Source organism: Sciurus vulgaris (assembly GCF_902686455.1).
Source record: "Sciurus vulgaris genome assembly, chromosome: 7".
Taxonomy (NCBI): domain Eukaryota; kingdom Metazoa; phylum Chordata; class Mammalia; order Rodentia; family Sciuridae; genus Sciurus; species Sciurus vulgaris.
This window is the reverse complement of record NC_136467.1, coordinates 127,752,626-127,824,714: the sequence shown is the minus strand read 5'-3', so window position 1 is coordinate 127,824,714 and position 72,089 is coordinate 127,752,626. Positions and strand designations below refer to the sequence as shown.

General features: G+C 37.6%; 4 protein-coding genes and 1 pseudogene across 5 annotated transcripts; 2 read left to right on the top strand and 3 right to left on the bottom strand.

Moving 5' to 3' along the window:
- Positions 1–471: 471 nt before the first annotated feature.
- LOC306666977 (olfactory receptor 12D3-like) lies at positions 472–1,410 on the bottom strand (the record flags this gene model as incomplete). The annotated part of the gene is made up of 1 exon (XM_079149229.1): positions 472–1,410. The coding sequence occupies one exon, from the start codon at positions 1,408–1,410 to the stop codon at positions 472–474; it is 939 nt and encodes a 312-aa protein (XP_079005355.1).
- A 15,798-nt stretch (positions 1,411–17,208) lies between these two features.
- On the top strand, positions 17,209–20,824 carry LOC306666720 (alpha-N-acetylglucosaminidase-like). Its single transcript, XM_079148950.1, is given in 3 exon segments — positions 17,209–17,644; positions 17,648–18,233; positions 19,383–20,824. Coding segments are annotated over 3 exon segments (2,226 nt in total). The 5' UTR covers positions 17,209–17,215; the 3' UTR covers positions 20,594–20,824.
- Positions 20,825–28,284: 7,460 nt separating this feature from the next.
- Positions 28,285–29,226, bottom strand: OR12D3 (olfactory receptor family 12 subfamily D member 3; the record flags this gene model as incomplete). Its single annotated transcript, XM_079149228.1, has 1 exon — positions 28,285–29,226. The coding sequence occupies one exon, from the start codon at positions 29,224–29,226 to the stop codon at positions 28,285–28,287; it is 942 nt and encodes a 313-aa protein (XP_079005354.1).
- Positions 29,227–47,518: 18,292 nt separating this feature from the next.
- LOC306666699 (olfactory receptor 5V1-like) lies at positions 47,519–48,372 on the bottom strand (annotated as a pseudogene). The gene has a single exon. The product of its transcript is annotated as an olfactory receptor 5V1-like (transcript).
- A 15,078-nt stretch (positions 48,373–63,450) lies between these two features.
- Positions 63,451–64,401, top strand: LOC306666975 (olfactory receptor 12D2-like; the record flags this gene model as incomplete). The annotated part of the gene is made up of 1 exon (XM_079149227.1): positions 63,451–64,401. One exon carries the CDS (start codon positions 63,451–63,453, stop codon positions 64,399–64,401), a length of 951 nt encoding a protein of 316 aa, XP_079005353.1.
- Between the last annotated feature and the right edge of the window lie 7,688 nt (positions 64,402–72,089).

Below are 72,089 nucleotides of genomic sequence, written 5' to 3'. Positions count from 1 at the left end.
ACTCTGGCTCAAGGCTATTTCACTTGCTTTTTACTCTACATAAAATGTCATAAGCTCACATATCTCTGTGACCCTCCTTTCTTTCAGTGCTTTGCCCAAACGTCACATCTTGGAAAGGCCTTCATTTTTTCCCTACCTTCCATAAAATGTTTTAATTTTTGACAGAGACACATTTACTTACTCAGTTAGGTATTACCTGCCCCCTCAATTAAAACTTAAGATCTGTGTTCTCATGAATGGCCTCATGCACATTTTTCCACTGGGATATCCTCTGCATACGGATCAGGGCCTACTCAGAATATTTCAAATGGATGAATGATTATATGAGTAGAGGTTGAAATCATATGAATGAAGAACCTGGTTACCAATAAAGCAAATTTCTGAAATGAAAATAAAATTTTAAGAAATGTATTGAATTACTTTTAGGCAAAAAAATAAATGTCATATCATTATTGTTATGACTGGTTTTCCTCAAGATAACAGTTTTAGCTTCCTCCTAAAAACTCTGCGCAGAGCGAACATCACTTCCTTATTCCTAAAGGTATATATCAGTGGATTCAGCACTGGAGTGACAGTGGTGTGTATGACAGCTATAAATCGTTCTGGTATTACAGATGCAGCAGAGGAAGGAGGGATATAAGTGAGCCCCACAGTTCCATAAAAGAGAAATACCACCATAAAATGGGAGGCACAAGTGGACAGAGCCTTGTGGAGTACACTGCAAGACCGGTGCTTCAACAGAAGAAAGCCAATTATATAGAAATAGGAGAGGAGAGTGAGGAAGAAAGCCACCATGGCTAAGCCACAAGTAACAGTGAAAATGAGCCACTTATTGAGACTTACATCACCACAAGCCAGTTCCAAGAGAGGCTTGACATCACAGAAGAAGTGATTGAGTTTCTGAAAATGGCAAAAGTTCAGGCGTGCAGTCAGGATGGAATGCATCAGAGCATAGAAGAAGCTAATAAACCAGGGCCCAGCTGCCAACAGGACACACAGCTGGGGGTTCATGATGACAGTGTAGCGAAGTGGGTTGCAGATGGCCACAAATCGATCAAATCCCATGGTGGTTAGCAAGATGGCTTCAGTGCAGCCAAGAAAGTGGAAGAAGTGCAGCTGAGTGATACAGCCTAGGAAAGAGATGACCCTGTGAGAGGAGAGGAGGTTCCACATTAGCTTGGGCATTGTCACTGAAGAATAACAAATATCCAGACAAGAAAGATTTCCCAGGAAGAAATACATAGGGGTGTGGAGTCTCGGCTCTGAGATGATGACCACTAATATGGCTGCATTTCCAAACAGGTTTACCATGTATATAATCAGAAAAATGATAAAGATTACAGGCTGTAGCTCCTGAACCTGGGTCAGTCCCAGCAAAAGAAACTCATTCACTACAGTGATGTTCTCCATTGCTTTAGGAAGGAAAGATGACCGTGACATTTAGCAAACACATCCTGGTATACTGTGTAGGGTGAAATGAAGAAGTTCATCACCTGGAAGGAAAGAAGAATAAACTTTGGTGAACAGCATGAGTAGGCATTTCAGAGGTAAATTCATTTGGTCAATAATTGAGGAAAATGGGAATATATCACAAGTTTCTGAGTCAGTGTGATATTTGATGCATGGAAATAAAAAGGATACTCGGAATGTGCGGTTAAACCTAAAAAGCAGCTCCTCAGAATTAAGGTAGATATTCAGAGAAAACATATTAAAAAGGAACAAGATTTAACTCTAGCCTCATCTATGGCATTACAATTTAGTATATCTAATTAAAGTATGTTAAAGATATATTTGTAAAATTAGGAAACACTTTTTAATTGACTTAATAGGCACACATTATTTCTGGGTAGGAGCATGTCAATAGCCTAGATTCAAATCTCCTCACTTCCCTAAAAGAATCAAGCAATAAATGAAAACAACCTGAATGTAATATAGTGATTACCAGAGGCTGGAAAGTTGGGAGAAGGTGGCTAGAGGGAGCCTGGATTTGATCAGGATGCATTCATTGAAAAATCACTCTAAGTCCCACAGATATATACAGTTAATGCATGTTAATCCAAAAAAAGTTTAAAGGAGAATTAATTCCCTACAATCTAAGCCTTTTTTGAACCTATGATTTTTTAAACCTTCAGATTTCAAGTAATATATAGGCAGAGGTAATACAAATCAGCAGAATAGGTATCAATAATCATAGAGTACACCAGATCAGCAAAGGCTGCTTACATAGAGTGGAAAGATTCAAATACAGAGAAATCTTAGCAGCAAAAGTACTTTGAAAACACCAGAAAAGTGGAATTGCAAATTGGTGCAGTCACTCTGGAAAGCAGTGTGGAGAATCTTCAGAAAACTTGGAATGGACCCACCTTTTGACCCAGTTATCCCACTCCTTGGCCTATACCCAAAGGACTTAAAATTAGCATACCACAGGGAGGCAGACACATCAATGTCCATAGCAGCTCAATTCACAATAGCTAGATTGTGGAACCAACCTATATGCCCTTCAACAGATGAATGGATAAAGAAACTGTAGTATACATACACAATGGAATATCATTCAGCCATAAAGAATAATATTATGGCATTTGCAAATAAATGGATGGAATTGGAGACTATCATGCTAAGTGAAATAGGCCAATCCCAAAAAAACAAAGGCTGAATGTTTTCCCTGATAAGTGGATGATGACATATAATGGGGTTGGGGGGTATAGGGAGTGACAAAAGAATGGAGGATCTTTAGATTATGTAGAAGGAAATGAGAGGGAGGGGGAGTATTAAAAATCGTGGAATGAGACAGACATCATTACCCTGTATACATGTATGATTACATGAATGGTCTGAATCTACCTTGTGTACAACCATAGAAACAAAATAATGTACCCCATTTGTGTACAATGAATCAAATTGCAGTCTGTAAAAAATAAAATTAATAATTAATTTTAAAAAAAGAAAGAAAGAAAACAACAGAAAATTATCAGTCCCAGAAAGAGTACCTTGCACACTGATTGAATTTCTTAGAAATATAAAAAAAAAAAAAAAAAAAGATCAAGGTAGGGTATGGGCTCTGATGGAGTAAAGTGTAAAGCAGGTTACTGCAAAGAAATTAAAGGTGTAGTATGAGGAGAGGTGGCCTGTAAACCAAGAACCTAGGAAGGTGTTTTGTCCTTCTGCCCAGATGAACTTCTGCTAATAGTTAGTCCCCACCAAAATCCAGTTTATTCAATTACAGGCAATATAAGAAAACTTCTGCATCCTTATGAAAAAAAATAAAAAATAGAAAGTCATGATTTCTTACTTTCAAGAAATCACACCAGAAAAAAAGTGAAAATAAGCAAAACAAATGCAAAGTAAAATGTAACAATGTACAATTTTAACAAAGATCAAAGTGTTTGCCACTGCATCATATTTGCTTAAGGGTGGTGCAGTACAAGTGGGGATATAAATTGACTCAATCTCTAAGGAGCAATTTGTCAATAACTATGAAAAATGAAATGCTCATAGACTTTGAGCAAGCAATTCAATTTCCCAAAATTTGCTCTTTAGATATGTTTGCATATGTCAAAATTTATAATCTATTGTGATATTGATTTTAGTATTGAAACACAAAAGACTGTGAACAAACTAAATGACCTCGGGTACTTTAATAGTTTAATTTCCAGCACATGGAAAACTTTAATTTCCTTGGAAAATATTAAAACAAATATAGTAGTACCTTCTATGTATTTACCCTAAACATTTACATGCACACACACGAAAAAAAGAAAGCACTTATAAACACACACATGCAAATACAAACGGCTATACCTACTTGAAACAAAAACTGATTAAATAGATGAGGAAATTTCAAGATTTTCTAACTGATGTCATGTGCCATAAACCTAATTGTTCCAACTGGTAATTTCTACAACCTAAATTCAAGCAGTTTTCTCAGGTACTTTCACTTACCCTATTTAATGATCTCAATTTGTTTCTATCAAAGAAAAAAAGTTATTCCAATTTCACTACCTTCTGCTAAGCAATTCACCCTACTCTTTTCTCTTAACATATCTTGTAATAAGTAGATATTTTTTGTGCTTAAGGAATTTCAAGAATCAGGTTGTAATGCTTGATTGTCTCTTTGAATAAATTTAATAGTGGTTTTTGGTTGCTCAAAGCCTTATATATGAACTTCTCATAATTAAGTGTAAAAATAAATGGCACAAGACTTGACTTTTGTTTCTCCTCTGCTCACAAGATAAACAGGCTGAATCCCCTCTGACTCTCCCTAGTGGTGTCCCAGGCATAAATGTCTTGGGAATCTCTTCTCAGAGGTCTTGTTATGTCTATTTTTTCTTTCTTCCAAAGTATTGATGTTTACTTTTTGGTGTTTTTTTTTTTGTTTTTTTTTTTTTTTTTTCCGAATCTTTGCTAAGTGCAAGTAATGGTTGTACAGAGCTTTGTGTGGCTCAATAAAAGAGAAATAAAATGAGAATTTTAAAGAAAGGACACAAGCCTTAGCCTTGGAAATCTAATAACTGTTGGATACCACATGGGTCATCACCTAGAGAAATTCTAAAAAACTAAACAATGATAAAGTTTAAACTGAAGCCTTGGGGCACAGAGAAGTTTCATGAGTTGAACTGAGAAATATGAAACAGAGAAAGACAACAAAAGCAGAAAGAGTTTTAAAAGCAGGATGAAAGATGGAGTCCCTTCAAGGAGTAACAGTTAGATTGTTATACAGTTGGACAGTTGAGATGATTGGCAACAACAGGACACAGTAGTCAGGGAGAGTTAATATCGTCCACGTAGAACAGTACGTCCAAAAGCCATAAATTTCACAAATGAAAAATAGAATTGGTATATCTTCGAACAAAATATAAACTCTAGGACTTGACACCAGCAAACCCTCACTCAAAAGAGATTCAGAAGAATATAGTTTAACTGGAAGGAAAGAGAAATCAAGGGGAAAATTCTGAGTCTTAAGAAGATATAAATATCAAAAAACATTCAATGACTGAAAATTTTAAATAAAATTTGTATAAAGTATTATTAAAGTTTGTTGCTGCTAAAAAGGAATACGTATTTTAAAGCATATGAAACAAATTGAGTTTCTACAGTGTTCAAGTGTTCTAAAGTCTTCATAGTGATAGAAGTGCAAGTCATAATTTCAGACAAAAAGATAAAAGAAGAAAACAGAATGTAAAATTTCCAGAATAACAGGAGGAAAAAGAACAGAAATGTATTCAAACTTACAGATGTGAAGAGAAAAATAATAGAAACATAGAACAAACTGACCACACAAAATTAACATTTTCTACAAATAAATTCAAAGGTATAATATAAGACAAAAGTCACAATTAAAAGATTAAGTTTATCCCCATCTCTACCTACCCCCATACCTTCCCAGCCTCTGGCAATCACCCTTCTGTTGTCAACTTCTAAAAGCTCAACTGTTTTAGATTCCACACATGAGTAAGATCAGGAGGCACCTGTCTTTCTATTCCTGGCAAATGCCTTTTCTGATTCCACCCATGTTGCATATGACAGGACTTTATCCTTTTTTATAGTTGAATAGTATCCTGATGTTTAGATGTACCACTGTATCCATTCACGGGCTGATGGACTCTGGTTATTCCATTTCTGTAACAGTGTTACACTGAGCATGGGCGTGCAGAAGTCTCTTCAACATACAGATTTATTTCTTTTGGATACATACCCAGGAGTGGGATTGATGGCTTTTATGGCTGTTCTATTTTCACCCTTTTGAAGAACCATCAATACTCTCTTCCATAATGAATGTACTAATTTACATTCTCACCAACAATGTGAAAGGGTTCCTTTTTTCCACATCCTCACCAGGGCTTGTTATCTTTAGTTGTTTTGATAATGGTTATTCTTACTGAGGTGAGGTGATGTCTCATTGTGGTTTTGTGTTTCCCTGAATTTTTCATCTACCTATTGGCCACTTGTGTATCTTTGAGAAATGTCTACTTAGGTCTATTTTCCATTTTTTAATCTTTTTAAATTTTGCTATTGAGTTTTGGGGGTTCCTTACATATTCTGCATATCTACACCTTGTCAGATATATAGTTTGCAAATATTTTCTCCCATTCTATAAGTCGTCTCTTCATTCTGTTGTTCTCTTGGCCATGCAGAAGCTTTTGGGATTTAATAATCCCATTTGTTTATTTTTGCTTTAGTTTCCTGAGGTTTGGGGATCTTATCCAAAAGATCTTCAATATCCCTGTCTTACAACATTTCCCCATGTTTTCTTCTTGTAGTTTCATAGTTTCTGGTCTTACATTTAAGTCTTTAATCTACTGTGAGTTGACTGTTGTACCAGGTGAGAGAGGAATCTAATTTCGTTTTTCTTCATTTGAAGATACAATTTTCACAGAACGATTTATTGAAAAACTGCCCTCCGGTTCATGCTTTTAATACCTTTATCAAAAACCAGTTGGCTAGAGAGGCTTGGGTTTACTTCCATGTGTAGAATTTATTCTCTGGCCCAATTAAACAGTGGAAATAGGAGGTCGTTTTCCTAATTGAACTTTGTCATTAATTCAAGAATAATCTGAACCAGGCACAGTGGCACCTGCTTGTGTTCCCAGAAACTCAGGATGCTAAGGCAGGAGGATCACAAGTTCAAGCCAGCCTCAGCAATTTAATGACTGTCTAAGCAACTTAGCAAGATCCTGTCTTAAAATAAAAAATAAAGGGGCAGGGACTGGGATGTGACTCAGTGGCAAAGTGGCCTGGGTTCAACCCCCAGTATGAAAAAAGAAGAAGAAGGAAGAAGGAAGAAGAAGGTAGGAAGAAAGAAGAAGAAGAAAAAGAAGGAGGAGGAGGAGGAAAGAGGAGGAGGAGGAAGAGGAAGAAGAAGGAGGAGGTGGGAGGAGGAAGAAGAGGAAGAGGAGGAAGAGGAAGAAGAAGGAGGAGAGGGAGGAGGAGGAAAGAAGAAGAGGAGGAGGAGGAAGAGAAGGAGGAAGAGGAAAGAGGAAGAAGAGGAAGAGGAGGAAGAGAAGGAGGAGGAGGAGGAGGAGGAGGAGGAGGAAGAACTATGGGGCTTTTATGTTCTGGGACATAATATACCCTTAAGAGGGTTTTGAAAACCCTATTCCCCTTTTCAACAGTTAACTCTCTGAATTGCAAAACTCATGAATTGTGTGCAAGTAATGAGCTGCTTCCCTCTGGGACATCTTATTATGAACAATTCTTTAAAAGCTTCTTTTTATCTAGCATGCCCTCCAGGGGCGGAGTTTGTTTAATTGCCAGAGGTTGGTTAATGACATCAAGGAATTTTTAGAAAAGTTATAACTTCTGAGAACTGTTTTGATAAGAAATTTGGTGTGGGCTGCAGCATTCTCGATCTCTTCAGAGGAAATAGTCCCAACAATGAAAACAATTATTATTACAGCCTTGTGGAACCCAATTAACTTGTAGCACAAACTGTATAATTCACAGCTGCCTCCTTCCTGAGGTCCCCTGCCATGTACCATAATGTTCTACAGTGTTCTATCTCCCAATCGGCAGTTTCCAGTGTAACTTCTTTTCTTGCACAGACACGGCTATGCTCTGGCTCCACACAAAATACATGACCATTTTCAATGCATCACTACTAGTGAAATTTCCCTCCTGATATAAATTAAGAAAACTTGGTTATAAATCCTAACTTTACAATGATCCCAGAAGACCCTGTTAGACTCTGTGTTAGCCCTACAGATCTTTCCTTCTTGACATTTTAATTGGCCTTGTCTCCACCTGTTTATTTCAGGGTTAATACACCTGTTGTTTTTCTACACGTTACTTGATTATTCATTCATCTTAAAGGGAATTTAAAGAAAACTCATGGCCCTGCTATGTTACTGGTTTTCATCCCATTGTTCATTACTAATTACTACCTAAAAACATGATGCTATGAGATACATATAAGTAGTAAAATGGTTACTATACTGAAGCCAGTTCTAAGTCTTTGTTCCCAATATGATCCAAGACTACGTCCCCCTTGCTATGGAAGCAAAAGTTCCCTGAATATTTGTAATCCCTGCTCATTCTGTTCACTAGGTATCTACTTCAATAGATGACTTCAGTGGCTTTTTCATGGCATCCTGGAGTCCGGAGATGCCCACTTGGATAGCTGCAGCTGGCTTTTGAACAGCAGATGCACTATCTTGACTGGCATGCCCGCTGAGGACCATCCAGAACCTGCCTGTGTTCACTCTTCTACCTTATTCTATTTGCTCTTCCAGAAGCTTATTGGTTTGCTCAGCTAGATACATTTTATACTTTTTTATATTTAATGTTACCTTGCAGCTATATAAAAATAATAAAATGGCTGAGAGCTGTGATCCAAACCAGAGCCACTTGGATTCTCCAACAGCATTGAAGTCCCTAATCCCTTCTTTATCATTTCTCTGTTGTCCTTTTCCACTGGTTTCCCTTCCATCAAAAGATATTAAGCCTGTTTTCAAAGTAGTCAGAACAGCATGGGTTGCTTTCCTAGATTGACACAGAATGAAAGAAATACTTCAGCTCAGAGAGGCCTAAGGTAGATACTGCTCACTCACCAATTCAGGTTGTCTTATTCCTAGAAAAATTGTCAAATTTGTTTAACCTGCTCCACATTAATCTTGTCCATGTGTCCGAATTTTGCCAGAGATAAATGAGTCAAAGTGGTAGCAATTCTGAGTAGAAGTATTGATGAGCTGGAGATCCATTCTGTATGCTTTATTCTTCACCTATGAAACAGATTGAAATTAAGGGCCTCTCTAAAATTGAAGGTCACTTGCTCAATTGAGGGTCACTTTCTCATATTGAAAGTAAAGACTGAAGGGCTGCCCCCTGGCCTGGGGGACTGGAAGGAAGCTAAGAATGGAGATTTCCCCTGTCCTGTCCTGCCTGATACAAGCTAACTAAATCTGCATGTGTATATTTCCTACTTTTTGTCTCACTTTGTCACTGCTCCTCTTTCAAAAGCTCCCCCCACCAGAAACTCCCAAAGATGGAAATTTGAAACAATAATAAAAATGTTTCTTCTCTATTCCTTCAAAGACAGCTTTGAATAAAACCTGTTTCCCTACCAATTTGACTATGAATATTTGTGGAGGAATGTAGTGGAGCCTAGCCTCTTCCACCAAGGTGCAATAGTGGGTCAGGTAACAGCTGGACATGGGAAACATCAGAGTCTGTGATGGGTAATTAAATATTGGCTCTGTGCTCCAGAGCCACACTTCCCTATGCTGTGTGATACTTAGGACTGAGTTCTGAAAACTTCATCGTTTGATTTTCTTCTTTTTTTTTTTTTTAATTTGAGAAGAGTTTAATAAAGGAAGTATTTACAAAGGTGTGGACAGGGTGTAAGGAACTCAAAAGTGATAATAAAATACTCTGGTGTTAGTAACATGGCTTACCTTTCCCATCCACAAGCTCAAAGAGACAAGTAGAGAAAGTCGTTGTTAGAACCAGGAGACAGAGCTGTTGGGAAGGGAGCTGCCTGACAGGAGCTTTCACTGCCAGTGGAGGGGTGGAGCCAGCCCACAGCACAGTGACCTTAAAGAAAGGGATGAAAGGCCCTGATCTTGCCCTTCAGCCTTCCTTCTGTCCTGATCTTCTGTCTGTGCTCCCTGTTGCTGAACCCAGCAGGCAGCTGGAAGGCCAGATGCAGTGCATTTAGGCCAGCCTCCCAGGAAACTGAGCAGAACGAAGCCAGGTGAGAGCAGGTCTACAGTGATGAGAAGGTGGTCACATGCCCCTCTGAGCCTTAAGTGTTAGCCACCTCCCATGTTTTCCTCTAAAGAAGGGAGGTGGGGTTAGTGGGGATGACTGAGCAACCAAAATAGCTGGGATAATCTTTGCTTCTGAGCTGGCCCCAAGGCCCAAGTTGGCACTCAGGGGACCTTCCTCTGTCTCCCATTCCTGTCCTTATCTTCTATCAGAACTTCAGCTGGTCATGGTGCTTCTTCCGTCCGGTGCCAGGCTACAGAAGTGAGGGTGCCCCAGCCTACTTCTCTAAAGCAGGTTTGGAGAGACCCAAACCTCACTGCTAATGGGTTATGAGACATTGATAGTTTTGTCTTTATTGAATGACAGCACTTTTCCACTGACAGACCACTGAGCCAAGAGGTTATAAGTTGAATCCCTGAGCCCTACAAATCCCTAATGGGGCGAACCCCTAATGATCAGGGGAAGTCTTAATTTCCATTTCATAGGGAGCATGTCTATTAGATGAGAATACTGAAGCCAAGAGAATTTGACATATTTGCCTAAGACTGCATAGTGAGTACAAGAATTGGGCCTGGGCCTCGCATGCACAAGGCCCTGGATTAAATACCCAGCACCACAAAAAAATGAATAAATAAATAAAGAGAGAACTGACCTGGGCCTGGAAGCTGGGCCTCCTGACTATTGGACTAATTTGTTTTCCACAAACTGCAGTAATACATATGTCTTCTCACTGTAACAGGGGGGCCTAGGAAATAACAATAACATAAGGTTAGTGGTGAAAAAGGTGAATTAGGGGAGGATAAAACACATAGTAGTAGATGTTCTCTCAATATTAGGGCAACACAGGGAAAAATAAGACAGTTGTCATCCTGCTACCTCATTGTGCCAAGCTACAGGAATGAGATGTTTTTGCCCTGTGTTTTTCCAAAGTAGGGTCTTTTCCAAACCTACTCATTGGTGTTACTCAAGTGCATTTTAATATGTTTCCTAATAAATTTCCTTGGAATTGGAAAATAACACCATTTTTCTTTTCTTTTCTTTTTCTTTTTTTTACTGTTAAAGGGTATTTTTTAGAATAACAATTCTAATTTTATTTTGTACTTTTTTATTTTTCTATACGTGTATAGGGTAATAATGTCTGTCTCATTTTACTGTCCTTTCCATCCCCACTTCCCCACCCCTCCCTTCACTCCCCTCTACATAATACAAAGTTCTTTCACTCTTCCCTACCCAACCCCCACTATGGATTAGCACCTGCTTATCAGAGAAAACATTTGGCCTTTGGTTTTGGGGGATTGGCTTATTTCACTTAGCATGATATTCTCTAATTCTATCCATTTACCTGTAAATGCCATCATTTCATTCTTCTTTAAGGCTGAGGAATATTCCATTGTGTATATGTACCACATTTTCTTTATCCATTCATCTATTGAAGGGCATCTAGTTTGATTCCATAGTTTAGCTATTGTGAATTGAGCTGCTATAAACATTGATGTGGCTGTATCACTGTAGTATGCTGATTTTAAGTCCTCTGGGTATAAACCGAGGAGTGGGATAGTTGGGTCAAATGGCAGTTCCATTTTCAAGTTTTCTAAGGAATCTCCATACCGCTTTCCAAAGTGATTGCACCAATCTGCATTCCCACCAGCAATGTATGAATGTATCTTATCCCCAACATCCTCACCAACACTTATTATTGCTTGTATTCCTGATAATTGCCATTCTTACGGGAGAGAGATAAAATCTTAGAGTAGTTTTGATTTGCATTTCTCAATTGCAAGAGATGATGAACATTTTTTTCATGTTTGTTGATCGATTGTATTTCTTCTTCTGTGAAGTGTCTGCTCAGATTCTTAGCCCATTTACTGATTGGGTTATTTGTTGTTTTTTGGTGTTAAGATTTTTGAGTTCTTTAAACATCCTGGAGATTTAATGCTCTATCTGAGGTACATGGGGTAAAGAATTTTTCCCATTCTCTCTCTTCACATTATTTATTATTTTCTTTGCTAAGAAGAAGGTTTTTAGTTTGAATCCATTCCATTTATTGATTCTTAATTTCGTTTCTTGCACTTTAGGAGTCCTGTTGAGGAAGTCAAGTCCTATACTGATATGTTGAAGATTTGGGGCTTTTCTTCTATGAGGTACAGGGTCTCTGTTCTATTGCCTAGGTCTTTGATCCACTTTGAGTTGATTTTTGTGCAGAGTGAGAGACAGAGGTTTAACTTCATTTTGTTTTGTATGAATTTCCAGTTTACCCAGCACCATTTGTTGAATAGGATAGCTTTACTCCAGTGAATGGTTTTGGTGCCTTTCTCTAGTATGAGATAACCATATTTATGTGGGTTTGTCTTTATGTCTTCTATTTTGTACCATTGGTCTATATGTCTACTTTGATGCCAATACCATACCATTTTTGTTACTATGGTTCTGTAGTATAGTTCAATGTCTGGTAGTGTAAAGCCTCCTGCTTCACTTTTCTTGCTAAGGATTGTTTTGGCTATTCTGGATCTCTTGTTTTTCCAAATTAATTTCATAATTGCTGTCTCTATTTCCATGAGGAAAGACATTGGGATTTTAATAGGAACTATATTTAATCTGTATAACACTTTTGGTAGTATGGCCATTTTGACAATATTAATTCTGCTTATCCAAGAGCATGGGAGATCTTTCCATCTAAGGTCTTCTTAAATTTCTTTCTTTAGTGTTTTATAGTTTTTTTGCAGAGATCTTTCACCTCTTTTGTTAGATTGAGTCCCAACTTTTTTTTTTTTTTTTTTTTTTTTTTTTTTTAGGCTATTGTGAATGGGGTAGTTTTCTTAATTTCTCTAGCAGTGGATTTGTCACTTATATATATAAATGCATTTGATTTATGGACCTTGGTTTTATATCCTGCTGTGTTGCTGAATCCATTTATGAATTCTAGAAGTTTTCTAGTGGAATATTTTTGGATCCTCTAAATATAGAATAATGTCATCAACAAATAGTGATAGTTTCAGTTCTTCTTTTCCTATTCATATCCCTTTAATTTCTTTGGTCTGTCTAATTGCTCTGGCTAGAGTTTCCAGGACCATGTTGAATAGAAGTGGTGAAAGAGGGCATCCCTGTCTTGTTCCAGTTTCTGGAGGGAATGCTTTCATTTTTTTCTCCATTTAGAATGATGTTGGCTGTGGGCTTAGCATAAATAGCTTTTACCATGTTGAGGTATGTTTCTACTATCCCTAGTTTTTCAGGTGTTTTGAACATGAAAAGGTGCTGTATTTTGTCAAATGCTTCTTCTGCATCTATTGAGATAATGATATGATTCTTGTCTTTAAATCTATTGATGTTATGTATTATTTATTGATTTCCATGTAGAACCAACCCTTGTATCCATCCGATGAACCCCACTTGATCATGGTGCACTATATTTTTAATATTTTTTGTATGCCATTTGCCGGAATTTTATTGAGAATTTTTGCATTTATGTTCATCAGGGATATTGGTCTGAAGTTTTCTTTCCTTGATGTGTCTTTGTCTGGTTTTGGGATCAGGGTGATACTAATTTCATAGAATGAGTTTGGAAGGGTTCCCTCCTTTTCTGTTTCATGGAATACTTTGAGGAGTATTGGTGTTAGTTCTTCTCACCTGAGAATCTATCTGGTCCTGGCCTTTCTTGGTTGGTAGGCTTTTGATGGCATCTTCTATTTCATTGCTTGAAATCAATCTGTTTAAATTGTGCATGTCCACCTGCTTCAGTTTGGGTAGTTTGTATGTCTCTAGAAATTTGTGGATGTCTTTGAGATTTTCAATTTTATTGGAGTATAAATTTTCAAAATAGTTTCTAATTATCTTTTGTATTTCTGTAGTGTATGTCATGATATTTCCTTTTTCATTGTGAATTTTAGTCATTTGAGATTTCTCTCTCTTTCTCTTTGTTAATGTGGCTAAGGGTTTATCAATTTTATTTTTTCAAAGAATCAACTTTTTGTTTTGTCAACTTTTTCAATTGTTTCTTTTGTTTTGATGTCATTGATTTCAGCTCTGATTTTAATCATTTCCTTCTTCTTCTGCTTTTGGTATTGATTTGTTCTTCTTTTTCTTTTTTTATGATGTAATATTAGATCATTTATTTGTTGACCTTTTATTATTTTAATGTATGAGCTCAATGCAATGAACTTTCCTCTTAGCACTGCCTTCTTGATATCCCAGAGATTTTAATGTGTTATATCTATATTCTCATTTACCTCCAAGTATTTTTTTACTTCCTCCTTGATTTCTTCTCTTATCCATTCACCACTCAATAGCATGCTATTTAGTCTCCAAATATTGAAGTAGTTTCTGTTTTTTTATTGTTAATTTCTAGTTTCATTCCATGATGATCTGATAGAATGCTGGGTAGTATTTCTATTTTTTTGTATTTGCTAAGAGTTGCTTTGTAGCATAACTTATGGTCTGTTTTGGAGATGGATCCAGGTGCTGGTGAGAAGAATGTGTATTTTCTCTATAATGAATGAAATACTCTATATATGTCTGTTAAGTCTAAATCATTGATTGTATTATTTAATTCTATAGTTTCTTTGTTTAGGTTTTGTTTGGAAGATCTAGCCTGTGGTGAGAGAGGTGTGTTAGAGTCACCCAGTATTATTGTGTTGTGATCTATTTGATTCTTGAAATTAAGAAGGGTTTGTTTGATGTATGTAGATGCTCCATTGTTTGGAGCATATATATTTAAAATTGTTATATCTTGTTGGCGTATGACTCCTTTAAGCAGTATAAAATGTCCCTCTTTATCCCTTCTGACTAACTTGGCTTGAAGTCCACTTTGTCTGATATAAGAATGGAAATCCCTGCTTGTTTACACAGTCCATGTGAGTGATACGTGTTTTTCCAACCCTTCTTCAGTCTGTGGATGTCTTTTCCTAGGAGGCAAGTCTGTCGAAGACAGCATGCTGTTGGGTCTAAATCTCAATTGAGGTGGTAATTGCATGCATGTATATGTTTGTGAAACTTCATCAAACTGTACACTTAAAATAGATACATTATTATATGTAAATTATTCCTCAATAGACTTGACTAAAAATCATAGAGACAGTCCTGAGATGAAGCTGAACCTTCTTCCTCCAACTTCATTCTGAGCATAATCAACTTGTTGTCCAGTCAAAGATGCAGTCTATCTTCAAACTTAGGAAGTTATATATTGGTAAATGTTTCCAGAGAAAACTTGGAAGAGATACCAAAGATAAAAATAGACCAATACAGGATCTAATATGAAGCAAAATCCTATAAAAGCCCTCTAGTGACAGTTTGAGTCATATCTCAAAGTTTCCCTATCAGAGACCAGGATGCTGGAGAGTCTACATCCCACACTGTCACTCGCTAATTAATGTTCATCCCCATAGAGGATAAATTCCCAGGCATGCCCGTCACTTTTGGTGTAAAAGAAGTGCAAGTTCTGGCTGCCCACGGACAAACCTGTGACAAAAGATGAAATTACTGGATATTTGGAATAAAATTTAAAAAGCAGAATAGTGCCAATAATAATAATAATAATAATAATTTCTGAAATAATGTGGGCAGAGAACAAACAGAATTTGCCACAGTGTCCACTTGAATCACTCAGATCCATATTAAGACCCTCATTTTAACTTCACTTATTCTTCAGAATATAGGTAAGGCACCAGTTTCTAGGGGGAAAATATCACAAACAGAAAAGAACATGTGAGTAGAAAGATAGCCTGCACTCCTGCAGGTCAACCTTAGGTCATTACTGATATTTATCATTTCCCTCCTCTACCACTAATTTAAACACCCTTTAACCGTGGGCAGTACTTCTGTTTAAGTTTTCATCTTATTTCCTTATATTTTTAATCCAAAGGACCTGAACCACTGATTATTTTTCACTTAGTAGTCCATGGTTGCTAATTTTTGTTATTTTTGCTTTAAACCTCACATGGGAACTTCAAGTGATTCAACAGTGGGTCTCCTGAGTTCCAAACATACTGCTGTGAGCCCTGCTATGCAGCAGTAATTCCATCACCTCAGAATTATTAAGGTCAATTATCATTATCATTATGGTAACTCTTCTTTGTCAGCTGATATGCCATATGAATATAAAGAGTGACTAGACAACATCTGTAGTTTGGGAGTTAGTGATAATATATTGTATCCCCTGGTGGAAGCATTACCCTTTATAGAAGACAAACTGCTTTCATCGAACTTAACGTTGTGAGGAGGAGGCACAAAGCACTCAAGAGAAGATTAGTGATGATGTCGTGGGCCACTTGTACTTTCACACATTTTATATTCTCAACTATGTAGCAGGAACAAAGTACCATGTAATAATATCTATTCATACAACATCTTAGAAGCTAGGGTGCTGTATAATGCAACCAGTGAATATGTAGAACTCTTGAGTCCCTTGGTGTGCAATGTTAAACAAATCAGACCTTTCACAAGCCATCAGAAATTAGGCTGACACAGGTCTTGTAGGAAGAAGTCCAGGCTAATCAACTCACCATCTAGTGGCTGATTTGTCTCTTGGAAAGATATTTCCACATCAAAGCCTAGGAGTTCTCTACTGCTTACAGTTCATATACTTGGGAGTAGTACCTAGATTAATCTTGCTGGGAGATTAATCTTGCTTTTGCAAATAGGCCCACATATAGTTTCTTCTTTGTCACCACAGCTATTCTATTTGGTTCAAGCACTTGGTGGTGAAGGTCAGTAACTGTTCAAAGACCCAACTTTCATGTTGTCTTTCCGGGATATGACATGGAAGTTTTATCTATACAGATAATACTAGTACTCTGGGATCTCCTAGATCATATCACTCTAACCATTAGGGTCACTTGGGTAGAACCTGGACTTCCTGAAAAATCCCTTTTTTATTCTGGGCTCCACTTGGTGCTGTCAATCTTCTAAGCATCCAATAAATGAGTCAACAAAGTACTCCTAAATACCACTTATGCTACCTCCAGAACCCAAAAATGTCTGTAGGTTATAGAAGGTGCCAGATTGGATAACTTGGTTCTTTCATTGAAGAGTATGTACAACATTCTCCAGATGACTGTACACCTTGAAACACTTCATCAGCTAGAAAGTCTATAAACTTTTGTGCTCCCTCTGCCTGTGGAGCACATATTTCTTACAAAAGCATCCACTCCTAGTTCAATAGGTTCAGTTGTCAAAATGTTATCAACATAGGAAGCCAGCGATGTTTTTGACTTGATTTTCAGATGATCAATATCCCATTGGATTATTCAGTGACAGTTAGAGAATTAATATGGTCTTGAGATAAGACTGTGAATGTGAACCATTTTCATCTCAAGTGAATGTAAAGTACTTCTGATCCTTCTTACTAATGAGTGCTGAAAATAATGCATTCACCAAAACACTCACAATACCAAGTATAGGCAAATCAGTTGTGTGATCAGAAACCTAGAAATGGCTAGTGGTGGTCCTGTGAAAGTGGTGAATCCACTGTGAGGTGGACTTAGAAAAAATGATCTTTTTTGGGCGCCGCCATGCTGGGACCATGGAGGCCGCTACAGTGGCCGCAGCTCTGGGGTTCCTGCTCCTGGCAGGGGTTGGGAGCTCCTCGGTCGGTGAGGCCCGGGAGGAGACGGTTGTGCGGGAGCTGGTGGTCGGGCTGCTGGGGCCCGGGCCGGCGGCCGATTTCTTGGTGTCTGTGGAACGCGCCCTGGCGACCGAGTCGGGCTTGGACGCCTACCGCCTGAGCGGCGGCGGCAGGGCGCGCGTGCGGGTGCGCGGCTCCACGGGCGTGGCGGCCGCCGCGGGGCTGCACCGCTACCTGCGCGACTTCTGCGGCTGTCAGGTGGCCTGGTCGAGTTCTCAGCTGCACCTACCGCAGCCGCTGCCAGTGGTGCCGGAAGAGCTGGCTGAGACCACGCCCAACAGGTACCGATATTACCAGAATGTGTGCACAGAAAGCTACTCCTTCGTGTGATGGGACTGGGCCCGCTGGGAGAAAGAGATTGACTGGATGGCGCTGAATGGCATCAACCTGGCGCTGGCCTGGAGTGGCCAGGAGGCCATCTGGCAGCGGGTGTACCTGGCCTTGGGCCTGACCCAATCAGAAATCAATGACTACTTCACTGGTCCTGCCTTCCTGGCCTGGGGGCGCATGGGCAACCTGCATACCTGGGGTGGCCCCCTGTTCTGCTTCTGGCACCTCAAGCAGATTTACCTACAGCATCGGATCCTGGACCGGATGCGCTCGTTTGGCATGATCCCCGTGTTATCTGCATTCGCAGGGCACGTCCCCAAGGCTCTCACCAGGGTGTTCCCACAGATCAATGTCACCCGATTGAGCAGTTGGGGACATTTCAACTGCTCCTACTCCTGTCCCTACCTTCTGGCTCCAGAAGACCCCGTGTTCCCCCTCATTGGGAGCCTCTTTCTATGGGAGCTGAGCAAAGAGTTTGGCACCAACCACATCTTCGGGGCTGACACTTTCAATGAGGTGCGGCCTCCCTCCTCACAGCCCTCCTACCTCGCCGCAATCACTGCTGTCTATGAGGCCATGATTGTAGGTATGGTGCCCTGGGGAGGTGGGCAAGGGAAGTCCCCTAGACCACCAGATGGATGGGTATGGCAGAGGTCAGTAGGGATGGGAGGAGAACTGGGAATAACCTATTGCTGTAACAGCCCTTTGCAGTTTAACAGGCACTTGTACCCACATGCCATCTCATTTAATCCCCGTGGTTGAGAGATGAGCTCTGGAATCAGATAACTAGGGGACAAACCCTGACACTATTTGTCTTTGGCTGTATGACTTACATTACCTCCTTCCCAGTGTCTCAGTTGCTTCATCTGTACAATGGGCCTACTTTATATAAACATGATGCCTGGCACTTAGAATCACTAAGTGCTACCTATTGAAAAGATTTGATTTGATTTCTCCCTCATTGCTAAAGCAGGTAATGCAGGCCAGGGTTAGGGCTTGTACCCAAAGATAGTACGTATCTATCTTGCTGTACAAATATGAACCCTAGACTCCTTCCTGCCACTTATAAGGACAAGTAGAAGTGGCCCAAGGCAAGAATGACTTAATGGAGGTCTGTGTGTTAGCCGGAAGGGAGCAGGTTGGCTCAGTCTTCCTTGAGCAGGGCTGCTCCAAGTCTGATCTACAACTAGTGGCATGAGCACCACTCTGGAGCCTATCTGTATTAGTCTACTTTTAATTACTACAATGAAATACCTGAGGCTTACTCCCAAAGCCCCATCGGCAAACACCATAATGGGATTAAGTTTCCACCCTCTTAATACCTCATATTTGGGATACAGTTTAAACACATGAACCCCTGGAAGTTACACTCAAACCATATCCAAACCATAGCACTGTCAGACATGCACATTTTTAGGGCCCAACCCAGAACTTCTGAATCAGAAGGTTCAGAGCTGGGGCCCAGGAATCCATGGCTTAACACAATTTTAATGCCCTTGAAACTCTATGTCACTATCCTGGAGTTCCCAGTTGCGGGGAGACAGGATGAGGAAGGAAATATGTGGTGGTATATCCCATCAGTGGGGCAGTAAGTCACAGGGTAAGGCGTCTCCTGTGACAGGGCGGCTCGCCTTCTCTGGACCTGTTTGCATTGTTTGTAGAATGGGGCCAGCCCTGCCCTGGGCCTCTCCTCTCCTCACCCCTCTTGTCTGTCCTTCCCACTCCCACACTGCAGCGGATCCTGATGCTGTGTGGCTGCTCCAAGGCTGGCTTTTCCAGAATGAACCCCAGTTCTGGGGGCCCGACCAGGTCAAGGCTGTGCTTAGGGCTGTGCCCCTGGGCCGTCTCCTGGTTCTGGATCTGTTTGCTGAGAGCAAGCCTGTGTACAGTCGCACAGACTCCTTCCATGGCCAGCCCTTCATCTGGTGCGTGCTGCATAATTTCGGGGGCAACCATGGCCTGTTTGGAACCCTGGAGGCTGTGAACCGAGGCCCTGAGGCTGCACGCCTCTTCCCCAATTCCACCATGATAGGCAGTGGCATAGCTCCTGAGGGCATTGGCCAGAATGAAGTGGTCTACGCCCTCATGACTGAGCTAGGCTGGTGCAAGGACCCAATGCCAGATTTGGTGGCCTGGGTGACGGGCTTTGCTAAACGGCGGTATGGGATCTCCCAGGGGGATGCAGAGGAAGCCTGGAAGCTACTGCTCAGGAGCGTCTACAACTGCTCTGGTGAGGCCTGTGTTGGGCACAATCGCAGCCCACTAGTCAAGCAACCTTCCCTAAAGATAAATACCACTGTCTGGTACAACCGATCGGATGTATTTGAGGCCTGGCAGCTGCTGCTAAAAGCTGCACCCAACCTGACCACCAGCTCGGCCTTCCGCTATGACTTGGTGGACATCACCCGCCAGGCAATCCAAGAGATGGTCAGCTTGTACTATGAGGAGGTGAAGATCTCCTACAGGAAAAAGGACCTGATTCTCCTACTGCAGGCTGGAGGTATCCTGGCTTATGAACTTCTGCCGGTACTGGATGAGATGCTGGCTACTGACAAACGCTTCTTGCTGGGCAGTTGGCTGGAGCAGGCCCGGGCAGTGGCAGTCAGTGAGGCTGAGGCCCATTTCTATGAGCAGAATAGCCTCTACCAGTTGACTCTGTGGGGTCCAGAGGGCAACATCCTAGATTACGCCAACAAACAGTTGGCGGGACTGGTAGAAGATTACTATGCTCCACGTTGGCGCCTCTTCCTGGAGACACTGGCAGGCAGCTTGGCTCAGAGTGTTCCTTTTCAGCAACAGCAGTTTGACAAAAATGTCTTCCAGCTGGAAAAGTCCTTTGTTCTGAGCAAAAAGAGATATTCCAGTCAGCCTCAAGGTGATACTGTGGACTTAGCCAACAAGGTCTTCCTCAAATATTACCCCAGGGTGGTGAATGGCTCTTTGTGACAGATTAACCATTCCTGGGGCCCAGTTCTTCCCAAACTCCAGGCTAGCACAGATTCTAGAGCCTGGAGCTAGATAAGTATCAAAAGATAGCCCCAGCCCACGGAGCAGTCAAAGGCCTGCTGTTGGGGCAGATCTGGGTAGCTTGGAGGGAAATGAACTGCCCTTTACAATCATCCATAAGTTGGGATTAAAGTACTGTTTTCTGTCAATATAATAAACCGGTGAATCAGCAAAAAAAAAAAGAAAGAAAAAATGATCTTTTTATCACCTGACCTTCATACAGCAATACCCACTCCCCAGCCTAACAGAGTACCATGAAAACAGTCTATATTACCTGTTTCCATCTTGGTTAAGGCTGTATAATCAAAGCTCCTAAAAGATCTGAATATTTCTCTTTCCAAAGTGTGCAATTATTCAGGTAAACAGCCAAAGATCTCTTCTGGACAAAAACTAGGGAAAAAATTGTTACTATATATTCTTTCTGTGACATTTCAGGTCTTTCCTCATGAGTACCCTGTGTCTCCCCAGTTGATCGGCTCTGAGAACTAACTAAGGACTGGAAACTAAGTGAGGGAGGAATTGTGACTTCCTATTGAATTAGCTGATATCAACTTTTGTCACTGGCTCTTTGCGGTACCAAATCTGCAGATATTTGTCACCGCCTGCAGCAACAATTTGCACGGGTCTTTATCGGTGGTGGACTGGAAACTGAGCTACTTCTACTATCTTTTCTCTTTCGTGTGCTGCTTTCTTGCTTGCTTGTTTGTTTATTGAGGATAGAGCAAATGAGGCTTACTTGCTTTGAGAGGAGAGAGAGAGAGAGTCTTTGCATAAGAGAGAGACTACACTTTCAGAGATCCATATCTTCTTAGTTCTGCTGCTTCTTCTTAAAGGTGCGTTCTGCATCCTGTGAACTAAGGGTGCGTCTACCTAAGGTGCTTTAGTGATGTGTCCCGCGTACTGCAATCTGCCTATCTGTGATCTGCAACCTAAAGGTGTGTTCTCAGTTCTCTGCTTTGCGTTCTGCCTTCCACCGCTGCCACTACTCGCTGCTTCTCTTTACTTGCCGCTTCTTCTTCCTTTCTGCTAATGGCTTCTCTGCTTCTTTCTGCTAGCTGCTACTCTTTGCTGTCGCGCTCCGCCTACCGCCCGCTTATATCACCTCCAGGAGGTGGAGAGCAGGGCCATGTCTCTTATGCAAAGATTAAGCAAGACGCTAGATGTCCGAGCAGGCACGATTAGGAGTGCTCGAGAACACATGCACATACATAGTGTGCGTGGATGATAAATCACCTGAATGTGCTTATGTCAATTAACCTCCTCGCTGCTGATGTGATCAGGCGCCATTCTGGCGCCGTCCGCATGGCACAGCCCCCCAACAAACTTTCAGCTCATCTACTCTTTTTTTTTTTTTTTTATTGTAAACAAATGGGATACATGTTGTTTGTCTGTTTGTACATGGGTTAAAGGCATACCATTTGTATAATCATAAATTTACATATGGTAATGTTGTTTGATTCATTCTATTATTTTTTCCCTTCCCCCCACCCCTCACACCCTTCTTTTCCCTCTAAACAGTCCTTTCTTCCTCCATTCGTGCCCCCCTCCCAAACCCTAACCCTAACCCTAACACTAACTCCTCCCACCCTCCCCCTTATGTGTCATCATCCAGTTATCAGCGAGATCATTCATCCTTTAGTTTTTTGAGATTGGCTTATCTCACATAGCATGATGGTCTCCAATTTCATCCATTTGCCTGCAAATGCCATAATTTTATCATTCTTTATAGCAGAGTAATATTCCATTGTATATATACACCACAGTTTCTTTATCCACTCATCAATTGAAGGACATCTAGGTTGGTTCCACAATCTGGCTATTGTGAATTGAGCAGCTATGAACATTGATGTGGCTGTATCTCTGTAGTATGCTGATTTTAAGTCCTTTGGGTGTAGGCCAAGGAGTGGGACAGCTGGGTCAAATGGTGGTTCCATTCCAAGTTTTCTAAGGAATCTCCACACTGCTTTCCATACTGGCTGCACTAATTTGCAGCCCCACCAGCAATGTATGAGTGTACCTTTCTCCCAACATCCTCGCCAACACCTGTTGCTTGTATTTTTGATAATCGCCATTCTAATTGGGGTGAGATGGAATCTTAGGGTGGTTTTGATTTGGATTTCTCTTATTACTAGAGATATTGAACATTTTTTCATATGTTTGTTGATTGTTTGTAGATCTTCTTCTGTGAATTGTCTGTTCATTTCCTTAGCCCATTTGTCGATTGGATTATTTGTATTCTTGGTGTACAGTTTTTTGAGTTCTTTATAGATTCTGGAGATTAGTGCTCTATCTGAAGTATGATTGGCAAAGATATTCTCCCACTCTGTAGGCTCTTTCTTCGCATTGCTGATAGTTTCCTTTGCTGAGAGAAAGCTTTTTAGTTTGAATCTATCCCAGTTATTGATTCTTCCTTTAATTTCTTGTGCTATGGGAGTCCTGTTAAGGAAGTCTGGTCCTAGGCCGACATATTGAAGATCTGGACACACTTTTTCTTCTATAATCTGCAGGGTCTCTGGTCTGATTCCAAGGTCCTTAATTCATTTTGAGTTGAGTTTTGTACAGGGTGAGAGATTTGGGTTTAGTTTCATTCTGTTGCATATGGATTTCCAATTCTCCCAGCACCATTTGTTCAAGAGGCTATCTTTTCTCCATTGCATATTTTTGGCACCTTTGTCTAGTATTAGAAAGTTCTATTTATTTGGGTTTGTGTCCATGTCCTCTATTCTGTAACATTGATCTACCTGTCTATTTTGGTACCAATACCATGCCGTCTTTGTTACTATTGCTTTGTAATAAAGTTGAAGTTCGGGTATTGCGATACCCCCTGCTTCATTTTTCCTGCGAAGGATTGCTTTAGCTACTCTGGGTTTCTTATTCTTCCAGATGAATTTCATGATTGCTTGCTCTATTTCTGTAAGGTACGTCATTGGGATTTTAATTGGAATTGCATTGAATCTGTATAGCACTTTTGGTAGTATGGCCATTTTGACAATATTAATTCTGCCTATCCAAGAACATGGGAGATCTTTCCATCTTCTAAGGTTTTCTTTAATTTCTTTCTTTAGTGTTCTGTAGTTCTCATTGTAGAGGTCTTTCACCTCTTTTGTGAGATTGATTCCCAAGTATTTTATTTTTTTCGATGCTATCGTGAATGGGGTAGTTTTCATACTTTCTCTTTCTGAGGATTCATCACTTATGTATAAAAATGCATTGGATTTATGAGCATTGATCTTGTAACCTGCTACTTTACTGAATTCACTTATGAGTTCTAAGAGTTTTCTGGTGGAATTTCCTGGTTCCTCTAAGTATATAATCATATCATCAGCAAATAGGGATAGTTTGAGTTCTTCTTTTCCTATTCGTATTCCTTTAATTTCTTTGGTCTCTCTAATTGCTCTGGCTAGCGTTTCAAGTACGATGTTGAATAGAAGTGGTGAAAGAGGGCATCCCTGCCTTGTTCCAGTTTTTAGGGGGAATGCTTTCAGTTTTTCACCGTTTAGAATGATATTAGCCATGGGCTTAGCATAGATGGCCTTTATAATGCTAAGGAATGTTCCCACTATCCCTATTTTTTCTAGTGTTTTGAGCCTGAAGGGGTGCTGTATTTTATCAAATGCTTTTTCTGCATCTATTGAAATAATCATGTGATTCTTGACTTTAAGTCTATTGATATGGTGAATTACATTTATTAATTTCTGGATGTTGAACCAAACTTGCATCCCTGGGATGAAACCCACTTGATCGTGGTGCACTATCTTTTTAATATATTTTTGTATGCGATTTGCTAAAATTTTGTTGAGAATTTTTGTGTCAATGTTCATTAATGATATTGGTCTGAAATTTTCTTTCCTTGATGTGTCTCTGTCTGGTTTGGGTATCAGGGTAATATTGGCTTCATAGAATGAATTTGGGAGGGTTCCCTTCTCTTCTATTTCATGGAATACTTTGAGAAGTATTGGAATGAGCTCTGCTTTAAAGGTTTTGTAGAACTTGGCTGAGAACCCATCTGGTCCTGGACTTTTCTTTGTTGGTAGGCTTTTGATGACCTCTGCTACTTCATTAATTGAAATTGGTCTATTTAAATTGTGTATGTCCTCCTCGTTCAGTTTATGCAATTCATATGTCTCTAGAAACCTGTTGATGTCTTTGAAATTTTCTATTTTGTTGGAATATAGATTTTCAAAATAGCTTCTAATTATGTTTTGTATTTCAATCGTGTCTGTTGTGATATTTCCTTGTTCATTTCGAATTTTAGTGATTTGGGTTTTGTCTCGTCTTCTCTTTGTTAGAGTGGCTAAAGGTTTATCAATTTTGTTTGTTTTTTCAAAGAACCAACTATTTATTTTGTCAATTTTTTGTATTACTTCTTTTGTTTCAATTTCATTGACTTCAGCTCTGAGTTTAACTATTTCCTGTCTTCTACTACTTTTGGTGTTGGTCTGTTCTTCTTTTTCTAGGGCTTTGAGCTGTAGTGTTAGGTCGTTTATTTTTTGAGTTTTACTTCTGTTATTGAATGCGCTCCATGAAATAAATTTTCCTCTAAGTACTGCTTTCATAGTGTCCCAAAGATTTTGATATGATGTGTGTTTGTTCTCATTTACCTCTAAGAATTTTTTAATTTCCTTCCTAATATCTTCTGTTATCCATTCATCATGTAATAGCATATTGTTTAATCTCCAGGTGTTGAAATAGCTTCTGTTTTTTACTCTTTCATTTATTTCTAATTTCAATCCATTATGATCTGATAGAATACAAGGTAGTGTCTCTATCTTCTTGTATTTGCTAACATTAGCTTTGTGGCATAATATATGGTCTATTTTAGAGAAGGATCCATGTGCTGCTGAGAAGAAAGTGTATTCGCTCTTGGTTGGATGGTATATTCTGTAAATGTCCGTTAAGTCTAAATTATTGATTGTGTTATTCAGATCTATGGTTTCTTTGTTCAATTTTTGTTTGGAAGATCTGTCCAGTGGTGAGAGAGGTGTGTTAAAATCACCTAGTATTATTGTGTTATGGTCTATTTGGTTTCTGAAATTGAGAAGGATTTGTTTGACATACATGGATGAGCCACTGTTTGGGGCATAGATGTTTATGATTGTTATGTCTTGCTGATTTATGGTTCCCTTAAGCAATGTAATGTCCTTCTTTGTCCCTTCTGACTAACTTTGACTTGATGTCCACATTATCTGAAATGAGGATGGATACCCCAGCTTTTTTGCTGAGTCCATGTGCATGGTATGTTTTTCCCCATCCTTTCACCTTTAGTCTATGGGTATCTCTTTCTATGAGGTGAAATATCTTGCAGGCAACATATTGTTAGATCTTTCTTTTTGATCCAATCTGCCAGTCTATGTCTTTTGATTGATGAGTTCAGACCATTAATACCGCGCACGTCCTTCTACTCCAGGCAGTCACCCAGAGATCTGGTGCATTCGTCACGATTCCCAGGAACTCACTGTGCACCTCCTCGTCCCGACTGCCACCCGTAGCCCTGGTGCAGTCACTCCGAGCCCAAGCACCCTGTCGCGCTCCTCCTCCTCCTCCAGGCAACCCCCCTGTGTTCAGGAGCGTTTGCTCTGAGTCCAAACCACTCACCACGCTGCTCCTCCGGATAGCTGCCCGGAGCCCTGGTGCAGCTGCTCCACGCCCAAGCGACGTGCCGAGCCTGTGCTTCTCCTTCTCCTCTGGGCAGCCCTCGGTGTTCAGGAGTGGTCGCTTTCAGTCCAAACAGCTCACCGCACACCCCCTCCTTTGGGCAGCCTCCCAGAGCCCGGGTGGGTTGCTCCGAGTCCAAGCGCTGTGCTGAGCGGCCTCCTCTCCGATGCTCCCAGTTGTCCGCGTTCACTGCTTCAGCGGGGGGAGGGGTGTCTTCGTCGGGCAAATCTACTTCACAAAGTTCCCTGTGTTCGGGGACTACTTCCCCATCCGGGACGCCTCCCCAACGGGAGATACTCACCCGGCTGCTTTGAGTTGGTCCCAAGTCTCTCTATATCTCCTCTTCTTGAGTCCTGAGTCCTGGAGCAACATGAAACGCAGCCACCCTCTAGTCTGCCATCTTGAATCCCCCTTATAATTTGGCCAATATCACTTCCCAGCTTGACATCTTAATTCTTTTTTTTTTTTGGGGGGGGGGGTGCTGGGGATCGAACCCAGGGCCTTGTGCTTACAAGGCAAGCACTCTACTGACTGAGCTATCTCCCCAGCCCCCTTATCATCTCTTCTTGATACAGAACAAACAGTCAATATTCATAGTGGTTTACATAGAACTTTTCCCATGATCAGTTTGTCATTAGTATAAACCATGTAGGTCAAAATTCCCTGACTGTCATTCCAACTTTGTGGTGGCCTGCTACAATAATTTCGTCCATTTTTGTCTGACAGATATTCTGCTAATCACATCTCTAAGGAAATACAGTGTTTCTCTCCACCAACAAATAGCTAGTGCCAGTGGGTCAGTATCATCATATGATCAGAATCACATATGGTTTAAAACTGTAGAAGAATTAACATAGTGCAAGGATGTGGGGGAGTGCATTCATAGGTGTGCATAGGTGCATGTGTCTGTGTTAGAGAGGACAGACTGTAATGACTTCAGATGCCAACTACTTGAAATTATACCAAATTTCACAGGTCGTGGGCACAGTCCTCCAAAAGACTGTCATCATTCCAGATATCATTTGTAGATTTCAGGGTCAGAAGTGGTCATCCTAACCCATAGACATCTGGCTACAAATTTGGAGGTCTCTAGCACACCCTTAGATGACTCAGAGGACTCAGGAAAGTGATACACTTATGATTACAGTTTTATCACAGAAAAGAATACACAGTCAAAGGGGAGACACATCAGACAAGCTCTGTTAGGGTCCCAAACACAAATCTCCTGTCTTGCCAAGGTGCATTACCCTTCTGGCACACTGGTGCTCAAAACTATGGACCATACTGCCAACCAAGAAGCATGCCTGAACTTTAGTGTCAAGTTTCTATTTAGGCTTTTTTCATAACTGTAATTGATTGAATTATTGACCATGTAACTAAACTTAATCTCTAGCCTCCCTCCTCCCCTCATGAAAGTCAGGATACTATCACCACAATTCAAAGGCCCAAATCTCCAACCACATGGTTAATCATTCAGGCATGATCAACCCCCATCCTGAAGCTATCCTGGGGCCCACCACAAATCACAACATGAGCATAAACAAATATGATCCAAGTGGCTCACAAATAACAAAGGCACTTCTGCCACTTGGAAAGTTCCTAGGGTTTTAGAAGCTCCATACCAGGAACCTGGGACAAAGACCAAATAAGATCTTTATTATGCATCAGGTACCACTCTCATCCTTCCCTATTCATCCTACTTTCTTTCAGTTCTCCATAGCTCTTAACTGCCCTGATAATGCGTACTTAAGGATTTGTATATTATATGCCCACACCACACTAAAGGTTAACTTTCATGAGATTGTGGAATTTGGTTTATTCTTTCCTGTATTTGTTGAACTGACTACACTGCCTGAGATAATACATGCTCAAAATTTCTAAGAGAAAAATCAAAATCAAAAAATAATCATTTATTATAGTAAAGTCATGAAATCCTTAATGTAAATCAGATATAAGTCTCATTAGACCCCTTGGGGCTACTGGGAGTCCTTAAAGAGCTTCCTTCCAAAGATTTTCTTCAGAGCCAACATCACTTCCTTATTCCTAAGGGTGTATATCAGTGGATTCAGCACTGGGGTGACTGCACTGTATATGACGGCCACTGTCCTGTCCTCGCTCATGGACGTGGCTGAGGTGGGACGAATGTATGTAAAGCCCACAGGACCATAGAAGAGACATACCACCATAAAATGGGAGGCACAAGTGGACAAAGCCTTATGGAGTGTCCTGCAGGATTTGTTCTTCAACAGAAGGAAGCCAATAATGTAGAAGTAGGAGAGGAGAGTAAGGAAGAAAGCTCCCATGGAAATGCTCCCTGTGACAGCAGAAAGAAGCCATTGGTTGAGTTCTGTGTTACTGCAGGCCAGTTCCAGGAGAGGTTTCACATCACAGAAGAAGTGATTGAGTTTCAGGGAATGGCAAAAGTTCAGGCGTGCAGTTAGGACAGAATGCATCAGAGCATAGAAGAAGCTAATGAGCCAGGCCACAGCTGCCAACAGGACACACAGCTGGGGGTTCATGATGATGGTGTAGCGAAGTGGGTTGCAGATGGCCACAAAACGGTCAAAGGCCATCACTGCCAGTAAGATGGCCTCTGTACTTCCCAGAAAGTGGAAGAAGTGTAGCTGTGCAATACAGCCTAGGAAAGACATGGCCCTGTGAGTGGAGAGGAGGTTCATAAGCACCTTGGGCAGTGTCACCGAAGAATAACCAAGATCCAGACAAGAAAGGTTTCCCAAAAAGAAATACATAGGGGAATGAAGTTTGGGTTCCAGAATCACAATCATTAATATAACTCCATTTCCAACCAAATTTATCAGGTAAATAATTAAGAATATCACAAAGAAGACAGGCTGCAGCTCCTGAACACTGGTCAGGCTGAGTAAAAGAAATTCATCCACCGTAGTGACATTCTCCATCACTTTGGGGAGCAAATGAGAAAATAATTAAAACTGTGGGACTTAAATTAAGCAAGTTTACTATTTGGATTAGTCTAGGGATGAATTGCAGTATCAGTAATGTTTAAGAATAGCAAAGGCCTGGGGATGTAGCTCAGTGGTAGAGTATTTGCTTAGCAGGCTAGAGATCCTAGGTTCCATCCCCAGCGCTGGAAGAAAATAGTAAAGCTGGTTTACTACAACAAAATTAAGCAAAGTCAACATACCTAGGGTATCCATAAAATCCATTAGGCTAATAAAAGCAGCATATTACGAATAGATCAGATATGGATAAAGGGAACATTTTACATATGTAGGACCTTACCATAACCTCAACTATAGCTTTAGAATTAGAGTTTAGATATATTTTAAACATACAAAGGAAATAGCTGTTCAACTTGTGATTGCAGGTTCAAACAGTAATATAGATGTAGTTTAGTGGAAATTTCTCCACTTCTAAGGTGAAAAATGTCACAGGAGATAGACACATCTTCCTGACAACCTAAACCTTCAGTGAAATTAAGAGACATAAAAGCCCACAAAATTCAAATATTGTGTAAATAGAAGGCAAAAAAATCAGCAGAATTTGCATCACTAACCATGCATGGCAGCGTAGCAGTGATGTTGTGGGTGTAGTAGAGAAAACCTCAAAATACTGAGAGGTTCTAGCAGCAGAAACACTTTGAAAATGCCTCCAATTTTTTTAGCCCAGAAGGAAAGAACTCCACAATGAGTAGAAATTTCTGCTGGAGTGAAGAGAAACTGTCAAGAAAAAGACAAGGAACAGCATAAACACTGAGGGAGATGGAGAGAAAAGACACAGTAAATATAACACCAAAGGAAACTGCCATTTGTAAAAGAAAATAATCACCCTTGACCCCACAGAAAAAGAAATCACTGAACTCAGGAATTGGAAAAGCTACCTAGTACCCTATCCTCACATACTAAAATTCCCTTGCTAATAATTGATCCAGAATAGCACAGTTCATTGTAATTTTCCAACAAGATACTTCAAAATTTAACAACAAAGAAGAACTAGTCAAATCCAGAGTCACAATAAGATGTTTTACCTTACCTCTCTCTAGACTTGATGGAAAAGTCAGCCAAAGAGTGAGTAAGGATGTAAAACTCTGAACAACAGAATTTACAGATTTAGTTAACACAATAACATAGAACAATAAATTCAACAAAAAAAGAATTCACAGGATTGTCAAGAGCAACTGCAATACTTACAAAATCAAACATAGACTGAGTCTTAAAAAGGAAAATAATCTTTGAAAAGTTCTTTGACTATGATGGAATTAGAAAAGAATAATAAAAAATATACATTTGATATATATTTTTTAATGTGAATGTTAACACACATCAAGGGGGGGAGAGTAGGAGATCAGTGTATTATGGGAATAGGAAAGGCAGTAGAATGAATCAGACACAACTTTACTATGCTAATACATGAATACACCACGGTGAATCTCAACATCATGTACATCCACAAGACTGGGATCCTAATTAGAATAAGATACACTCCATGTTTGTATAAATATGTCAGAGTATACTCTACACTCTTGCATATCAAAAAAGAACAAATAAAATTTTAAAAAGAACATATTTTTAAAAGATATATGTTTGAGGTGGATAATATGCTAATTATCCTGATTTGATCATTATGCAATGTATAGATATATCAAAATATCACAGTGTACCCCGTAAACAATTATTATGTGCAAATTAAAATAAAATATAACTTTTATAAAATTCTAAATGTTCATTTTACTAAGCTAAATAAATGAATTAGTACTAGAAACAAACATAAAGGAAGAAGGATAAAAATAATGAAAATAATGATAGGGATTATTAAAATAGGAAATAAAAGTGCAATTGAGAAAATTCAACAAAGCTAAAACAGTTATTTGAAAATATTATGAAAGTGATAAACTCAGTAAGATGCACATTGCCAAATTAAAAGATAATATGATGCACACTATCAATGTCAAAAATTATAAGATGTCATTACAAACAACTTTTGCCAATAAATTTAATAATTTAGGTGAAATTTATGAATTATCACAATCCAAAAATGATTTACAAAAACTTTGAGTAAAAGAAACATTTGATTAGTTTGATATCTGTGTAGAAAACTGAAGTTGTTATTTAAAATCTTTCCAAAAAGCAAACACCAGGTCCAGATTTTGCTAGTGAATTCCAACAAATAGGGAAGAAACAATCACAATTTACACAAATTTCTTCAAAGAAAGAAAAAGGGAGCACTTCTTGATTTCCTCTACAAGGAAAGAATAATTGACTAACACTTGAGAAAGTACCAAGATAGAAAACTGCAGACTAACTACTCTGGTTCATGAATGTAAATGCAAAAACTCAAAATTCATATATACATATACACATGAATAAAAACATGTGTACATACCCATACACACACACAAAAAAAAGATTCACAAATATTCATATGATTAGTGACAAAGGCACTGCAGTGACAAAAAGATACTTTTTTCCATAAACAGTGCTGGGTCCATCAGGTACTCTTACAGAAAGATGCACTCTCATGTATACAATAGAAAAAAAATGATCAGTGAAATATAGCAGCTGCCAGGTGCCTCCCCCCACCAAAAAGAGACCCCCACACACACCATAATTGTAACATAAACTTAAGCTTCTTTGTCAGCAAGATTTTACAAAGAGTGTCAACAGGGTTTCACAGGATTTCTGTAGAGAGCTCAATGTGGTTTGTAGCTTCCTCTCTTTTTTGTAAAAGCTAGGTATGCAACAAACTTGTTGCTGTGCAAATACCATCCCTGCTTTTCTTGGCAAAAACTTGGGAAACCTCTGTATAGCCTAAGTATACAGGACAAAGAGTAAATGTTATGTACCCACCCATTGTCATGTAACCAACCCACTGAGTATAAATCTAAAAGAATTTCCAGACCTGGAGTCCAGAGATTTTTAGGCATTTGCCCCTCTAGACCACAGCTGCTTAAATAAACCTGCCTCCTGATAATTCCTCAGGTGTCTAACTTAATCTCTCCCACATCAATATTAACAAACAGAATGCAATGTATTAAAATAACTTACAGCTGGGCACATTGGCACATGCCTGTATACCCAGCACTTGGGAGGTTGAGATGGAGGACGACTTGGGTCTAGAAGTTTGAGATCAACCTGTGCAGCATAGCAATAACATGCCTCAAAAATGAAAAAAGAAACACACACACACACACACACACACACACACAAGTCATATGGTATTTATTTCAGTATACAAAGCTAGTTCAACTTTTGAAAAGCAATCAATGTAATATATCAATAGAATAAAATTAAAATCTTGGTAGTTGAGTCATAAAAATCATTTGACAAAATACAATACTCAATCATGATACAAACATAAAAATGTAACCTCTCAGCAAGAGAATGAAGAAAATTATGTGGACTTGGTAAAGGTCATCTATAAAAATCCTCCAGCTGAATGCTTCCCCCTAAAATAAGGAATGAGGAAAGGATGTGTAATCTCACCACTACTTTTTAGCATAGTTATGAAAGTTTTAGCAAATGTAATAAGGCAATAAAATAAAATAAAAGGCATATGTACTGAAAAAGAAGAAATAAAAAGGCACTTATTTTCAGATTACACCATTCTCCACAAAGAAAACCCCAAGGAATCTACACAAAAATTCCTCTAAAATAAATGTGTTCAGCAACATAATAGGCTACAAAATGAACACACAAAATTCAATCTCATTTTTATTTACTATGAACATGAAAAAATTAAAATTAAAAACAATTCACTTTATAATCACTCAAAAAATTGAAATATCTAGGTGTAAATTTCATAATACATGTACAGAAATTGCATGCTAAAACTTCAAAAGACCAATGAAAGAAATCAAAAATTTATGTCAAAAAATAACATGCTGGGAGGGGTTAGTGTTAGGGTTAGAGTTAGGGTTAGGGAGGGGGGCAAGAATGGAGGAAGGAAGGACTGTATATAGGGAAAAGAGGGGTGGGAGGGGTGGGGGGAAGGGAAAAAATAACAGAATGAATCAAACAACATTACCCTATGTAAATTTATGATTACACAAATGGTATGCCTTTACGCCATGTACAAACAGAGAAACATGTATCCCATTTGTTTAGAATAAAAAAATAAAAATAAAATAACATGCTGTGTTCATGGATTGAAAGATTTGAAATGGATTGAAGACATCTCACTGACATCTCAATGATATATCCCAATTCCAAACTGAGATACAGGTTTAATATAATTTCTATCAAAACCCCAGAAATATTTTTGTAGAGATTCATAGGACTCTTCTATAATTCATATGGAAAAATAAAAGAACTAGAAGAACCAAACTAGTTTTGAAAAAGAATAAAGTGAAGTAAATCTTTTTACTCATTGTCAAAGCTTATTATCAAAGCTTATTATTCAGTTAGTTATCAAGATTGTGTGTTATGAAAAAGGGATGATCAATGGCACAGAACAAAGAACCCAGAAGTAGGTACACATAAATATACCCAATTTTTGACAAATGTACAAAATAATTCAACATTTGTCTTTTAAACAAATGGTGCCAAATCAATTGAATATCAAGAGAAAAAAGAAAAATCAAACTCAACTTAAATTTCACATCATATATAAATTTTAACAAAAATGGATCTTGGACTTATGTGTTAAATATGAAACCATAAATTTCTTTAAGACAGAAGAAAATCTTCAGGACCTAAAGCTAGGTATAAAATTCTTAAACTTTATACCAAAAGCATGACTCTTAAAGAGAAAATTTTAAACAATGACTTCACCTCCCCCCCCCACCCAAAAAAAAAGGATTGCTCTGCAAAAGACTCCACTAAAAGAATGGAAAGAGACAAGTTGCAGACTGGAGAAAATATTTCCAAATCACATACTTGATAGAACTCTCAGAACCCAACAGTATAAAAACAAAAAGTTAAAAAAAAAATCAGCAAAACATATGAACAGACACAAACACAAAATGTTATACAGATAGCAGACTCACACATGAAAAGGTGTTCAACATTGTTTTTTCATTAGCACAATGCAAATTAATATCATGGAACATCTCACAACACATCTATCAAGTGGCTAAAATAAAAGTAGTGACAACACCAAGTGATTACAAAGATGAAAATAAACTGGATCACAAATTTAACATTAGCCAGGATGTACATGTTCAGCCATGTGAAAAATCTGTCAGTTTCTTATTACATTAAATATGAACCTATCATGAGAACCAACAATTGCACACCTGACCATTTTTCCCAAACATATATTCCCACAAAAACTTGTGTTTATAGAATCTTTATTCATAATATTCAAAAGCTGGAAATAGCCCCAATGTCCTTGAAGGAATAAATTATTAAGCAATCAGTCTGTGATACATAATACTACATAAAAAAAAGGAAATAACAATTTCACTAAACCTCCAGGAATTTGCTTAATTTTTAAAAGTTGCTCCTAAAAAGTTATATACTGTATGGATCCTCTTGTAGCACTTTTGAATTAACAAAATTTCAAAAATGGACAATCCACTAGTAGCTGCATAGGGTTAGAGAAAGCAGTGTAAGAAGGGGCAAGAGAGAAATGAGCGCCAGCTGTAGAAGGGTAACACAAGAGATCCTTGGGGTTGGAGGAGCTGTTTTGACTGCATGAAATAAAACATGAAATAAAATTGTGAAGAAGTAAACACATACACCACATGTGCATACAACAAAAACTGAGGAAACTGTTCAGTTGATAAATTTTATCAGTGTCAGTATCTATCAGTATCAATATTTTGGTTGTAATATTGTGCTATAACTTGTTAACATTGGGAGGAACTGAGTAAAGGGAACACATCATCTTAGATATTTTTTCTTACAACAATTTCTGTTAAAATAGTAAATCATATTTTTGCAAAGATCAAAATGTTTTAAAGCAAATTATATTTGCTTGTGGACAGTTAAATAAGAATTTCCAGTGGTGACAGTTTGTACTCTTTATATGAAAGGTACTTGTAAGGGTACAGCTACATAAAAGAAAATTTTGAATTATTTTCTTTGGATTACAATTTGCCTGCATATATTCTTTAACATATTGAAAATTACATATGTATCAATATTTAATTACAAAATATCAAAAAGACTCAAAATATCCAAACTAGAGGACTAAGTCAATTAATGTGTCTCTAAAAGGGAATAAAATGCAGGTTTGAGTACATACATGAACACTTCTACACACAAAAAACAGTATACAAACCATAACTACAGAAAACACAGGAAAATGTACAAATCATATACATACATGTTCTATATATGTATGTAAATAGATACATATACAGACACACATGTTACATATTGTGACATATATGGTTACATATTGTGAATTCCAAGATGATTTCTTAAATGACAAAAGCAAGATGCAGTGTAATATTTTGAATGTGCTTAAAATTTTCATTTAAATTTTTCTTCTGTAGGCATATGTTACCCAAATGTACCAAAAGAAACTGATTGACAATTGTCTGTGGGAAGAGAAACCAGTTGGCAAGTGGACAAAAATAGAAGGAATGGAATGTACTTCCTTAGTATAGTTTGAATACTAACAAAATTAATAGTATATATTAACTAAATTTTAAGGAAACATTAAACCCACTCCTGAAGCAACAGCAAATAGTAAGATCCTCATGTGATTTTGAACTAGTAACTTTGATAACATAATTGCATGTTCATCTTATTCTGAGTATTAAGTTAATCTTGGCTATACAGACACTAAGAGAGAGAGATCTACCCAAACTTTACTCTGAGTTCTGGACTTGTTTATCTAATTTCATATTTGGTTCTCCATTTGAATGCTTCTGTGAATTATGCAAATCAATATGTCTTAAAGAAACGTATTTCCTCTCCAAGCATGCTCCTCCTACAATGTTCCTCAATTTACCAAATAGAATAAGATCCTTCTGTTTAAACCAGAAATTTGAAGCTCATATTGATTTTTTTCCCTTCACCTCTAGCCTCCATTTTAAATCAGTCATCAAATCCTGTATATCACTGAAATGTTACTCAAATTCATTTCTCTCTTCAACCACACTGCCACAACACTGGGCCAAGCTGTAATTGCCTTTCAACGTAACTACTGTGGGGAATCCTTTATTTAGTAACCTTACAATTACTTTTCTGCTCCACTCCACACCATCGTTGCAGTATAAGAAGATTCATTCTGTAATGGGTGTGTTATAATATAACTTCTCTATTTGGATCACTTTAATATTTATCAAATCCAAAAGATCAGACAATCAAAAGTTTTCCCAGTTAATGACTTGTGCCATGAACCCTCCTATCATTACGCTCTAATTTTCACAACCTAAATTCAAAAGAGGCTCCCTAGTTACTCTCACTTACCCATTCCTGTGATCCCAACTTCCTCCTGTGAGAAAATTTTTACTCCAATATCATTTTTTCTCTTTAGTCTAGGCCATTTTGGCCTGTACTTCTCTGTGTATGTAACTTAGAATAAATATAACCTTTCCATTCAAAAGAGTTATCTAGAAATCAGAGATGTATTTATTGTCTACTTGCAAAAAACAGAGATAGCTCAGGATGTTCACTCTCTTATATTCACACTTATTACTAACACTTATATCTTAGTATTTCATATTGAATCTCATCTCTTATTCTGGGCAGAGGAAAAATAGGCTGAATCCTCTTAAAAGTTCCCAGTAGCACTTTGGGCATTAACATCTTGGGATTTTCTCTCCAAGGATTTATTTTCTCTATATTTCTCTTCACATAACTCTTAATTTATTCCCTTCCTTTTTTCTGCTTGTAAAAGTAATTACATTGATTTTTTTAAATAATAATAAATTGGGGGCAGAGCCCTCTTAGTCATGAGGGAAAAAAATAGTGATTATAAAAGAAAAAGAAGACACAGCTTCTATCCTTGAGAAATCTAACATATAGTGAATGCAAAATTTGTTATAACTCAGAGCAAGATTATGAAAATTTACAATAATGAATTATAAACTGAGATCTAAAGACATAGAAAAAGGAAAGATATTGATAAATCTGTGATCCAACAGGGAAAAACAAATAGTAGAGATGAATTTGGTTAATTTACATGTAGGAACTAGTGTTTATGTAGATCTTGGCAGAAGCAATTTTAAATAAGGAGTTTATTGAAATAGTCTAACAATCTAACTACAGTCACTATTTGTAGTATTGATTAATATTACCTCTGATTGCAAATAGAAAAATAATGTTTCCTGAACACTATGTCAGTTCAACAACCAGTAAAATCAACTATATGATTTATTAGAATTACTATCAAAGTTTTTGTTTCAACACTAGTCTTATTTTCCAGCATCCAAAGCTGTTTTTCTTGCCTTATTCTTTCACTTATTGTGATAAGTACAGGGTGGCTGAAGAATAAATTTTGTCCGTAAACTCAAATTTTCTGATGATTTTAAAACCAGTCCTCACTGTTGGTTCTTCCAGAACGTGTATGAAGTTGCAAGAATAGCAAAGTGTTCTCACTCCTCTTCCATCTTTCTTGTCATTACTTCCCCTGTTGTGCTACTTTGGCACTTTGGTACTACTTTTGTATGACTTTCATTTTCCAACCCATCTACTGAATTATTCATTTACAAAATTATTTTTCTATTTCCAAGAACTCTTTAAATACATGGTTGTGTGTAAGTCTATTCCTACTTCACAAACACCATATCATTTTACACATTTTAGACGTTATGGAGAACAGCAGTAGCAGACCTTCTAGGTCTCCCGATCTCAGGTTTCATGATCCCATGAACTTGTCCTCACAGCACTTAGCTCAGTAGTGACTTTATGCTTTTTTTTTTTTTTTTTTTTTTTTTTAATTTCTGCTAAATTTGCATCTCCCTCAAAACAGTACAAGTGTCATACTGCCAGGATTTTACTTTTGCTCCTCATGGTATCCTCAATGCCTAATAGACTGCATGATGCATCAGAGGCCTTAAAGCCTACTCTGGATGATGGGCCATAAGTTTGGTTTGGCAGTGAAGTGACACTGCCCTTGACATCCTCCTTAGCTCTGACCCTGGTGGCCTCCTCTCATCCAACATTGTGGGACATTGAAACATGCCTGCATGGGGTGCAGAGTACTACATGTAACCTGATGGACTGAGAATCAGTGGATGACAAGCCAACAAGGCCCCTGAGAGAAAACCTCCTGGTCTCATCCCAGCCTGACATCCTCTTTATCATCCTCTCTGAGTCCCTTTCCCTTTCAGTACAAAGGATCACATACTGGGCTCCTCATGGTTCTGCTTGAGCACTACATTTGACTATCTGAGTAAAATACATAGTGTGCCTGAGACATAATTAAATCCACTATTCATAGCTACAATCGGTACATTGATTGTTGCATTTAAATTGTTCCCATTCTTTTCCTTTTATAAAACACAATTTAAAAAACATCCTTGAATATATGTTTTTAAGAATATGTGTGATTATGTGTTTAGCATAAATGCCTAAAAGAAAATTCTGCATCAAAATGGAAGTATTTGAATTGTTGAGATGTTTTATAAAAGTTCCCTTCAGAAATTTTGTACCCTCATACTTCAGTCCCATCAAATTTTTGTCAATGTGTTTTCCCTACCCTCAGTTTCCCAATATTTAATAATATTCTCTGGTGGAGTCCGTGGTAACATTTTTAAAATGTATTTTTTAGTAATTAGTGACTGTGTCAAAACAGAAAGTCTCATCATTTACTTACAGCTTTGCCAAGCTGATGGATTAAATTTTAGTTCCATTTCCAGTTTCATATCTCATATTTTTTCACTTTTCTTACCAATATATTTATTTGTCATTTGCATTTATTGTTTTCCAAATTGCTGTCTAATATTCTTTATTTTGCAACTGGCATTATACATTGTTTTTCAATCCAAAAAAAATATTGAATTTAAGAAAGAAGAAAATGCAACTTCTGGAATTTGGAAATTGGTCTGACACAGCTAGGCCTTGTTATTATAAGCTGTCCTGGTATTGGATATAAACCATATCACAAAACAACATCAGACAAGGTCATCCTGCAACCCAATAAAACAAGACCAAAAATAACAACAACAAAAGACAAGTACATAACTTTTTCTAAGCACATGAAAAAACAAGGCACTGTGCAAATCACAAAATACCAAACATCTCCCTGTATCAGCGAATATGAATGACAGCTGCTTCTTTACCAATTTCAGCTTTATCCTTACTCTGATCTGTACACATTATGAATAAGACTGACTGAAACGCTTCATCAAAGAATTGACAACACCCAATCTAGAAGGAACCCCCTAGTTCCTTAACTTTTCCCCATATCATCCAAAGCCCCATTCAGAATTCTGTTTTTTCTAACACCTTCCTACAAAGATAGCCCATGGCTCCCCAGGGTGTGCATTCTCTTTTGCTACAATGAGAAACAAACCCAAGTTGTTCAACTACAGTGTGTGCTGGGTGCCTTTAGCCAAAGGACATTAAAATGTACTACCCTTTTCTCTGTAAAAATTTTTATGTCATGGGCATGCATTTATGTATTTGTGGGTATGTAGTTGACATAAAGATGTTTTAATTTTCTTTGTGGTTTTTCATCTTCAGCTCATACTAAAGATGAAAACTACACAGTTATAAAAATTGCAAGTCTGTTTCCCTCCAGTTAGAGATGATAAGGAGAGTCCAATTGAGAAAGAAAAACAGAAATATTTTTAAATTTGAGACGAAGCTTGGGGTAGAGGTGGGAATGGGAAACATAAAGTGTTCTAAGGTTTAAACCCTTTGCTTATAATTTTAATGATATGTCTCTAGGGCCTACAGGATTTTTTTTTTTTTTTAGGATATTTTATATATGTCTTCCTTAATAAATACTTTCTCTTTTGCCAAGTGAAAACTTATGTGCATTCTTATCCAGGTTAAAAATAATAATAATAATATCAAGTGTCCCAATGAGATATAGACCAGAATTACCCCTGATAATGGGCATTTTTGAAAATTTAGGATCTTGAAGTGATAACCTTTTTAAAAGCCACATAGACAAACCTATGATTTTCAATTGCTCGAGTGCTACAACCAGAGCGAAGGCAGTAAGTGTCCACTGACCTGGGCAGCAGGTCACAACTTCTTGTCATCCCCCATTAAAGCTGCCCGAATCTCCGGGTCCAGGGTTCACCCTACAGCTGTGAGACCCTCTCATCTTAACCTGGGAAGAGCTGGGCATTCTGTCAGGTTTCGTTTTAAGTTTCCGTGATAAAATGTCTGACCAAGGACCGAGCAGGACTGACCAAGGACCCAGCGGGGCTGGGTGGACCGGGCTGATCGCAGAGCAGGGCCACACTCTCACACCATCCAGAGGATGTATGGTTGCCATGTGGGACCGAAAAGGCACTTCTTGCGTGGGTAAGAGCGGCACGCCTATGATGGCGTGGATTACATCGCCCTGAACCAGGACCTGCGCTCCTGGACTGCGGTGGACACCGCGGCTCAGATCACCAAGCGCAAGTGGGAAGCAACCCGTGAAGCGGAAGTATCAGAGAGCCTACCTGGAGGGCATCAGCGAGCCTGCGTGGAGAGGTTCCACAAACACTTGGAGATTGGGAAGGAAACGCTGCAACGCGCAGGTATGAGGGGCTGCAGGGTGCCTGCGGATATCCAGTAGCTCGCCCCCACTTCCTTCCTACAGGGAAGGGAGGAAAATACCATCTACGCTTCTATAACTCTCCCCTTGGATCCAGAGAAGGATGAGTCTTCCTGGATTTCCAGATGGTGTACCAGAGAGTAATTCTGACAGCCCACCTTTCTCTTAATTGCAGTCAAGAGATCCAGTCTCTCCAGGTCTAGAGGCGAAAACAATCCTTAAAATAAGTGATTACCAATTTTCTTTGACTCTGGCAACAGCCTCAAACATCACAGGACGACTTTCAGGCTTTGTTCTCTGCCCTACCCAATGTTTTGGGGGGTCTGTCTCCAGCTTTTCCACATCCCTCAGCCTCTGTTCAGGTAAGAGTCTGAACTCTTTCTCAGAGACATGAGAACTCTGAACTTGAACTGTTTCCTGTTGATTCTAGAATTTACCAAGGAATAAGAATTCCTGAGTCCAGTGTGGTGTCTGAGTTTTCCACTTCCTCCCCACCCTAATTGTACTGTCCACTCTCAGGATGGTCACTCTCAGGATCATGATCATTGTGGGCCTTGGGAGGTAATGCAAAATGTCCAAATTTCTTAGATCTTGCTTTTCTACCCTCCAAAAAGCATGTCACCCACTACCCCATCTCTGACCATGAGGTCACCCTGAGGGTCTGGGCCCTGAGCTTCTTCCCTGCTGAGATCACTCTGATCTAGCAATGGGATGGAGAGGACCAAACCCAGGACAGTGGAGCTTGTGGAGACCAGGTCTGCTGGGGATGGAAACTTCCAGAAGTGAACAGCTGCGGTGGTGCCCTTCTGGAAAGGAATAGAGACATACTCACAATGTGCAGCAGGAGGGGCTACCTGAGCCCCTCACCCTGAGATGGGGTAAGGAGGGGATGGGTACACAGAGCCTGCTATCAGGGAGAGCAGGAGGCATTCTGGAGTCCTTCTTCGTAATCAGGCCTGAAACTGGGGCATCAGGGACCCTCACCTTCCCTTCCTTTTCTGGAGAAGTCTTCCCAGTCCTCCATCACCATCACGATAATTGTCACTGGCCTGATTCTTCGTGGAGCTGTGTTTTCTGGTGTTGTAATGCAGAGAAAGAAGGACTCAGGTAGGGAAAGCTTATGGTCTGAGCTTCTTTACCACTGAGGAATTTCAAGTCCCAGGTAGTTTTCCTTGCCTTTACCGAGGAGTTTGGCCCACAAACCCCAAAGACACAATTCTGAAGGCCATAATCCCAAATGTTTAAATCACAGAGGATGAAAATTCCCCAAAATTAGGGGCTGGGGTTATAGCTTAGTAGCAGAGCACTTGCCTAGCACATATGAGGCACTGGGTTCTATTCTCAGCACCATATATTTACAAATAAAATAAAGGTTCATTGACAATTTAATAAAATATATTTTTTTTAAATTCCCCAAAATTAAAATCACAAAAACATAACTCTGGAAAAACAATTTTAAAAATTTATTAAAAGACATGTATTAAAAGAAAGGAAGTTTGGTAGAGGAGGGGAAAGAGGAGGAGAGAAAAAAGGGAAAGGGGATTGAAATCAAATCCCTTGCATGTATAATTGTCAAAATGAACCCAAATATTATGTATAATTATAATGCTCTAATAAAAAAGATATTTACTTACATTTTTAAAGGGGAATTTGAGAAAGATAAAAATATGACAGAGCAGTTCAGAAACCACTTTACACTACAAAGTAGGCAATGACATACATATTTTTACCCACAAAACACTCAGACATACTAATGACAGTCAAACAGATATAATAATTATGAGCAAATAGATCATTCATAAAGAAGTAGGTCAACAATCAAAATGTATAAGCATATGTCACTATTATTGGTAATTGATTTCACCTACCTTTATACCTAGTCAACTGAAAAACTATGACAGACAATCTAAGTCTTTGACAAGATGAGTCAAAATTTACAATGGATTCCCACCAAATATGTGGTCACCAAGCTGGGCATGGTGGCACATGTCTGTAATCCCATTGACTCCAGGGACTGAGAGGGGGAGCACAAGTTTGAGGCCAGCCTCAGGAATTTATCAAAGGCCTAAGCAACTTAAGGAGACCCTGCCTCAAAATTTGAGAAAAAGGACTGGGGATATAGCTCAGTGGCAAAGTACCCCTGAGTTAAATCCCCAGTAAAAAAAAAAAAATCAAGTGCTCTGTCCAAGCACACGTAACTAAATTTACAACAAAATCCTGAGTAGAAGCCAGGATTTGTCAATACCTCTACGTCCTAATCCAAATATACAGTCACCAAAAGGGCCAAGACCTTGAGAAATTTGACCTTTACCAGATGCAGACATAAAAAAGGACATTTCCTCATTTATTGAGTTTTAGTGTTTTTACATACATACATAATGCTTATACACAGAGCCAACATTCTGATAATGCACATAGTCAAATTTGCAAAAAAATACATAAAATGAATTAGAATCCTCTGAAAGTCTTTACACAATTTCCTCCATTATTAGAAATGAAATGAAGATGAAATACAAAGCCACGAATTTTTAGAATGATACTTCCAATTCTAAATAGCAGGAAGAAAATGAAGAAGAAAAACTTAAAATATGAAAAGAGTGGGCAATTCATAGACGTATGGGGGGACTTTCATAATCCTCAAGTATATTCTGACATCTTGCATCATAAGCAATAGCCCATTATTGTCTTTTAGTGCATGAATATCCTAGAAGAATATTCACTCATTTTTCTGTGTGGCACTACTCTTTTTTAAATGCTTCTATGATTTTATATACACTAACATGAGCTTTACCGATTAAGTATTCCCATCTGCCATGCTTTGCTTCCGTGTTGTTTTGGGTGTAAAATCTGTTTTGCATGCACTCATATGCAGAACACAAATTGGGCAGAAGCAGAAGCAATCCTGGTGATAGAATTAGCAACACCATTGCACAAGTGTCTTTTTACCCTATCATGCACATAGCTACTTTCAAATTAATCAGCAACTTCAACTGGTTTCTTCAGACAAATGCAGTTTGAATTCATTAAAACCTCTAGGAATTTAATCAGCTGGAAGGAATACCAATGCGGACAAATGATGCCTTTTTAAACAAGTTTTCATAGTTGCTGTATTGTGTGTCAGTGCTTTTCCCAAAATTTCAACTTTCTACCCCTCTTATGTAACCTTTTTATTTTTTTACCCATGGAAATTATGGTTGTTGGAATTTCAGCTTTCAGGATTTAGACACTTGGGATTTGAACCTTTTAGGATTGTGATTTTTGAAAATAGACTTTAGATATATGTATCTTTCAGGATTTCAATATTCAAGTTTGTGGCATTCAGGACTGTGACTTTTGTAAATGTGGCATAGACTGGGAAACACCATCCACTCACAGGTGCTTACCCAGCCTGGAGCCCTGTTTGCTGACATTGTTGTAAAGCATATGTGAACATGAAGGATAAGTTTATCGCCTTGGTGACTGTGGTGATAGGAACTGATTTATAGAGGTCAGAGTTTAGAGGCAAGTTCCCTGCTGGGGACAGACCTCCAGGAGGGCAGTTGGTCCAGTGTCTGCACATCTCTCATGTTTCTTGATCCTGCCCTTGGTCTGCAGTCACAGGTCTGGAAACCCCTTTTTAAGATTTGCAGACTCCTTTAGACTCTCATGAGCCTACTTCCTCCCTGGCTTCTTACAGGTTATTTTCTTTTCCCAGGTAGATAAGTGGGGAGCTACACTCAGTCTGCCTGTAAGTGTGGAGGTAATCCTTGATAACCTGGGTATCAATTGTAGACAGGAGCCCATGAAGAAACTCCTCACCCCATAATCCCTTCTTTATCAGTGTGTCATGGGGTCTATGACCCAGTCCTGCTTTGTTCTACTCCAGACAGTGATCACATTCAAGAATCTGATGTGTCTCTCACAGTTTCTAAAGATGAGACCCTGGATGTCCTGGAGTGGGAGAAGAGGACTCCTGCAGTATGGGGAACCACTGGATTTGGACATTTTAAGACTGTGATGAGCTGTTCAGAGTGTCACCATTCACTGTGACTAATATGAATTTATACATGCTTGTTTCCTTTTGTAAGTGTGAAACCGCTTCCTTATGTGGGACTGAGCACTATAGGGTTTGTTCAGGTGACTTTTTCTCTATGTGACTTCAAGTTATCCTGACTTTTCTTTCTACAACTGGCATCTGAATATGTCTATGAATCTGTGTTTCTATCAGCATAATGTGAGGGAATGAGGAGACAAGCCCATTCCTGAGCACCGAAACCTCCTGGCCATGCTGGCCTGAGTTCTCTTCCCCAAGCAACATTCCTGTTCTAACAGAGTAGGGCTGGGAGGTCCCCATGTCTGGTGTTTTAAAATATTTCTAAATAAAAAACTTAAACGTTTAATCACAAGCTTATGATCATAATTTCTATATGATCTGATTGTCTCTACATTGTCCATATTTTCTGGTTGTTTAATAATCATGTTAAATGTATTTGTCAATCTGTTGTTCTTAAGTTTTGCTGTTGTTCTATAGTAAATTATCCATCAGTCATGCTTCTCTTTCTTGCCACTTACATTTAAAAGTTGCTTTCCTTTGTCCTTTTTGCATTTGCTGTGTTTTCAAAATCTTGAGAACATTTTCTCTCAGGGGATGCAGAAATTCTTCTCCTCCTTTCCATACACGGTCAATGCAGTTTTCTTTTGAGAAAGCCCAAATAATGCTGATTTTGGTTTGCCTTAATTTAGTTTTTATAAAATGATCATTTCATTTTAATTTTGGACAGAATCATAATGAATATGCTAAATTCTATATGATGCCCTGAGGAATATGGACTTTAAAATGCATACACCACTATGGCATGAGTTCTGTCAACTCCAAAAACTTTTCAAAAGTTTCACTAGATCCTTAGACCACAGTCTAATTTAATTATCCTTTGGTAAGTACTATGTCATACTCTATCCCATACTCTTTGCATCTTTTTTCCTTTTTATTGGTACATTATAATTATGCATAGTAGTGGGATTTCTTGTTACATATTTGTGCATGCACACAATGAGGTGTGCAATAGTATAATTTGGTCAGTTTCATTCCCTAGTATCTTCCCTTTCCCTCTCCTCTTCCCTCCCCTTGAATTCTTTCTGTGTTCTTCTGGTCTCCCTTCTATTTTCATAAGATCCTCCACCATTCCCCCATCCTAGCTTCCACATATGAGAGAAAACATTAGTCCGTTGACTTTCTGAGTTTAGCATATTTTACTTAGCATAATGATCTCCAGTTCCATCCACTTACCACCAAATGTCATAATTTCATTCCTCTTTATGATCAAATAAAACTCCATGGTGTATGTATACCATGTTCTCTTTATTCATTTGTTGTTGATGGACACCTAGGTTGGTTTCATAATTTGGCTGTCCTTCACTTCTTTAAATATGTGACGCATATCACGACTTCTTTAAGGATTGTTTTATAAATAGCCACACCTCATGTATTATGATACTTCTCTGCTTCTTAAGATAGCTTAAAACACCAAAAAGCTTACATATACAGTCGAATTCAGAAAATAAGGTGAAAACAACTTACTTTTTTAGAGGTATAAAGCATTCATTTTACATAGTATTAAACATGGAACACAGAACAGAACACACATTCGTAAATAAATAAGTACAAGAGTTTTAATTTTGTGTCATTTCCAGGTTAAAAAAAATTATGACACAAAGAAGAATATGAATAGGAGGGGAAAAGATCAAATGAACAAGATGGAAAAAAGGGTGAAGAGGGAGAAAGCAAAACAGGAAAGAAACAGAAGCATGACTGATGGCTACTTCACTATAGGACAACAGCAAAACTTAAAAACAACAGGTTGACAAATCCATTTAACATGATTATTAAACAACCAGAAAATATAGACAATGTAGAGACAATCACATCATATAAAAAGCTGTAATCATAAGCTTGTGATTAAACGTTTAAATTTTTTATTTAGAAATATTTTCAAACACCAGGCACAATGTCACACACCTATAATTCCAGCTAGTTAGAAGACTGAGGCAAGAGAATTGCAAATTTGAGGCCAGCCTTAGCAATTTAGTGAGACCCAGTATTGAAATAAAATTTAAAATTTTTTCCATACTTGTCGCCGCCCAGCGATCTAGAGGTGTGGATTATCCAAGGTGCTTCCTATAGGTGCATGTCTTATATACCTAAGGCAGCCAATCAGCTTAGGATTAGCACAATTGAGGCACACCCCTTGGTACCAATCAAGAAAGAATGAGGAATATCTGTTGACCACTAGCACAGAGGAGACATTAACTAATCAGGCAAAAGTAGATCAGGCTGTGTTAACACTAACTATGCGCCACTTCTTGGCTCAACGCCAGCCACCATCTTAGGGTTACCCAAACATGTCTTCTGCACATACTTACAGAAATATTTCGAGAATGGGAATACAGAAAACATCCACTTACCCTTTACACAAATTGATCTGTTGTGAACATTTTGCCTGATTTGTTTTATCGTTCAACTTAAATTTTAATTCTTAGAGTTTTATTACTAATGCTGGCAAGAAGAAACCACATAGGATTAGTAAACCAAATAATTTTCTAATATTATTTATCAAATCTAGAAAATGTGAACATTATATTTCAAGGGAAATGAAATTTTAAGGGAGCTACTTTTTCTCCCACACCTCTCAGGGCCTTTCTGATATCATTATTCCTCATAGTATAAATTATGGAATTTAGTGTGGGGGTAGCAATACTGTATAGTACTGAGATCAGTCTGCCTTTTGCCAATGAACTAGATGAAATGGGCCACTTATATGTGAAGATGGAGCTGCTATAATGGAGAAAGACAAGAACCAGTTGGCAGGCACATGTAGAAAAGATTTCTTGCCTCCCTTCTGAAGAGCAGAGCCTCAAGATGGTAGAGATCATGTAAAAGTAGGAAAGGAACCCACCCAATGAAGATTCCAGTGAAGGGTAACACTCACTGACAGATGTATCTCCACAAGCAAGATCAGCAAAGGGGGAATGTCATGAATGAAATAATTAATTTGTTGCCACAGAAGATCAAACAGAATATCAGTATTGTGCTTAACAGAGTTGAGAAAACCACTAACCCAGCACAAGGATGCTAACTGGCTATACAATGCTCTGTTCATGATAACTGAATACCTTAAGGGTATACAGATCACAAAGCAACTGTCATATACCATTGCTGCCTGCAAAAGACACTGTACCCCCAAAGAAAAGGAATGCAAAAAGTTGAGTTACATACCCCCATAGAAGTCAGGAAAAGTTAAATTCTTCAGGAAAAAAATACATGGGCGTATATATCAAGTATCAGCTAATGTTATCAAAATAATGAAGATATTTTCTCCCAGGAAACAGAGATAGATCATAAGGAAAATGGTGAAGAGTAAAGATTGTAAATCATTTTGGTTGGAGAATTCCAAGAGCATGGATTCAGACAGAGCTATGTGGTTTTCTTCTTCCATGGTGTTTTCTCTTGGGAAAAGGATAAGAAGAAGGAGAAGGAGGAGAAAGAAGAAAGGAAAAGAAGAAATATATATTGCAGTATTTGTGTGCTGCATCAGCAATAATCTGCATATATATGTGTGTGTATATATATGTATGTTAAAAGTAACACAATCATTGTCTATATTAGGCTAAATAGTAGGACTCTTATAATCCATGACAAATCATGGTGGTGCTCAACAACCATTTACATTTAAAAAAAGAAATATTTTCAAAATTTCCTATGGGATGCAACTCTTACAGAATATTAGCAGAACCCTTATGGGGAAAAGTAAAAGTTGAAAAGCCCACATGTAGCATGTGAGCTATTTATATTGATGTGGAGTGGCAGGCCCCTTCCCTCACACACTCTTTCTTGAAGATGGCTGTGAGGATCACAAATGAGTAGTTTGTATGAGCCTGGAGTTATTTGAGTCCCTCATTATGCTTCCTGGTACTTTTAAAGATTGCTCTGTATAGTTTTAATACAATGCATTATGCTTTAAGATGATGGAGAAGATAGAATGTGAAAAACAATGTAGTACCAACACATGACATCATACCCCTTGATAAAATTTTAAAAGTAAATATAGTGGACATAAGTCACATGTCCTGGAACAAATACTTGCAAGCTGTGATTCTAAGACTTGGAAATGAGGATAGTATCAATGGAAATATTTATTTAAACCATTCTCCAAGGAGAGAACACTTGAGTATAGGAAAAAAAGGCATGTTTACATCCAGGTTTTGGTGGGTGGGTAAAATTAAATATTTTGTCTCATAAATGCCCCAAACAACCTTGAAGTCATTTTGTTATCTAACATGGGTATAAACATGTTTTCATCTCTGATACATTTTGCCAAATTGCCATTTTTTGGTATTCTATTCTGAATGGGGAAGTTACCATGAAGCAGACAACCTTAAACAAGCAGAGATGATATGATCAGCAGAACCTGTTGCCTCTGTTGAAAATCAATCAGAAGACCTGAGTCCTCTCCTCAGTTCCACTAACCACTTACTGTTTGAATTTGGGGAGGTCACTTAAGCATTCCAGTTTTCAATCAATTCACATGTGAAATTATATTGGCTATCTTCAAACTTTCAGAAATTATTTCTGCCTTATTCCCTAAAAAAAACCTACTCAGTTTGACCAAAGATCTAAACTGATTGCCTAGTGTGAGGAAGAAATAAACATTTTTTAAAATTTAATCAATTTCTCACTAATGGTTTTGGAAAATGGTATCACAGTTAATGGTCAAAGTAAATAAATACTCAAATAATGACCTTAGCTGTTACACTACGGGGAGAAACCATGAAATAAAAAGACTATAAAGTAAATAATTTGGGGGATAGCATTGACTCTGATGAGACCAAATTGATCATTTCCATATCCAAACTTCTCCATGTCCATGAAGATTTTGAATTCTGATTCAGATGTTTGGGGTTAAGATCATAATTTATAGATATTCAGACATGAACTAAAGGAGAATCATAAATATGAATCTTTGTTTATAAGAAAAAAAATTCTACTTAATATAATTGTTAACATTTTAAAAAACAAAGAAACTGGTTAAGGTACTATTTTTCAAAGAAAACAACACAGTTATCTAAGATGATAATTGCTAATTCAAGTCAAATGATAAATTGTATTTGGTTTTTAACTTAAGTTTTTTTTCCTAAGTAAAAATACATGTTTGTTTTTATATCACATACAGAACCAGATATTTAGAAATGCTCAAAAGCAGAAAGAACAAATATTATAGGAAATAGTACTGAAACTGAAAATCCTCTTCTTTCTTTAAAAATATAAGATAAATATTTAATCAACAAAAAAACCTTTTATTTCTATTGAACTTCACAGAAGCCACACTTTTCATGATGGAAAGCCCTCCAGAGTTCATCTGCAGGGCACAGTACTCAGCTGAATTCCAGCTTAGAATAGAATAGAAGGAAAAACAAGAAACTGAAAAGTTTAAGCCAAGAGTCAAGGAGATATGCAAACAGGATTCATAATTTCAATGAATATTAGTCAGAAATTTATCTGCATTCATTTACACAACAAAGATTCCTGTGCATCATCTGAATGTTTTCTCCTGTACACAAACACCGAGGTCCTGCTTTGGAGAGTGGTTTGACTTTTGTTGTTGCTTGATCCATGTTGTATGTTTTCATAGGGCATTCAGATTAATAAAGAAAACGGGGGACTCCCTAATACAGTGCTTCCAATGAATCAGTGAATTCTCTAGAATTGATAACATTGTACACAATTGAAATATCACAAATAAGGCAGAAATCCAGACAGACCCTTCCCTCTAAGTCTTCATCTGTTTCACCACCAGACTCTATCTCTTCTCCAACATTTGAAGACTATGGCAATGCTAACCATGGCTGTTAATATGATCAGTGAGTGATCGCCAGGCATCATGCCTGGAATGAACCAATAGTGTATCTTAGACATCTCTCATGGAACTTACAGAGTGGGAAGTCCATAGTTATAATTTTGAAGAAGCCTGGAAATGTCATTGAACCTGTCCTCTAAAAGTCCTATACAGTTGTTTTGCTAATTAATACTTCAGACTAATGGTGACCACTATGTTGATGGAAGATGAAAAAACTGTAAAGGCAGCCTATTCCATCTTTAGATAAATTCAAAAGTTACAGTCACAATTTTTTTCTAGTTCTCCCTTTTCTATTTTTATTTTTTAATTTTTTTTAATTTTTACAGACTGCATTTTGATTCACTGTACACAAAGGGGGGTATACATCTTTTTGTTTCTATGATTGTGCATGATGTAGATTCATACCATTCATGTAATCATACATGTACATAGGGTAATGATGTCTGTCTTGTTCCACCATTTTTCATACCACACTCCCTCTCATTTCCCTCTACATAATCTGAAGTTCCTCCATTCTTCTCTCACCCCCACCTCCCACCCCCATTATATATCATCATTGTTTTGTCCCATTGTGCTTTAATCTTAGTAACCAGCAGGATGGTTAAGTTCAGACTCTTCTGACTAATAGCTGTGTGAGCAATTTAATGTGTGACATTATTTAATATCAGTTTATCCATCAATGTACTAGCTGTTAATAAGTAACTAAGTTATCAAATTCCTCCTCCCTAAATGAAAATAACAATATCTTTCTCACTGAGAAATTGTGAATGTCAAATGAAGTCATGTGTTTAGTGATTAACATTGTAGGTAGGAGATAATAACAAAATGGTTGATGATGTTATTATTATTATTTCATATATTTGGTCCTGGTCTGCCCTCTGAAACCATAAAGTTTGTTCCTTCTTCTATATGAAAGATTTTACTACATGAAATGTTTTTTATGATATTTAATTTAATTTGTTCTAATTAGTTATACATGACAGCAGAATGCATTTATACATCTTGATAGATCATACATAAATCATACATAATCTCTCATTTTTCTGATTATACATATTGCAGGATCACATCACTCATGCAGTCATACGTGTACATGAGGTGATAATGTCTGTTACACTCTATTATCATTCCTTCACCCATACCCCTCTCCCCTCTGTGTCTTCTATTTTGTACCATTGGTCTACATGTCTGCCAATACCATGCTGTTTTTTATTACTCTAGCTCTGTAGTATAGTTTGAGGTCTATTATTGTGATGCCTCCTGCTTTGCTTTTCTTGCTAAGGATTGGTTTGGCTATTCTGGGTCTTATTTTGATTAACTCTGGCTTGAAGTCCACTTTATCTGATATAAGGATGAAACCCCTGCTTATTTATGTAATTCATATGAGTGATATGTTTTTTCCCATCCTTTCGCCTTCAGTCTGTGGATATCTTTGCCTATGAGGTGAGTATCTTGGAGATAGAATATTGTTGTGTCTTCTTTTTTAATCCAATCTGCCAGTCCTATGTCTTTTGGTCAATGAGCTTAGTCCCTTAATACCCAAGGTTATTACTAAGATACGACTTGTATTCCCAATTATTTTGGTATATTTCTGGCTTTTAATTTGATTTTGTTTCTCTTTTGACTATTTCCTTTGTGTAGTTCCTCTCTTTGCTGGTTTTCACGTTTTTTAAACTTCATCCTCATGGAATATTTTGTTGTGAATTCTTTTAACTTTTGTTTATCAAGGAATGTTTCTACTTCATCTTCAAATATGAAACAATTTTGCTGGATATAAAATTCTTGATTGGCATCCATTTTCTTTCAGAGTTTGAAATATGTTGTTCCATGACCTCTTAGCTTTGAGGGTCTGGGTTGAGAAATCAGTTGAGATCCAAACAGATTTTCCTCTATAAGTAATTTGCTTTTTTCCTCTCATGGTCTATAAGTTTTTATCCTTATTCTGTATTTTAGTCATTTTCATTATAATGTGTCTTGGTGTGGGTCCACTGTAGTTTTGTACATTTGGGGTCCTGTATTTGATTTGCCACTCATTCTTTGTGTTTCGGAAATTTTCTGATATTCTATCATTGAAAAAATTGTGCATTCCTTTGGTTTATATTTCTGTTCCTTCTTCTATTCCAATAATGCTTAAATTTGGTCTTTTCATCTTATCCCATAAATCTTGGATGTTTTGTCCACAAATTCTTACCATCTTCTCTGCATGGTCAACTTTATTTTCAATATTAAATATTTTGTCTTCATTGTCTGAGGTTCTGTCTTCCAAATGGTCTAGTCTGTTGGTGATACTTTCTATTGAATTTATAATTTGATTTATTGATTCCTTCATTTCAAGGATATCTGCTTTTTTTTCATAATTTCTAACTCTTTATTGAAGTGATCTTTCACTTCCTGTATTTTCTCTTTGATTTCATTCTTTATACCATCCTTTTCTTCACAGATCATATTAACTATGTACATTCTAAACTTCTTCTTGAACATTTCATCTATTGTATTGGCAGTGGCTTCTCTTATTGGAGTATCTTTCTTTGTGGTATTTTGTTCCCTTGTTTTTTCATGTTGCTTGTGTGTTTTCCAATCTAGTTGTATGGATCTGAAGCAATACAGATTCTACCCTAAAGACATATATTATCACTGAAAATTTTCAATATCCCTCCTTTAAAAGGGAGAATAATATCAACACCCAGTGCAAACAATACACAGCCTCAAATCTAATATCTCCCAACAAGGTGTCCGTTGCCCTCTCACTATAAACAGCAATGATGAGTTCAATCACTGTCCAAAATAAAAACAGAAAATTTGGCAAATGGATTTACAATCTCAAATAGTGGACAAAGAAAGAACAAAAATGGTGCAGGACATGGTGTTCATAAGGGAGAAATAGAGAAGCCAGAAGCAAAAATCCACAGGAAGCATGGAAGAGGAACCAACAGAGATTGACTGTTATGTGAAGACAAGGTATAAAGGAAATTTAGGAAGACAAACAAGTGAGAAGAAAAATACATTTAAAGAGAAGAAAAAAATAAAAATATACAAATAAATAGAATATGCAGAATTGCAAAACACCATGCATATATCACTGTCTTCAACAAACTGATGCACAAAAACACCCTGCTCAAATATGGTGGAGAGAGATGCCAGAGAAGAAAAAATAAATCTCAGTGGAAAATTGAACAACTATCTCTGCAGCATCCAAAAACTTCTCAGCCCTGTCTCTGACTTCCCACAAGACTGCCTGGCCCAGACAGGCCCTGGCAGACCCAGTCACTATCTCCTCACTCTGGGTCTCACATGCACTGGGTTCAGCCATGTTGCAGTTCCAAGATCTCAAGGCCACTGGAATTTGGAGAGAGACCACTAGGGATGAGGAACCCTGAAAGACAGTAACTAGATGACAGCAACCGGCACTCCCAGGAGGAAGGCCCCAGTTGCAGCCAAACCTGTAGATACCCCACACTAACCTCCAGGTCCTGGCCAGTGTCCCCAGACAGGGGCAGCTGTGCCCCAAGACAGCAGTGGCAGCAAACCCACTGGCACCCCAAACAACCCAAGCTCTGGATGGCATCTCAAAATGAATGCCTTGTGTACAATCAAACCTGGAGTCTCCCGGGCAGTGGACCTCTGGTCAGTGGCGGAAGTGGTTGTTGCAGGAGTCGGTGTCAGTAGGCAGGGCGTCAGCAGCAGCTGCAGACATCGGTGGCGTTGGCAGCAGATGCGGGGACTGCAGCATCAGTGGCCCCAGTGGCAGCTGTGGCTGCAGCTGTAACAGCACCCAGAGAGGACATCCAGGGAGCGGCAGCGGCTTTGATGGCAGTGGTATCAGCGGTAGCAGCAGCAGGGCAGCAGTGCAGATGGCAGCTGAGCGTCCCAGGCAACAGTTAAGAGCTGCAGACCTCCAGGCAACAGCTGCAACAGCGTCAACAGCAGCAGCAGCAACAGCAGCTCTCAGAGAAAAGACCGCGGGTCCTCTTCAGTAGCAGCCTCAGAGGCAGCTGCACCCTGCCCCCGAGTGAAGACCTCCGGGAGACTGCAGTGTCTGCGGCGCTGTCTGCGCAGCCCTGCGTGAAACTCTGATTCTCCAAACTAAGTAGATCCGTTTTATTTCTTTGGTTCTCATATAATATGGATTTGATAATTGTCATTTATGTCAAAGCATGTCAACATACTCTACCATCCAATGGAATTTTTACCATTCATTGTCAATGACAATGAAAGAACTGTCCCTTATTTTTAAAATTCAAAAAACCAAGCAGATGAAGAAAATATTTTAGAAAGCCAAACATCTTTCCTATAGCTAAAAAGTAGTATATCAAAGAAAGCTACACAGTGTATACATATGACTGATCCACAACCCAGAACCAGGACAGACACCTTTAATACCTCCTATTGTAGGACTCCATAACATCCTTAATTTCCTTTTTTCCTAACCATTCTGTACTGCTTTTCTAAGACTACAGTTGAAGGAAATAATAAATCTAAAAAATAAATCAGGAGAAGGAAAAGGAGGTGCACTCACCTGTAATAGAAAAGAGAATATAGGAAAGGAGGGGAGTGGGAAAAAGAAAGAGAGCAGAATTAATCTGACGTAACTTTCCTGTGTACATATATGAATATGCCACAGAGAATCTCACCATAAAAATTAACTAGAGGTAAATGGTCAAAAGAGGTGGGAGGAGGGAAGGGGAAGGAGAGGTGCCAGGAACTGAATTAGAATAAGATATATTACGTGCTTTTATAATTACGCCAAAATGGATTTTAAGTTTTGGTGTCATGTTTTAATTTTAGGCCAAAGGAAGAGAACAACCAAGAATAAACAAACAAACAAAAAAGAAAAGGACATTTTAAAAAAACAGAAGTTTTCATTTCTCTTGGATGAAGAAGGTTGGAGGATGAATTTTTAAAAGGCCTTCAGTCAAGCACAGTGGCACATTCCTGAAAGCTCAATGGTTTGGGAGGCTGAGTCAGGAGAATCATGAGCTCAACGTCAGCCTCAGCAACTTAGTGAGGACGTAAGCAACTTAATGAGACCCTGTCTGTAAATAAAAAAATATAAGGGCTGGGTTTGAGTTCTGGTACAATCAATCAATTAATCCTCCATAGAAAAAGCTGATTTTGGCAAAGGAATCAGATTTTGAGGTGCTATCAGGACACAGAAAAAAATGAAAAATCATATACAAGTACAGTGATTATCACAGAAACAGAGTAGAACAAATGTTAGGTCTTATTTTTTTAGGTAGAAACTGCAAAGAATGTTTGAATATTAAGGTGACACACAAGAGTTAGGCAGCAGTTCCCGTGCCCATATCTGGAATGAAGGTGATATCTGATCCATGGGACTAAAGATGACTATAGAGCATGAAATAAAAGTGACCTATAGATTCAGTGCAATCCTTATTCAAATGCCAATGCTCTTCTTCACAGAACTAGAAAAAAAATCTTAAAATTCAGTCGGAAGAACAAAACACCCAGAAGAGCCAAAACAATCATGAGCAAGCAGAGCAACGCTGGAGGCATCACAATATCTGATTTCAAATCATATTGCAGAACCATAGTAACATAAGCAGGTTGGTTCTGGCATAAAAGTAGACACATAGACTAATGGAACACAACCAAAGAAACAAAATATAAATCTGCACAGCTACAATTAACTGATTCTTGACAAGGTGCCAAAAGAAGACAGCCTCTTTAACAATGGTGCTGGGGAAACTGGATATCTATATGCAGAAGAATGAAATAGATCCCTATCTCTCACCATGTACAAAACCAACTCAAAATGGATCAAAGACTTAAGTATAAGGCTATAAATTTTGTAAGAAAAATAGGGAAACCTCTTCAACATATAGGCTCAGGCAAAGACTTTAATAGCACCACTAAAGTGCAGGAAATAAAGAGAAAGAATCAGAAAATGGGATGACATCAAATTCAAAGTATTTTGCACAGCAAAGGACACAATTAACTGAGTGAAGAGACAAATGACAACTGAAAGGAAATCTTTGCTAGCTACTCTTCTGACAGAGAATTAATATCCAGAATATATTAAAAAACTCAAAAAATTCACCATTAAATTCACCAAACTCAAAAAATTCACCATTAAAAAAAAATCAGATAACCCAATCAATAAGTGGGCAAATGAACTGAATAGACACTTCTCAAAAAAAAAAGAAAAAGAAAGAACTATAAATGAGCTGGGTATGGAGGTGCACACCTGTAATCCTAGCAACTTGGGAGGTTGAAGTAGGAGTATTACAAGTTCAAAGCCAGCCTCAGCAACTTAGCAAGGCCCTAGGGAACTTGGTGAGACCCTGTTTCAGAATAAAAATAGAAAGATTGGGGATGTGGCTAATTGGTTAAGCACTTCTGGTTACCCCTGGTACCAAAAAAAAGTACAAATGTCCAACAAATGTATGAAAAAATGATCAATATCCTTGGCAATTAGGAAAAATCAAATCAAAACTACACTGAGATTCTATCTCAGTTTAGTTAGAATGGCAATCATCAAGAATATAAATAATGATAAATGATGGTGAGGATGCAGGGGTGGGGAGGGACCATTGGTGGAAATGTAAATCCCTAACAGAACCACTATACAATCCAACTCAACCACTCCTTGGTATTTAAAGAAAAGAATTGAATATATATATATATATATATATATATATATGGGTGTGTGTGTGTGTGTGTATGTGTATGTCCGTGTTTATTGCAGCACAATTCACAATAGCCAAGTTGTAGAACTAGCCTAAATGCCCGTCACAAGATGAAAAGATAAAGAAAATGTGGTATGTATACACATGGAATTTTATTCAGCTCTAAAGAAAAAGGAAATTATGTCATTTTCAGGACAGTGGATTGATATAGAGACCATAATCTTGAGCAAAATAAACCAGACTCAAAGAGAAAAGTATCAAGTTTTCTCTCATATTTGGAAGGAGGGGGAGATGCTGAAGGTTGAAGAGTGACAGGAGCAGGACCACTGGGAACAGGGGGTTGAGATGAAGGGTATCAGCACATCTTGCACTTCTGGAGATTATACTCTATTAGTTAACAGGTTAGTAGACAAGAGAAAAAAAACAGGTAATTACAACTTATATCATGGATAAGAAGACAACATGGGAGTGATGATCTTTTATTTTTCCTCAATGCAGCTTTTCCCCATAGCTGTACTATAAATACAAATTAGTTTGTGTTATTCCTTGACTTAAAATCTGACAATGATGTCCACTTCATTGCTAGAATATATATTACTCACACACACATACACACACACAAACATACTCTAGAGGAAAATTACTGGATGATAAGAATGTATCCATCAGTTTTATCAGATACTTTCATTGGTTTCTCCACTAGCAATGGATGAAGGTTCCAGTTGTTTAACACCATCATCAACATTTGGTATAGAGTCTGTTTTAGTCACTACAGTGAGTATGTAGTCAGATCACATAATAATATTAACTTTGATTTCCTTACAATAAAGAACTTTTTGCTATATTCATTAGCTACTTATATATTCTCTTTCATAAATTATATGCTTAATTGATTCACCTATTTTTCTTTTGAGTAACATGCCTACTAATCAAGTTTTTCTTATCTGAATCTAAATATAAATCCTTAGACAGTAGATGGAAAATAGATTCCCCCTACCCTGTGGTTGACCTTTTATTCTGTTGATGATGTCTTTTGATGGAGATAAATTCATGTGTGTTCTTTGAGTTTATTAAATATTAAAATTTGTCCAAATAATGTTTAAAAAGGTTTAAGGATTGAAGATGAACAAACTTTAATAGAAGTTAGGTTAACTAATTACAAGAGGCATTTCAAATTTTCCCACTACAAGAACTGTAAAATAATGAATTTATTTCAGTTCAGCAGAAACAGGTAAAAGTTTAAGCTCTGAAAACAGAAATTAACAGAGTTTTAATAACAAATTATTTATTATAAGTCATTTAATGACTATCAGTTTAATAGGAAAGTTGTTATTAGTAAGAGCAGAATTTGTCTAGAAGTAGTCAGAAGAAGCAAATGAGCATATGGGAAATTCTCTAAAGTCAACAAAACATTTGGAAATTATCAAAGCACTTTGAAGAATAACTAATGCCTAAAATTACGCCAACCAGAAAGCAGTTTTATAATACTGTACTGTATTTATTTCTATTGAATTAGAGACACAAACACTACATATTAAATAAAAATTTCACTACACTAAGGTTAAATATTCTTCATGACACTCTATAAATATATTATTTAAATATTCAGAAATATTTAATTCAGGTAAGTAATCCCAGGATATATAAGCATCCTGAGAAGAGTGTTTGTGCTACATCTTATCTTGGGGTCCCTAAAGGACTCAAGTGGTATAAATCCATTGAATTGTACTGATTCACAAAATATGTTTTTTGTTTTGTTGTGTTTTGTTTTTTAACTGAAAGTTTAGGTTCTATGAGAGGAACTCTGAATCTTCCTCCTTTTGTAGGCAGACTTTTATCTATTAGACCCCTTTCAATCTACTGTCATATTAAAAAGTCTTAACTTTATCCACTGGCCTCAATTCTAACCCCCCTTTTTGTTCTGGGATCAGGTTTTTCTTCTGTAAACAAAGTTTTCTATAATATCAAAATCACTTGAGAGAAGAGCTGTAATAACTCTCCAAGACATTTTTTACAAAAGAGTAAAGATTTGACCTTTAAGATATTAAGACATACAATAAAGTCACATTAATTATAATTCAACTTGTTCAGTGGAAAAAATAACAAGTACAGGAACAGAACATGTATTTGGGGGGACTTGAATATTATAAAGATGATAGTACACATCTTTAAGGAAGGAAAAGCTCATCTGTCTGTCTTCACAGAAACAATGTAATGCCAATTCTTTCTGATTATCTTACAGCATGTAAAATGTGACCTCTAAATACCTGGAGTCCTAAATGACAAATATAAAACTCTACATCTGCTGGGCACAGTGGCACACACCTATAATCATAGTGGCTCTAGAGGCTGAGGCAGAAGAATTGCAAGTTCAAAACCAGCCTCAGCAAAAGTGAGGCACTAAACAACTCAGTGAGACCCTGTCTCCAAATGAAATACAAAATAGGATTGGGGATGTGGCTCAGTGGTCAAATGTCCCTGAGTTTAATCCTGGTACCAAAACAAAACAAAACAAACAAAAAAAAAAAAAAAAAAAAAACCAACTCTACATCTAATAAATATATTTGTGGAACTGAGTGCAAGACAAAACATAGAGATAAAATTGAGATGGGTGATATTTTTAAAAAGAATGAAGACCATATTTCAGAATTTCTAGAACCAAAGAGCCTCAGTTTTAGTTTTATAATTTATCAAAAGAAAAAGGGAAGTTTACTTAAATCCTTTGAGCCTTGATTTTCTTCTGGTAAAATGGTTATGTTTTAGTACTTCTTCCATCGTACTTTTCTGAGAGTTAAATGAGCTACTACATATTAGGAACTAATAATAATAACTTACACTTAAGGAACATGCAGTGGATGTTATTTGTAGCATATAAAATAACAAGGACCCGTTAATGTGATTCATGTAGAATGAACTCTTACAGAGCAACAAGAATAAAAACCTAATAAAAAGATGGACAAAGTACATTTTATAACTGCTATTATGATCCTGCTATAGATGGCAGATCCACATAGTTACCCCTTGGATTAATCAGACAGAAACTTTTTACCTAAAGGATATAACAAAAAGTGAAGATACACATTAGGAAAACTAATAATATTCCCTAAGCAGAGAAAAACGTTAACTTTTGGATCCCAATATTAGAGAAACTAATCTAGTGCTTTTACCAATAGTGAACAGTAAGAAGAAACAAAATCACTACTTCCCTTTATTCCTCTTAAAGTCATAGTAATAAGTGAGTAGAATATTGAATGTAACCATCTTTCTGTATTAATTAATGGGATATGTGATTCACTGATTAATTTTCTTTATCAATTTTCTTTCCACTTTAAATTCCAAAGTATGTTCCAAGGGAAGCCTCAAGAAAATAAGTCTACACCTCTATTTTAGTAAATGAAAGGAAATTTGACTAAGAAAACACTTGTTCAGTCCATGACTCTGAAATTAAGAACCAAATGAAGTAAGCAAAGAAAACAAGAAGAACAATAAAATAATAGAACTCCACGGAGGAATTTCAAAATGCTACTCCCTCACCATTGCAAATGTGAAAAGGTACCTGTTTATTCCCACAAGAATCCCTCTCTGCACCAGGGGACACTCTTTCTCTCTCTCAGGATTTTTGTCTAGAGAGCATGACTCATTAGAAGGCCAGCAGATTTTTTAGAAAGCAAGGAAGAGGTTTTGGAATAAAAATGGTTTATCCTGAAATCTCATCATGAAATATCACTCTGAGTATTTTTCTGTTGTGTATAATCACTAGGACTATAAACCTGAAAAGTTTTCTTACCTGTTCAGTGATTCCGAACACTCAATCAGGTAAGAGAATGAAATTGGAGAAAGCTGAAAAGTTACGCATATTTTCTACCTGTTAATGAGTGATCTGTCTGCTTGTTGGCATTATAGCTAATTGTCCAGGATTTAAGGCTGGATTCCTATCTTATGATGATTCCTCATCACATAGGTTATGAAAGCACTTTACCTCGTTTTTAATGGTATACCTCATTCTCAATTCAACATGCCTTATTTTTTAGACATTCTCCAAAGCAAACCTGTAATTTCTAAATATTGAAATTGCAGGGAAAGAAACCATGCCAAATAGAGGAATGTGAGATCTAATATTCTTTCAAAGTTAGGAAAAGGTGATTGTTGTTTGATTACTCATTTGTTTTGTTACCAGATTTTTGATGCAATTGTATTTTATGGGTTAAAGGAGCAATATTTACATTCAGCAGACCATTTGTACGTTTGAAAGGATGACTAAATTTTTGAAATATACACTCTATTCATGAGTATTAAGAAATTTATTCTGAATTATTTGAAGACAGCTCTTCCTGGAGGTGTAATAGAGGTTAATTTTCTCAAAATCTTCTGCAAATATAAAGCCAAAAATCCCATGGGCTTCCAGGAGAGGGTCCCTAGTTCATTCACTTTTTTACTCAAATCAGCTTCTTCCCTCTGTGACTGTTCAAACCTTATATGCTGCTCCTTTTTTTAGAAAACACCACAATACCTGAATCTCTTTTCAGATTTCATTCTTTTTCTTCTCTCAATGACTCTCCCTTCTAAAAGTTCCCCACATATCCTTTCTTTTCCCTTCCTAATTTGCAAGTTAACCCACTAACACCTGTTAAAGAGGAAAAAAGAGGTACTGGGAATTTTTTGTGTTTTTGTCAGTGTAGCTAAATGAGATAACACCAGGTACTTTACAACCAGTGTAGGAGAAAAGACTCAAGAGTTTTCTCAGAGAACAGCACAATTTAGTCAAATACAAAATCTCATAATTAATAATTACATTTCCTCGAGAGCCTGAGCATTCACAAAATGCTATTATTTCACTTCTGCAAAAGAAATGAAAATTAATGCATGTCTTTAATAGAAGAATTTTATTTGATGGGAAGAAAAGACAAACAGAAAACATTTTTGCAATTGATGAGAACTGGAAATTTGTGGCAATCTTAGAGAAGGCTAATACAAAGCAGGCAGACTTTTGGGGTCATGAGAAACAGCATAACCGATGGTGACATATTAAAGGAACCATAAATCAAGGAAGTGAATTCCACTTGAGGTGGAATATTGTTTGGCATTCTATTCCTGAGGATTGAATTTATTTCAAGCAAAATAAAGTAAAACATAAAATGTGTCAAAAAAGAAGACAGGATTTTAAGAGACTGAAGGAATAGATACTTAAGACAGTATTAAGTGATAGAAAGGGGAAACATTAACTCATAGGAGGAAGAAATTTTTATCTGGGGATTTGAAAGAATCTACAAAAAGAATCTCAGGGAAACTAGAAAAGAGGAAAATAACATTTGTCATCAAAGAAGTGATTTGAGATCCTAATTGAGAAAATATAAGCCTCAAATTATAGACGAAACTAAGCCCATAATTGAATATAGTAGTGATAAAATTTCAAATATACTTTATATTAATAATTATTAGTGTGGTCTCATTTCCAAATAGGGGTCTGTGACTTTTCAAAAAATACAGATCAGAAAGAGATAAGCAAGAGAACAGCTCCAGCCCCTTTTACTAAAGAAAATTATTGCCCCTATTTTAGGGATTTTTTATTTTTTGAAGGACTTTATGATGCAAGGAGTCCATCCCTGTTTTTCTTAAGTAAAATTCTTCAGGTGGTTTCCCACTCACTAAGGAGACCAGAAGGTGGTGTAATACTTAAGAAAATACCACCTCATGCTGCTGACTTAGGAAATGAAAAGAAAGTTGTTTTAGAATGTAGATGTTCATAGGCAGAGAAGATGGTAGGCTGAAAACCTGCTATAAATCCCTAAGAGAAAGAAAAATATTAATGAAAAGTTCAATTTTTAAAAAATGACTTATCCACAGCACATGTAACCTAAACATCCAAAAACTACACAAGATCTAAGGCAGGGTTTTATGTAAAACTACCACATTCTCCCTCAAAATTTTTTATCTTGGCAAGAAAATCCTCAGTTAAGACTGACTCTCTTTAGGAATCATGTTCCAGAAATCACTTTTTCTTTTCTTTTAAGTGATGTTGAATCAAACCTCAGTCACTGAATTTCTTCTCCTGGGATTAACAGACATACAAGACCCACAGCCTTTCCTTTTTGCTGTTTTCCTCACCATCTACCTTGTGAATGTGGCTGGAAATGGAGCCATCCTGATGATTGTCCTCTCTGATCCTAGACTCCACTCACCTATGTATTTCTTCCTGGGAAACCTGTCATGTCTAGATATCTGCTACTCCACGGTGACACTGCCAAAGATGCTGGAGAACTTCCTCTCCACACACAAAGCAATATCTTTCATGGGATGCATAAGCCAACTTCATTTCTTCCACTTCCTGGGTAGCACAGAGTCCCTGTTGCTGGCGGTGATGGCATTTGACCGCTTTGTGGCTATCTGCAGACCACTTCATTACACCATCATCATGAATCCCCAGCTTTGTATCCAGATGGCTATCACCATCTGGGTCATTGGATTTCTCCATGCCCTGCTGCACTCCATAATGACCTCTCGCTTGAACTTCTGTGGTTCCAACCACATTCATCACTTCTTCTGTGATGTTAAGCCATTGCTGGAGTTGGCCTGTGGGAACACTGAGCTCAACCAGAGGCTGCTCAATACTGTCACGGGAACCATCGCCACAGGCCCCTTCTTTCTGACACTCCTCTCCTATTCCTACATTATCACCTCTCTCTTCCTCAAGACCCCTTCCTGCAGCATGCTTCACAGAGCACTGTCCACTTGCGCCTCCCACTTCATGGTGGTGGTTCTTTTCTTTGCTCCTGTTATTTTCACCTACATTCACTCTACCTCAGGGAGCTCCAGGGACCAGGACCGCATCATTGCTGTCATGTACAGTGTGGTCACTCCTGTTCTTAACCCACTGATCTATACTTTGAGGAACAAGGAAGTGAAGGGTGCCTTGCGTAGAGTGCTCAGAAAGAGCCCTGACGTGAAGGGATCTACCAGACAATGAGAAAGTTGAGGTATATGAGTACACTGCTTCTCAAATTGTTTAGAATATGTATAACAAAGGGAACTGGATAACAGAAAAATATATGGAATAATTTGTTTAGTTGTATTAAATAATATATTCCCAGGTAACATAGGGCAAACTTGAATATATGGAACACTAGCCATGAAACCCTAATGTTGAATTTGTTTTCAAGAATATCAGGTAACATTGTTTTATAATTTAATGTGTTCTTCTATGTACCAGGTTTAGAAATATGTATATACTACCTACATTTGATATAAATGAATAGCATTTAGATCTATTTATCTGTGATTCCCTCTAGGCTAACACATTTTAAGCTAATCAATTAAATTATTATACTTTTCATGTTTTCAGAATTTTAATGTTTAATGTTTTGATTTTAATGTTTACTCCATTGGAAACATAAATATCAACTCACATGTGAGTTTTGAAAAATTTTAAAAATTTTTTTTAGTTGTAGATGGACACAATACCTTTATTTTATTTTATTCATTTTTTTATGTGATGCTGAGGATCGAATCCAGTGCCTCACACATGAGAGGCAAGCACTCTACCACTGAGCCACGATCCCAGCCCAAGTTATGAAAATTTTTAACAGGTATGTCATAATTTCTTTTTGTGTTTTGTTCTTTTAATAGATAATGATTCAAAATTCAAAGTATATAAGAAGGTAACAAGCTCTCCCTTCTCCACCATCTATCTCCCCCTGCCACACACATAATCCTCATGGGCAACCAACATTAGCATCTGCTTGTCTGTCCTTGCATAGTGTCTTTGTGCCTACACCAACAAATACAAACATTTATTTTTAGAAAGGATGGGACAAAAATACATTGTTATGTGAATAAACCAGGGTAGGGAATAAGGTATGTCTTAGAGATCCTTCCCTTTCAGTACATAAAACTTCTGTTTTCTGTTTTAACTGCCTAAAACATGCCACCTTCCAGATGTGTCCCACTTGTTAGATTAGTCCCCTCACATTGCATAACTATGCTAATCCAAGTCTTTTGCTGCAATGCATAATCCTATATAAGGCATATATGTACAATATTTATTTGTAAGGTGTGTGTGTGTGTGTGTGTGTGTGTGTGTGTGTGTGTGTGTGTACAAGCCTGTTTCATACATGCAAGTCTTTTTAGGATAGATTCTTGGGCATGGAAATGTTAGGTAAAGGGATACAGGTATTATAATTCTGATAGGCATTAACATAGTACCCTCCCCATAGGTTATAACAACTTGCACTCCCATCTGCAATGAAAAAGACTATATTTTACTCTGCACTGAATCTGACCAATGACTTACCTTCTAGATGCTTCTTCATAAAATATTCTACTTTTACTGCTAGAGATATAACAAACAGCATTCTAAAGATTCCTCTGAACCACAGAAATCTGCATAATTTTATTATTGCTATGGATTTTTTCAGGCTATTTGAAACCAAGAAAGAGAGAAACTGAGAGAAAGAAAAAGCTGAGGTTAAGACAATGCTTAGTGATATACACACAATACAAAATGTTTCTCCCTATTGCTACATAAAATCTTAAAATTCTCTGCTTCCACACAAAGTGTATTCATGTGAAAAATTAACCAATTATGCTGTTTATTATTTTAATGCACAAACTCTGTATAAGTGTTAGATTTACCAATGTCCTGCCCAAGAGATTTCTAGTAAATAAAGACAGGTCACCCAAAGGTAACCACATGGTAGAGAAAGAAGGATCTCTCATAAAGGACAGGCTGAAGAAAGAATGAGCTAGAGAAAACAACCTGAATGGTTCATCTCCTTCATAATAAGTGAAATTAAAGAGAGGAGGAAAAAAGAGCACAGATTTACCTAAATGAATTGATGATTTTCTTTTCTCATTTTATAATTCAAATAAAAATTGCTTTTCTTTCATCCAGTAAAGAAAATAAGTAAAGCAGATGACATTATAATCACTGCTTACCATAAATAAAATGATCAGTGTTTTCCCTAAAGAGCTCTGGCACCTGTTATCTTCAGAGATGTTTAAGAAGTAAAGTGGCCATCTGTCAAAAATCACCATGAAATGTCATTTAAAATGGAAACAAGTGAAAAAGAATCTCAAGAATCTGTTTTCAGTCTCATTGGGTGTTATTTTCCCTTTAACCTTTGGTCATGGAAAAGGATGATATTCAAAACTGTTCCTATTTTTTGTTTTGTTTCTTTATTTCTGTCCTTGATAGATTGCAGTGCAATGTAACAAGGTGAAATACAAGAAGAATTCATCAAAATTTTATTTTCCCTATTTGATATCAAATTTACACTAAATGAAAGCAATGAAGTCATAGCTTCTAAGTTTTCCTAGAACAAGTAGACAAGACATATTATTTCTCTCCGTCCCTTTACTGGGATGACTTGAACATCTAAGAATAGGAAAGCTGGAAGCTGACAAAGTCTATCTCTCTATCCTTTTCCATGTCATTAGCATGAGCTTCTTCAATGGAGAAGCCAATGCAGACTCTCCTAATGGGATCCAGGAGATCAAAATAAAAGCTGCTGGTTGTCCCAAAGACAAAACTTGGTTGAAAGCCAAGAACCAACATTAACATAATGTTCTATTGGTCATATTTTTTTGGTCAAAGCAGTCACAGGTAAACCGAGTTTCTCAAGGAGAGGAAAGTCTCTCCTCTCAATGTAAAAAAGATCAAAGAAACTGGGGAATGAAGTTGATAAGATTGTACTAGGTATGTGTATGAATGTACCACAATGCGTTCCAATTTCATATATATAACTATAAAGCATCAATTAAAAATAAATAAGTAGGAAGATCAATAGAGTAGAGGACAGGGATCAGGGGAAGGTAAGAAGGAAGGCAAGGGATGGTATTAGAGATTGTAGAAAACTATGTTATATTCATTTACTAATATGTCAGAATGAACACCACTATTATGATTAACTGTTTTATTCAGTTTTTGTATTGTCGCTGTGAACACAACACTCAACAAAAACAACTTAGAAAAGGAAGTTTATTTTGGTTTACAGTTTCAAAGCATGACAGACCAACTATGCAGGTCTGGGCCCAAGGTGTGGTAGATATCATGGCAGAAGGCCATGATGGCAAAAAGTAGCTCAGGACATGGCAACCAGGAAGCAGAAAGGGGTGGGGTCACAGGGAAGATGCACCTTTCCAGGGCAAATCCCAAGGTACACCTACTCCAGTTATACCCCACCTGCCTATATTTGCCATCCAGTCACTCCATTCAAACTGGGATGGACTGATTAGACCACAGCTCTCAGAATTTAATGGTTTCACTTCTGAACATTCTTGCATTAAAGGAACATCCAAACCCCAACATTCTGTCCCTGACCCCGAGAAATGCATGCCCATCTTACAATGCAAAATGCATTTAGTTTATCTCTATGAGCCCCATAGTCTTAACAGTTTCAATATTATCCAAAAGGCCAAGGCTGAAGACTCATCTGAGATTCAAAGCAAACTTTCAGCATGAAACTAAAAATCAAAAGCAAGTTATATACACCCAATATACAGTGGCACATGGTAAACATTTCAATTCCAAAATGGAGGAAATGGGCATAGAAAGAAGGGATGGGGCCAATACAAGATGGAATTCCACCTGGGCAAAGTGGCCCAGTAACTCTAAGTACAGCATTTAGGGTTCATGGTGAAAAGATGTTCTCTCCAAAGGGGTTGAGCAGTTGCCAGGGCATGTGGGTTCTTTTAGTTCCACAGCCAGCAGCTTTTCTTGGCAGACAGACTCTGAGAGCAATGCCCAAGTACAGGGAAAACTGAAATGAAATTGTGTAGCTCTGCCCTGGCTCCATCTCTAGTCCTGCCCTTAGCAATTATCCCTACATGAATATTAACAGCACTCCAACACGTTGCTGTCTCTCCCTCTGGAAATAGCCCTCATAATCCCTTGAATGGGTATTCCTTACTGTACTTGCAAAAGTGTCTCTCTCTTGAGATCACCCCCATTCTCCCTTGAATATGTATCTACTTTCTTAAATAAACTTCTATGTCTCTGAAAAAAAATATGCTTCTGGTATTTTGACAGTAATTGCAACTAGTTTGTACATCATTTGGGGTAGTATAAAATTTTGCTAATATTAATTCTTCTAATTTCTAAATATGAGTTGTCCTATCAATTTGTGTCTTCAACTTGTTTCATCAATATTTTATAGTTTTCAGTATACAGATTTTAACCTACTTGGATATTTTTACCCCTCAGTATTTTATTATTTTTGCTGTTATAAATGAGATTGTTTTAAAATTTCTTCCCAATAGTTTGCTATTAGTGTATAAAAATGTAAGTGATTTTTACATATCAATTTGTATCTTTCAATTTTAGAGAATTTATTTATGAATCATAAGAGGTTTGATTGTTTTCTTTTTTTGAGTCTTAAGAGTTGCCTATGTATACAATCATGTCATTTTACTTCTTCCTTTCCAAATCAAATTTCTTAATTAATTAAAACAGCAGTACTAGCATAAAGACAAACATATAGATCAGTGAAACTGAATGGAGAGTCCAGAAATAAATTCATGTATGTGCAGTCAAGTGATTTTTGACAAGAGTACCAAGAACACACAATGGGAAAAGAACAGTCTCTCCAATAAAAGAAAGGTACTTTGAAAACTAGATATTCACATGCATAAGAATAAAACTGGACCATCTCTTATCACATCTACTAAAAATCAACTCAAAATGGATTAAAGATTTAAACAATAAGGTCTGAGAGTGTAAAAGTCCTTCAAGAAAATAGAAGTGGAAAATCTCTTGACACTGGTCTTAACAATGATTTCTTAAATTGAACAGGAAAATACACCAGCAAATAAAAAATTTTAAAGTGGGACTATATAGCAAAGGAAGCATTCAACTAAGTAAAAAAGGCATACTATAATCCCATTTCCCCAAAGAAGACATTTGTCCAAAAGACATATGAAAACATTCTCCACATTACCCACACTCACACACACACACACACACACACACACACACACACACACACACACAATTATAATTATTTAATTAAAATATATTAGAGCAAGTCAATCTGGGGAAGGATGTGAGAAGGAGAAGGGAAGGTACTGGAGAATGAGATGGTTACATTTTGAATATGAGATGTTCCCCTAAAAAATTCATGTGGCAATGCAGAAATGTTCAGAGGTGAGACTATTAGATTATAAAAGCTGTAAACTTGAAGTAATTCATTGGATGGATTAATAATTTGAGTAGATTACTGGGTGGTAACTAGTGGGACATGGCTAGATGAAGTAGGTCACTGGAGACTGGCCCTTGGATTTTCTCTCTCTCGCTCTCTCTTTCTTCTCTCTCTCTCTCTCTCTCTCTCTCTCTCTCTCTCTCTCTCTCTCTCTCTCTCTCTCTCTCTCTCCCCCCTCCCCCTCCCTCCCTCCTTCCCAGCTGCCTTCAGCTAAGCAACTTTCCTTCACCACACCTTTCCCACATAATATTCTATTCACCTCAGGCCCAGACCAATGGAGTCAATCAACCATTGACAGAACCTCTGAAACAATAGGCTCCAAAGAAACTTTTCCTCCTCTAAGTTTTTCTAATCAGGTATTTTCATCACAAAAATGAAAAACTGACTACCACAAAGATTGATCCAATTATGTCATGCTCATGTAGATGTATGGCATAATTAATCACACTTATGTATAATTATAATGTACAAACAAAAAAAAAAGAAAAATAGGTTTATACATACAATGGATATTGCCTAATGTTTAATGAGATTCTGCTATCTGTGACAACAAGGATAAACCTAGAGAACAATATGTTTAAGAAATAAGACAGTTATAATAAATACAAATATTGCATTGATTATACATATAAGGTATCTTAAAAAGTCCAAGAAAAAAATGATCTTTGCCAGGGGCTGGTGGTAGGAGGTGGTTTCTCAGTGGGTATAAAGTTACTATGCAAGATAAAAATCAAGAAATCTGATCTATACCATATTCCCTATAATAACATGGCATTATACATACTAACAGACATTAAGAGGAGAATAGATCTCATATTAAATATTCTTATCAAATAAAAGCAAAAAACACAAGGAGATGTGGGGACAGTGATGAATAGTTTTAGTATCTTGGTATTGGTATTGGCATCCTGAATGTATTAATGTTCAAACCCATCAAGATGTATGCATTAACTATGGACAAATTTTTATATACTAATCATATATCAGCAAAGTTTAAAATGATTTCTAGAAACATTTTTGCATCTGGTTAAAAATATTTACAAAGTGTACACTTCAGATTCTTATGGACCTGGACTTGGGACATAGCTAGCTCAGTTGGTAGGGTACATGCCTCACGTGCACAAGGCCCTGGGTTCAATCCCCAGCACCACAAAAATAGAAGAAAAAAAAATCTTATGAACCTGTATAGCCTATAAGGGATAGAGACCTGCCATTAAGATTTTTAGAAGATATCTAGTTTTCCCCTTAATTCTTCTTAAACTCCAGCAAATAATAATACAGCCACATCCTTATAATCTTTATCTAGTATTCATTTTTGTGTAGAAGCATGTTGGAATTTGTTCTTTGCCCTGTGATCATTTCTCATTTTGAGAATTTCCTGCCATCTTAATGTATCCAAGACTGATAGTACAGTTTACTTGTTTGAACCTGGGCAGTCTTGAAGTCTTTAATTTTACTCTGAATTCTGAGTGAAAATTGAAGGGATTTTTTTTTTTTAGTTCATCTCATTGCCTTTTATAATGGTCAATGAAAAGAAGTCTGTTGAACTTTCACTGTTTGGAGGTTTAGTAATGTGAGTCAACTTGATTGGACATTTTGTTGTGTTTGTGAGGATATTTCTGGATGAGATTATCCTTGAATTGGATAATTCAAATCATATTGTATTTCTTAATGTGTATAAGTCTCATCTAATCAACTGGGGACCTGAATAGACCAAAAAAAAAAGTGAGTGTATTAGTCAAAGTCTCCAGAGATAGAGAACCAATGAGATAAACATATACAGATATATGAAAAGGAATTTTTAGGGTAATTAACTTATAATATTATGGAGACTGAAAAATTTTGTCACCCAATATTACTCATCAAAATGAGTAAGAGAGAACTCATAACTAACTGCTTGAGCTGAGATATTAGTCTTCTCCTTCACTCATATGGAACTTAACAACATTGATTCTTCAGATTCTCAGACCTTCAGAATTGAACTAAAACTATACCATTGACTATTGGGTTTCCAGCCTTCCTACTGTACAATTTGGGATTTTTCATCCTCCATAATTACATGAGTCAGTTTTTACACCAGATTAATGATAGATATGTGATGCATAGATAGGTAGGTAGATACATGATATATAGAGAGAGGGAGAAAAGATAATAGATGATAGAGGGATGATAGATGAAGTCATATTAACTCTATTTCTCTGTAGTATCCTAACAAAATTATTTTCCTGGTAATTCCTTAAAAATATAAATGGGTTTATTAAAGACACTTTCTACCTTCTGCTTTACCATAAACAAGAATATGTTTCTCCTTACTGCCAAGTTAACAATTAGAGTTAAGCTCCTGCATAAATTAATGGAAATGTACTCAGGCTGTTAAAGGAGGACCAAGATTAAGACCAGATTATCTGAAAGTATTAACTGGCACATAACTGCAGGAATACCATGGGATTGAATTTTGAAT